Source organism: Solenopsis invicta, chromosome 11 (genome assembly GCF_016802725.1).
Source record: "Solenopsis invicta isolate M01_SB chromosome 11, UNIL_Sinv_3.0, whole genome shotgun sequence".
Taxonomy (NCBI): domain Eukaryota; kingdom Metazoa; phylum Arthropoda; class Insecta; order Hymenoptera; family Formicidae; genus Solenopsis; species Solenopsis invicta.
In genome coordinates, this window is record NC_052674.1 from 13,148,531 (window position 1) to 13,209,478 (window position 60,948).

A 60,948-nucleotide genomic window follows, 5' to 3' on the forward strand; every position below is an offset into this window, starting at 1 on the left:
GGGCCTGTTCTTTTAACCTCCTCGATGAGTGCGTACGGCGGTTTTTGCACACTGATGCCTCGAGTCTTCAGGCGTTTGGTCGTCGGAAGTCTTCTGCCCGAGAGGATGCTCCTGTTGCCCGACTCGGTAACAGGTAGTGGTGCAGTTCCGGTTAGCTGGTGGTCGGCCGTCATCGGAAATAGGTCGGAGCGTAGGGGTGCCATGGTCATGACCTGAAACCATAGCGCCTCTTCGTCGTTGACTGGCTCGGTGAGCAGTGCGTTCAGTTGCTCCATTTTCAGAGATAACGTTTTGCAATTTCGTGGTTTGCCAGCCCGCCTTATATACCTCTTTGGACCTGAGAGAGGGTGCTCCTTCCCTAGGGACGGCATGATTTCTGGGCGTAATTTTCACGTGCTCAATTCCTGGCAGGGTCATCAGCATCGGTTTTCGCTTCCTCATGGTTGCTGTGGTTATTGTCTGCTCGGTCGTCGTCTGCTCAGTCGTCGTCTGCTTCCTTGGTGCGATCGTTTTGTCCGTCCTCATTGTCTTCGGAATCCGTGTGTTCGGTAGCTGTCTCTCGTGAACCGAGCTTGAGGTCCTGTACTCGACGGTGCCATTTCCCTTGTTGACCTCGGATGTCCACGATTACGGGTGAATGTATCTTGCGGACTTCAAACGGTCCGGCATACTTAGGGGCTAGCTTGACGTTAAACTCCTGGCCCTTATTGGACAAAAGATGTTCTCGTTTCCACACGTCATCTAATGCCGACTTTCACGCGCGTCTTCGTAAATTGTAATGTCGTTCTTGCCGGTTGAAGGCGCGGGCAAGGTTGGTACGCACGACTTTGTAAGTGTGCGAACGCGATAGTAAGTCGCCGCACTTGATTTTGGAGTAGAAGGGTAAAGGAGGAAAGATACGAAAAGGCTAGGCGCCGGTACTCGTCTCGCACGAGACGATAAGGATCGTGACGATTACAGGGAGATTGAGATCGGTGAAATAACTATTTTGATAATTCACGGGAGTCAACAGTTAAATATATTTATCGATTATTGTCACTGATACACTACTAGATCACCAACGTGATCGAAACTTCGAATGAAAATATAGTTACGTGCCACGCGGTAATGGCGTGACCATTGGAATCTCGCCAAACGGAGATCGCAAGAGTGCGCGCCGAGAGATCTCGCCGTCGGAAATCTCATGTACAAGTCCCTACCGCGCGGGCGAGTGCGAAGAGCGCATTTCACAAGTTACGATTGTTCGATTCTCGCCAAACGGAGAATCTTCGGAGCAACCGCGGTTCGAGCGCGCTCGCTGCCGCGCTGCTGTGCGATCACGATATCACCGCGTGACTCTCGGCACCGACGGCGAACACGAGCCGGTTCAGAGCTCGCGAGTTTGCTCCGGCTTCCTCCTCACTTACGACAACGCGCGGTCGTTAGACGCGATTACTTTTATGTCACTCGCGTGAGTCCAAAAGTACGATCGCAAACTTAGAGTGGTATCGAATCTCGGTACACTGACACATGGACTGAATGCGTGTTTCTGCTCCGACGACTCGAGGAAGAAGAAGGAAGAAGAAGCCGGAAACGAACGACTCGTATCGCCGTACCCGCGCAATAAAACGGGAATCGCGAGCGCTCCCCTCCCGGATATCTTCAGCGCTACGGCTATTTTGAATAACTTAAGGATTTCGCGATAAGAATCTCGGGGAGGTGGCGCCATCCCGCGATCTAAGTAGAGCGCGCAAGGACCACGACTGTACGTCGTGGTTTCATTGTCCATCTCGAAACAGTAAGCCTCCTCTTTTTTTTGTTCACAGACAGGAAATGCGTTACCGCATACCCCAGGCCTCGGGGGAGGCCTGGTGGTTATGTGGGGCTCTTCCCCGCCGGCGACGTGCCGGCGAGGGCCTACCCACTAAAACCTCTCCGGGTGTCCTGCCCTGGTCCATGACTGGGGGGCTCCGGGAACACGTGCAGCATACTTCCGGAACCCCCCGGACCCAGTCGGCCTTTGACGGCCGACTCGTCTCGCCAGGGGCGCCTTAGTGATAGGCGCCCCTGGCAGGGCTTAAGGGCCTAGTCTGCCCTAGGTCGGGGGAGAGGGACACCATCTCTCCCCCGCCTCTTCCCCTGTTAAAGTTGGTGGTACAGGCCCGGGGATCCGGCCCCCGCCGGATGGTTCCCGGGCCTCTTTGCGCCGCGCTGACAGCGGCGCGGCCCTACTTTCTGCCCTGGGGGGGGGAAGAAGACCCTTCCCTCTCACCCCGCCCCGGCGAGGCAGTGGGGGGGAGCGGCTCTACGTTATGCCGCAGGGTCGCTCCCCCCGGACTGTTAGGTCAGATCGGCCTCGCCGGGCTCACCGGTGTGAGGAGCCCTCCTTCCGCGGCTGCGTGTCCCAAAGGCGGGGCCGGTAGCCGCAGGGGAGAAGGGTTGTCTCCTCCTTTCCATATTGGCGCTGTCGCTCCCCTCCTCCTCAATTGTGGGAGGGAGGGGGCGACAGCTGCTGATCTGCTGGCCCCCCGCCGTCTTTTTGCAGACAGGCCGCGTAGGCCCGGGGGGCGGGGGGCAGGCCTTCTTCTTCGGGGCGGCCGGGGAGGGAGCCAAGGTGGGTCATGGTACCCGTCCCCGCCAGCCCTACCATCGTTACCTTCGCCGGGGGGCATGCGTTCCCTCGGCCTCCTCTCTCTTCTCGTTTCGGCCTCCTCTCTCTTCTCGTTTCGGCCTCCTCCTTCTGCCGCATTACTTGCTCGCAGAAGGAGGAGACCGCGACCCATGCCATCTCCCTACTGACCATCTGGCTAATGATGGCAGGAAGAGGTCGTTGCCGATTTCTTCTCGCAGGACTCCGCGCAGCTCCTCCCACGCTGGACAGTGTTCCAGCGTGTGCTGCGCGGAGTCCCGGTCCGCCTCGCAGTGGTGGCACTGCGTCGTCGGCTCCTTGAGTATCTTGTACAGGTACTCACCGAAGCAGCCATGCCCGGTGAGCACCTGTGTCGTCTGGTAAGACAGACCGCACTAAGGGCGGCCCACCCATTCGTCCAAGTGGGGTAGGACAGCCTCCAAGATCCGAGATCCAGCCGCCGGCGGGTCGTTGGCGTGGCTGTTTCGGCAAGCTCTCATTGCCCGCCGGCGTGCCCTCTCACGTAGTAGCGCGGCGACCCTGGGGGTAACCACTCCCCCTGCAGGCGGACGGCCTTCGCTCTGGCGTATGACCATGCCAAAGCGTCGGTCGTGAATTTCGCCGAGGGGAGCCCCGCCAGTACCATAGTCGCCGCGCCAGGGGCGGTGCGGTACGCGCGCACAATCCTTCGCGCCAGCCGCCGTTGCACTCCGTGCACGTCTTGTATGCGGCGGCTGGCCAGTGCCTCTCGGAACCAGACTGGGGCTCCATACAGAGCCCCAGCCATGGCCGCGTAGACGTATGCGCGCCTTGCACCGACTCTCGGACCTCGGAGGTTGGGCATCAACCCCCGAGGCGTCCGTCCTCCTGCTCAATCGCTGGGTCAGTTTGCCGAAATGATCGACAAAGGCCCAGCGACCGTATAATAGCAACCCCAAATATTTTAGGGTTGTCCCCACTCACACCCGGGTGTTGTCCACCCGGATGAAGGCCCGGGGCGGTACCCGGGAAGAGCCACCATGGAAAAAGATGGCTTCCGTCTTCTCCGGGGCTACCTTCAGGCCCAGGCTCTTGATGGAGCCGACGACACAGGTCACCGCCCAATTGCCCATGGCAATCGCTATCACCCAAGAGGCTCCCCCGGCAACCACGAACGTGTCGTCAGCGTATCCGATGACGTGGCGACCGGGGGGGAGGGCCCCGCGGAACACCTTGTCGTATGTGGCGTTCCATAGCAGGGAGCTCAATACTGACCCCTGCGGAACGCCACACGACATATCCCTCTGCTGCTGGAGCCCGGTTTCATCCCGGAACTCCAGTACCCTGTCCCGGAAGTAGTCCCGAACGATGGCGACGAGATAGGGCGGCAAGTGAAAATGCTCGCTGAGCGCCGCCACTACCTCGCCCCAAGTGATACTATTAAAGGCGTTGGCGATATCCAGGGATATCGCCAACGCCACCTTCCCGTCCCCCGTGATGGACTCCGAGAGGGATCGGACCTATCGTATTGCGTCGACGGTCGATCTCGCCTCTCGGAATCCATATTGTCCAGGGGATAAATCGGGACCATTTCGGGATATATGCCGGATGATGCGGTTAGCGATGATACGCTCGAAGATCTTGCTCGCATCATCCAGCATACAAAGGGGCCTACGCGGAGGGACTCTCCGCTGGCTTGCCCTCCTTTTTAAGGAGAACAAGCCGGGCCCTCTTCCACCTCCTGGGGAAAGTTCTTTCCCAGAGGCACTTTGTATATGTGGCACGAAGTGCCTCCCCTATTATCGAAGACGCCCGGGCCCAGACCTTGGCGTGTATTCCGTCCGGCCCGGGCGCCTTCGCCTTTCTTCCCGTTATGCGGGCGAGGGCCGCGACCATTTCGTGCCTGGACACCTCCAGTTCCTTGGTCCATCCTGGGGGAGGGCCGGTCTTTCCCGGGATGTCCCTCTCCTTGGTGGGGAACAATTTGTCCACCACCTCAACGAGGAACTGGTGGTCCAGCGTCTCCGAGACTGGAGGCGCCCACGGGCGGAGCCTCTTCATCACTATTTTATAAGGTCTTCCCCATGGGTCGCGGTCCAGCTTGGAGAGCAGCTCATCCCAGGTCGCTGCCTTCGCCCACGTTATGGCGGTCCTCAGGGTCTTGCTGGCTTCCCTGAGGACCGCCGCAGCGTTGTTCAACGCATCCTCCATGCCCCTCCGCTTAGCGCGCGTGTGTGCCCGCCTGGCGGTCACGGTAGCCCGCCTCAGTTTGGCAAGCTCCGCGAACCACCAATAGGCGGCACGACGCGCCATTGGTCTGCTGCGGGGCATGGAGGCGTCGCAGGCGCGCGACATCAGCTCACATAGACGCTCCGCGTTCTCCTCAGCTCCGAGGTCAACTCCTCCATCCGGTCAGGTGGAGGCGAGGAGACTGATCTCAAGGGCTTCGGAGTCGAGTTTTCTTAGGACCCATCGATTTCTGTCCCGGGTGCGGCGGCGTTGCTCACGTACCTCCGCGGGGGGGGAGACCAGCTCCATGGAGATAAGTCTATGATCATACAGTTCTCATAAGGAGCCGGTCTCCACTTGCCATCCCTTTACCCTGTTAAGGGCGTTGGGGGAAGCCCACGTCACGTCGACGATGGACTCCCCCCTGGCCCCCACGTAGGTGCTGACCCGGCCCCGGTTTAGAAGGACCAGGCCGAGCCCCGCCGCAAAGTCCAGGGGGTCGATTGTGAATTCCAAAACCTAGTGAAAATGGTAAAAGTGAGCTCTCACTCGATTGGCTACTTTTCATCATAGTGGAAATGCGACATTTCTCATGTGACTTTGCTCGGCAAGTATTTTGATGTCGAGTTCAATCAAACTCTGTTTGGTCGAGTTTGCGAAGTCTTGTATCGTTTTAGAATGGAGTATCTTTTACTTTTTATGGAGCAAGAGGAAAATGCGAATAGAATTAGAAAAAGAAATTTAAATTTATTAAGGAGGAGACTGAGAGATACTCAGGATCCATTTGATATTCCAGATAATACATTTCGAAAATTGTATAGGTGAAGTATATAAATAAATTAATAATTATATAAGTATATTAATAAGTCATAAATAATAAATAATAATAAATAAATAAGTTAAAATAATATAAGTATATAAATAAATTATGTAATATTTATATGTTTTAGATTATCTAAAGCAGCAACTGTGCAATTAATAAATGAATTAATACCTTTTATGCCAGTTGTACAAAGACAAACTGCAATTCCTCCACATTTACAAGTAAATAATTATCTTTTTTTAATTTTCTTTTCCCTTTTTGTTTGTGCATTCTTAATCTATATGATTTTATTACAGATATTTGCAACGCTCCATTTTGTAGCATCTGGATCATATCAAAGAAAAGTGGGACAAGACTTTTTATCGTGCATGAGTCAGACTTCTATCTCTGTGTCTATTCATGCTACGATAAATGCATTAAATAGAATTATGGGACAATGGATCCAGTTTCCAACAACAGAAAGAAGAAAACAACAAATTAAACGAGAGTATGTAATATACATAGAAAATATACATAAAGTTTGAAAATAAATATTTGCAGTCTTATTTGATTTTTTTAATATTAGATTTTTTGAAAAAACTGGATTCCCAGGAATAATTGGAGCAATTGATGGAACGCATATTACCATTTTTGCACCAAATACTGTACGAGAACATCTCTTCATCAATAAGAAACTATATCATTCATTAAATGTGACGATTGTAAGTGAAAAATTAATATAATGTATAACATAAAAAAATAAATTACTGAAATGTAAAAAGAAACTTTGTACTATAATAATGTTAAATGCTTTGTATTGTAATTACAAATACTATAATTCGTATCATTATTATAATATTTTCTATTCCTTTTTTAGGTCTCTTCTTATAATAATGAAATATTATCGGTAAATGCAAGTCACGGAGGGAGGACGCATGATTCAAGAGTTTTTCGTTCATCACGTTTATTCAATTATTTAGAAAGGCAGCAAGAAGCAGGCGAAAGAGGATCATGGCTTATAGGTATGACTATAAATAATATAATATTATTAATTATGTTTACATGTTTCTCTATTAATTATAAGCATTTGTAATTTTAACAAGCAGTATTCAAAATATTGTGTAAATGTTTTAACATTTAAATAACTGGTGTTATAATTCTACTTGATAATACAAACACTTCAAAACATTCTTTGATTGATGAATTTATAAAATCCTTCGTTCTGCTTGGTTAATCAAACTCTTTGAAGTTTTTGTAGCGTCAAGTGGACCGCAACCGTAGTCAAGCAATATTTTAAGTTACTTAATAAATAATAGAAATAGATGGTAATTAGAATTATAAACATTACTAAAACTATAATTAATGAAAACATATAAATATAAATTATATATTTTATTTTTTTATTTTTCGTTCTTTAAAACATTCAAAACATTATAATATTAAACTATAAAAAAATAAGCAATCTATTTCTTTAATTGCTATCTATCTATCATCTATCTATATATATACTTATATATTATATTATATATGTGTTTTAAAATGTTTTTTAGGAGATTCTGCCTACCCGCTTAAGCCTTATCTTTTAAAACTATTTCTAAATGCACCTATTAATTCTCCAGAGTATAGATATACCAAACATTTTACAAGGGCACGATCTTCTGTCGAAAGATGTATAGGTGTATTAAAAGGACGATGGCGATGCTTACGAAAAGAAAGAGCATTGCATTATCAACCATAATTTGCAGGTATTAAGCATAATTTCTGTATGAAAACAAATATTTTTTAATATTATTATATTTGATTATCTTGTATTTTATATAATACCTTTTCCTTTGTAGCTCTTATTATAAATGCGTGTTGTGTTCTACACAACATTGCAATAAAATGGAGAATCCCTCCAAACGAAATATATTTAGAGGACATAGATATACAAGCACCAATACCGTACAATGGTCTAAACGAAAATAACGCTGAACAAATACGAAGAGATGTTGTGCGATGGTATTTTCAATAGTTCATTTTAAACATACATGTATATAAACTGTTCAATATGTATATAAACTGTTTAACATATACATTTTTGTATATGTTGATGTATATAAACTATTCAACATATACATTTTTATTTCTAATAATATGTTTAGAATATCAAATTTTCTTGAGCATAAAAATATCCCAGCAAATACCAAGTTGTAATGATAGTTGTAATTTCTCGTTCAACAATGTAACTATTATATAATGAGTACGTTGTATAACAATTACATTGAGTGAAAAATTACAACTAACATTTGTATTAAATGTATGTACCTTGGCGTTTGCTGAAATTATCCATTGAGCAGAATCATAAATATAAACATTTATTTTCTCAATCAAATGTAAACACAAAATATAATCACAGTAAGAGACATCACATTTTATTCGTCTTTATCGATAAACCAATATGCAACGTATGCTTTTAATAATTTATCTAAAATATCAAACTTCCTTAAGTATAAAGAAATATACTAACTACAAAATTATAAATGTAAACAACATCTTAATCTATGAACTCAGTCTCAATTGAGTTTAAACTAAAAAATAAATACTCTTTAATTTTTGCATTCTGTATATAAAACAACAAATCAATAGAAATAAAAATTGAAATAAAAAAATAAAAATAATATCTGCATATGTTGTAAGCAAATAGTTATTTAAAAAAAAAAAGTATCTGACTAGGCAAATGCTATTTGCCTGGTCAAATGGCTTAGAATTAAAAATACAAAAATTATATAATTTTTTTGTTTTTGTGTTCTTGCTTATTCTGTAAATAAGTAAATTTACTTTATATATAAAACTGTATTTTATATATAAAACTGTAAATTTATAAATTATATACCTTCGTTTAGATCTCAATATTTTTAGCTAAGTTTCAAAGAATTACTTAAAAATAGGACAGCATTCAATAGCAAAGAATGTAGAATTGTGTACATTAATCGCGTTATCGCGTATAAACATTATAACTTTATAAATTCGAGTTCATGGAGAAAAAGACGTCTGCGATACACTGACGTTGAGACTCAAAAAAGGATATCCGCGAATTGTTTGTGTACGCGCTCAGACTTTCGCAGTTGCAGATTTACCGGGAAACTTTAGAAAGAAAGGCAAAGAAAGATAGGGTTGAATCACTACGCCACTGGATACTGTGCTCCTTGCAAAGTGTTCGCCGAAATCAAACAAACCGTTTCCAACTTATTATCACGACCACGTTTTGCACTTTCTTTCGCGCGGAACTTTATAACTGAAATAAATCTAGCGTTTGGTCTTATGTCAACCGCAGAAATGTGTATAAAACAAGGAAAAATGATACCTGAGTTTAATTTGTGATTTTTTTCCGAAATGAAAATTCAGATCGCTTGATTATGAGATTATGAGTTTGTCAGAATTAAAATATATCACTGACAAAAATTATCATATTTTATTATTATAATAAATAATAAAATATTTTTACACATTATTTTTTACGTTGTTTTTAATTAGACAAAAATTTTCACATTTAATAGAATTTAACTATTTACATAATTGAACTAAATTTACTTTAATATCACTCATTCAATTTCCATTCCAGTAATTATTATTATTAAATATTTATATTTTAATATATAATTCTTTAAATATACGCAATCCATTTACATCTTTAAGGCAAATTTGCTCCGTGCTTACTCATGAACTTTTTTAATTCTAAGCTATTTGACCAAACAGATAGCATTTGCCTAATTAGATACTATTTTTCTAAAATAACTATTTGCCTACGATATGTATCACAGAATGCATGAATCTTTGGTAACATTTGCATAACGTTGCTGTGATATAATACTTAACTTTTATGAAAGATCTGTTGTCAAGTATTGTCCGAGTAATTCTTCTCGCAAAGATGATATGAAATCATTCAGATTCTGTAGCTGCTGTGCAATTTCTTTTGAAACTATTAATTCTTCCTGTTTTAATTCTAATTTTTCTTGTTTCAATTGGAACATTTTTTGTTTAATATTGTCAGACGAAGTTGATTTTTTTTCTAAGAAATCAATGGCTGTTGCCACGACGTGGTCTCTTTACATCTATATATAAAAAGTTAATTAAACAATATACAATATTTTATTAAAATAAAGTAAAATATATCAATATATTCTTTTAAAAGTTTTGTATACCTTTTGAGTATTTTGTAGTACATTCGTCTGTATCTGAAAAAACTGTATACGCTGTTTTATCTTCTTCCTATAAATAGTTAAATAAAATATAATGAAGTTAAACTTATATTAATCCATGTTTATAAGAAAAATAATATTATAATATGTTTAAAAAAATTTTTATGCATATCCAATTTTCCTTATTTCCAGTTTGATTCTTCATATTATGTAATGATGAAACAATCGTTTCACATTTTTTAATTTTTGTATTTTGTTCAATACAGCGCTTTTTCTGTTTTAAAAAATTATTCATTTAATTGTTTTGTTGTATATTATTAAATTTTATTGATTGAAAGAAATACATTTAATTTATTTATTCATATTTTTAAGTTAACATTTAACAACAGTAATAATTTAAAAAAAAGTTTCTAATACATACCGAGTTAATATTACTTCCAACATCATACATGTTCTGCATGTTACTATGTAATGATAATTTAGAATGCATATACTGTTTATTTTGTTGAACAGCAGGTTGTATTTCATGTAGCATGACATCGTTTGAAGTATCATGGAAAAATACATCTTCATTTTTTTCTACAGTGTCAGATAAAACGAATGAATTCACAGATTTCCATATTCATGACTTGGCACGTCGTTTAAAAATCCAGCTTCCGGAATATTTGTTAGACCACTAGCATCTGGAGTTAAAAAATTTAATAAGGCATTTTCTACTCCGGATAATTCCAAATCTTTTGGTGATCCACCACCTGTTCCCATCATGTAATATTTGTGTTTCGCAACCTTTTTCAGAGTATTACACTTCCAGTCTCTCCACGTCTACAAAAAAGGGATAAACAATAAATAATAATTTTAAATACATAATTGCAAAAGCTGCAATAGGCTGTTCTTATTTTATATAAAAAAAAATATATATACGTACACAGACACCCACACAATATATACAGGGTGATTCAGAACGACCCATGTGTCCCTGTAAAGACGTGTTCTTGAATAAATTCTGAGACGATTTTTCCTGTACGAAAATTTTGTCCAACGTTTACTTTTTGAATAATAAGAGGATAAAGTTAGCGAATCACGGGCCGTGTACACATGGTAGACAAAGGCGGCGCAACTCACCGACCGACGCGGGCGCTTACCTATACGGATCGGCGACGATGGCCAGCCCGCCACCCACCTCCGCCAGGCACTGCACAAGCATGTCTTGTGCAGCCCTGGCGTGGTTCAGGTTGGCTTGGAAGAGCCTACGAAGCATTGTTTGGTTGCTCTCGAGGCTCCTCCACCTCCCTCATCTCGACGCAGTTCCCTGCTTCTTCGACTCTTGCTCTCCTCTCCCTTTGCGGGAGAGGGGTCTCTACCACGGGGGCCGCAGCCTGAGGTGGGGTCGGCGTTGTGATCGGGCCTACCTCTCTGCGGCCCCTGTTGCTTTAGGGTGCCTTTGGCACTTTATTGGCCAGGTACCTATTCGATGCTCCGCGGGCTTGCCCGCATCCCTACAGATTGGGCAGCCCGCCTTTTCTTTACAGGCATTGGCCAGATGGCCAATGCCGCCGCATTTTTAGCAGCAGCCAGATCTGTCAACCCGGCTGCTGCATTGGACCTGGACATGTCAAGAGGCCAGACACCTGTGGCACTGCAGTCTCCGTGAGGGGAGCAGTGCCGCGCGGCAGCTTGACCACCCCACCCTGAGTCGGGGGGTGGTCAAGACTGCCTTGCCGGCCCTCACGGGGCAACGTACCCAGCAGGTGCCCAGCCCGTTGGGAGCCATGCGGATCTCCCCCACCTTGATATCGTGAGGGGAGCATTCTCCGGTGGCTCCCAGGATCTCGGCCACCTCACTCGAGGTGACCGAGTCGTCCAGGCCCGAAATCCTCAGCTCGACCGTTTTCGACGGTCTACCTTCACGTCGTCTCTGTCGCCCACAGCCGCCCTAATGCCCTCGGCAAGAGCGTCGGCCTTGGTGCCGTTGTCGGCGCCCCTAACTTCAAAAATTAGGGCGCCCGTAATGGCCCTGCGAGGGCGCAGGTCTTCAATTCCGAGAGTGGAGAGATTAATTTTCTCCCTCGCGGTCTTGAGAACCTGCGTTTACGACCCCGGGTCGGCACAAGTTATCGTTACGGCCGCCGTAGTTGGCGGCCGGATTTTTGGCGCCTTGGCCGACCCGCGAGCGTTGGCTCCTGCCGAGGGTGAGCCCCCAGATCCTCCTTGTCCTCCCTTTTGCTCCCCCTTTTTCTTCTTCTTAGAACAAGACGTCGGAGGGGGCGGGTTCTTAGGGGGAGGGGCTCTCGCCGCATTATTATTGGCGGCCTGGGCGACCTTCCTTCTGGCCTTCATCCGATTACCTCGGTCCATAGTTCCAGGATGGAGGGCGCGGTTGGTCTATCCGCGGGGGAACCACCGTTGGTCCCCCCGCCGGTAGCCGCACCCGATCCACCCTGGGCCATGGAACCAGTGCGGGGGGCATTTCCCCCCGCCGAGGTCTTCTTCTTCTTCTTCTTCCTCTTCTTTTGGGCGCTTTCCTGGCCTGCAACAGTGTTTGCAAGGAGGACGCCCAATTCACGGAGGACGGCCGGGAGGACCCTGTTTAGGACCTCCCTTATGCCGTCCTCCGTTAAAGGTCTGCTACTCCTCCTTTCCCCCACTCCAACCTGTTCTGCCCTTTCAATGGGTCGTTGGCAAACAAGGGGGAGAAGAGCGGAAGGGGGGGGGGCGAGGGCCACCCTTACGTCCGCCGCTTTCGAAAGGGGGTTCAGCTGCTTGCGAACCCCACGAAGCGGCGGCCGGAAGAACGGCTCCTTTAGTTTTTCGACGGTGATCACCATCAGCTTTTTCTTCCGCGTAGTACTCACCGCGGTGGTCGGGACCTCCTTGGTAGAGGGTCCCGCCTCCGAGCTGGCCTGCGGAGACCGCTGGTAGGGGGTTTCCGTCAAGCAGCCCATCACTTCCGTGTCAAGGTCCAGATCGGTCTGGACCTCGACATCGGTGTTCCTATCCCCCGCTCGGGTAGGAACGTTCTCCTCTAATAGTCCGACCCGGACGCGCAGCTGTCCGAGCTCGGCCTCCAATTTTTGTTTTTCGGAGGCCCATTTGGCTCTAGCTTTAACCAGGATCGCACTATCCTCTCGGCGCTGTCGTGCCTCGTTGCCCTCCTCCTGTCTGGCCAAGATGGTGGTCAGGCCGGCCGTCAATTCTGTATAGGCCAGCCAGAGGTCCTTCCGAATCGGGCCCTGAATATTCATGGACCTCTCCACTGACTTGGCCAGTATGCCGAGTCCCTGGGTCATCACGGCAACCACCGCTGCCGTCGGCTGCCGCTCCAGTTTCTCGGCGCGTTCGAGGGCCTCGTTGTTGGCCCTCGTGACGCGCTCGAAGGAGGGCTTTGTCTCGGGATCCAGGATTGCCCTGTGATCCCGTTTAAGCTTCCTAGCCTTCTCGGCCTCGGCTTTTTGGGCCAGTGCCTCCGCTATAATCTTCCCCTTGTGAGAGGGGTCTTTAGCGGGCTTCCCGCGTCCCTTTTTTGAGGGACCCTCCTCCGAGTCCGAGGAAGACACGATAGGGTTTTTCGTGACTTTCCGCCTCAAACGCTTTCTGCTGTGCTCTCATGTCCCCGCTCCCTCGGCCTCGACGTCCATAAAGACGTCCTCGTCCGAGAGCAGCGGAGTTACGGAGCCAACCGATAGGGAGGAGTCGTCCCTCCTAAGGCCGGACGGTCCGGCTTCGGCTCCTGGCCCGGTATTTGCCGCCCCGGCACTGCAGCTATCGGGCTTCCTGCCCTTGCTGCAGGCCGGGTCCGGTTTAGTGCCGGAAGTACTCCCCTTCCTGTCCTTTTTTGAGGGCAGGAAGTCTCCCAGCGTAAGCAGGAGTTTTTCAATACTATGACCCATGTCCTGGGGGACGGTCGAACTGAAGAGTTCGATCCCCCCGGCCCCAGTGCTGGGTCCCCTCCTATATATGGTGGCGTCCCTCCCCTCCGCGGGAGAGATGTCACCTTTAAGGTCCGAGAGGGATAAAGAATTCCTCATTCCTCCCGGGCCACTCCGCGAGCAAGAGCTCGCCTCTACATCACACCTCGAGAGGGTGATCTTCGGCACTTTTTGAGTATTATTTTTTGCTAAATTAGACATGATTTGTAAGCCTCCTCTAGTCGTCGTTGATTGGCCGTTGGCGCGGTTGCCGGTACCGGTCGTTGATCGTGGGGTCCGGTTGACTCCTCTAGTTTCCATCCTTGGTTCAAGTAGGCGGGCGAGTACCCGGTGGCATTGTGTGGGACGGTATTATAGGCGAATTGCAAAGCGCCCAATTCTTGATCCCACAGGCGGTGGTTATCCCCCATAAATTGCACCACCATTGTTTTCACCGTCTTGTTGGTGCGCTCGACAGGATTGCAATGGGGCAAGTAGGCTGGAGCGGTGCGGTGTTCTATTTCCATGCCCCGCAGCAAGGATTTCATGGGTCTCCCCACGAACGGCTTCCCATTGTCTGACACAATCTTCCGGGAGCATCCATGTTGGTAGACGACGCGGTCAAGGACGCGCTGCGTGACAGCCGCCGAGGTGGCGCGACGGAGTGGACTTAGCTCGACCCATTTCGTGAAACGGTCTTGCATCACTAAGAGCCAGGAGTGGCCATTAGAGGACCGCGAAAAGGGCCCCATTAAGTCCATAGTGATTTGCTCCCACGGTGCGTTGACACGGGACGCGTGTAGCAGTCCGGCCGGCCGGGTGTTTGTGTGTCAGGCAGTTTTGGCAATTCCGGACGTACCGGCAGACATCCCCGGCCAATAGTAGCGCCGCGAAGCTCGGGCGATGATTTTCGCAATCCCTAGGTGACCGGCGGTGGGGGCGTCGTGCACCTGTGTTAGTATGGTCGGCCGCTCGGGTCGCGGGATGCCTCTCTTCCATTGGGCTTCGGCCGGTTTGTCTTTAAAATCAGTCGAGTAAAAGATGTGGCAATAGAGTTGCCCCCTGCCCCCGAATCTCGTAGTCGGGGAAATTTTCAGGATGTTCGTGGACGCGACGGAGCTATCGGCGGTACCAGGTACACGCGGGTGGCGCTTGGTTGCAACATAAGGAAGGTAGGCGGGAGAACGCGTCGGCCACGCGGTTGAACTTCCCGGCTCGATAGCGGACATCGAATGGGTATTGTTGGAGCTCAAGGGCCGACCGCCCGAGTCGTCCCGTGGGGGAATCCATGCGCCGTAGCCACTGGAGGGCCTGGTGGTCTGTAATGACCGTAAACTCGTAGCCCTCTAGGTAGCCCTGGATATGCCGAATCCCCTACACGACGGCCAGGCACTCGAGCTCCGTGGCGCTATAGTTCTTTTCTGTCCCGTTTAGTGAGCGGCTCGCGTAGGCTATGACGCGCTCGCCGTCCTCGAAGTGCTGGGATAGAACGGCGCCCAGGCCGTGGTTGCTTGCATCCGTCTGTAGCAGAAATCGTCGCGAAAAGTCCGTACACGCGAGGGTGGGTGCGGTAGTCAATGAGTTTTTCAAGGTTTGGAAGGCTTGCTCCTCTGGACCCTAACGCTACCGGGCGTTTTTCCTGGTAAGATGGGTAAGGGGTGCCGCGATGGTTGCAAAGTTCGGACTGAACCGCCGGTACCAGGAGGCTAGCCCTATGAACTGGCGGATCTGGCGGATGTTGGTGGGGGTTCGCCATTCGGTAACGGCACGGACCTTGTCCGGATCAGTGCGGATACCTCGTCGATCCACAATATGCCCGAGGTCCTTGAGTTCGGTGCGGAAGAAGTAGCATGTTTCCGGGTTGAGTTTCAGGCGTGCTTCGCGCAGGCGACGGAACACCTCCCTCAAGTGCTTTAGGTGCAAAAATTAGGGCTGGCAATAATGACGTCGTCCAAGTAGACAAATGCGTGGGGTTCGAGTTTTGGCCCCAGGATCTTGTCAAGTAGTCGCTGGAAAGTAGCCGGGGCAGAATGCAATCCAAACGGCATGACAGTGAATTGCATCAAGTCCCGGCCGGGTACGATAAATGCCGTGACGGGGCAACTCTCCGGAGTGAGGGGGATTTGCCAGTACCCTTTCTCTAGGTCCAAAGTCGAAAGGAACCGTGCGCCGCGCAACTTGTCCAATGTGGGCGTGATATGTGGTAGCGAGTAGGAATTCCGCTCTGTTACTTCGTTGACTTTTCGGAAGTCAATGCAAAAGCGGTGCCGTCCTTCTTTTTTACGATGACCACTGGGGAGCTCCAGGCGCTGGTGGAGGGCTCGATCACCCCGGCGGCTTTCATAGCTTGGATCTCTTTGTCAATGATACGCTGCATTGCGGGTTTCCGCAAGCGGTATCGCTGTTTGATCAGGTGCTCAGTTTTTACTCGTATATGGTGCACGGCCTGGTCGGTAGGTCTCCAGACTTGGTCGAACTTGGCGAGCTCGGTCGCCAAGAACATTTGTAGTTTCTGCTCTTCTCGCGGCGTTTGTTCGGTCATCCCGGCGGTAACCAAGTGCGTGGAGCGGCGTTTTCGGTGCCTTTGAACTTGCGCGGGCGGTAGTGGCGGGATGTTGATGCCCAGTTCAGACCACAAGTCGGTGCCGATCAACAGTTTGCTTTCTAGGGATGGGAGAAACTAAAAGGTGTGTGTCAGTTCTTTTCCGGCTATGCGCAGCGGGAGACAGACTTGTCCCAAAGTTGTAGTGGTGATACCGTCCGCTAGTGGATGGTTTCCTTCTGGACTTCTGGCCAAATGCGCATGGTTTTGGCGACTCGGTGGTTGATCATCGAAATCTCGGCCCCGGTGTCCAACAGGGCCGAGAATCGGCGCGTTCCGACGCGCATCGTAATGTGTGGTCGCGGCTGGTAGCTTATGTAGACCCGGGCCGAGAGGCGGACGCGTCCTCGGCCGGTAAGGCGTTTTCCGCTTGGGGGTGACACTCTTTGGTCAGAACCCCATCCTTGTTGCACTGCGAGTAGAATTTTCTGGCCGGTCGCTTGCAGTTAAAGCGGCTATAGCCGCGTTGTTTACACCGCCGGTAGGCAATGTCTCAGTCGTATGGCACTGTCTCGGAAGCTGTGGCGGCGGCGGTGATGACTTTGCGCTTCTCTGCCCGGTTCTCGCTTTCCTAAGCCCTGGTGATCTCCTCAAACTCGGCGGCCTGCTCTGCCAGGTTGGTGAGGTCGGTGGCGTCAGTGAAGCGCACGTAGAGTTTGTACTCAGTCCGTAAGTTTTCATACAGGTCGACTTTTTTGGCCTGCGTGAACCCGCCTGCGCGTCGCATCATAGTCTGTAACGCGGTCGCCTACTTGGCGTACGGCTCCTTAGGTTGTTGCCGGCGTTCCTGAATCTCTCGGGCGACCTTTGCCTGGTACCGCCGAGGCAGGTACTGTCGCTTCAGGGCGTTCGTAAAGTCGGGCCAGGTGTCCCAGTTATCCCGTTCGTTTCGGTACCAGGCCAGCGCGTCGCCCTTTAGCAATTCGGGCAGGCCGACCTTCATCTGCTCGTCGGTATAACGGTATTCCTCCTGCAGCTCAGCTACCCGCTCTAGGAAGGACAGAGGGTCTCGGCCGTCAAAGTGGCAACCCCATTTTCTCATTTGATTCATCACTTTGCTATGAGAACCGTGATCGGCGCGCGTATCACCGCGTGGTCGCATGGAGAAGTTTGGCTATGCGCGCACGTGGTCTCTCGCTACACTCGGTGTTCGTTGTTTGGTGGACGGAACGGAGGCGCACGGACGGTGGAGGGGCGTATCGTTACATAGTTATACATAAATATGTAGACTAATAAAGTAATAAACATAAACAATAAAAATATTTGATCTATAAAATTACTCATGTCCGTTCTAAGCGCGCGCGTGCGTTATCGTTACCGACTCAGCGTCGGTAAGTCAAGCTACCTACTGTGACCCTTCAAATCGTTGCACCGCACTGTACTCCCAAGGACTTTAATTCTGTCCATGGGGAAATTTTCCAAACTGAGAAGTCGCTATTTTTCCACATACTTACAGTTCATAATTAACGTAACAACCAATAAGCTTTAGTCGTTTCATTAATCATGAACTGCGAGTATGTAGAAAGTGGTGACTTCTCAGTTTGGAAAATTTTCCCATGGACAGTATCAAAGTCCTTGGGTGTACATTCACGGTCATTGATTTTGTCCCTCGAAAAATTTTCCAAACTGAGAAGTCACTATTTTTCTACATACTCACAGTTCATGATTACCGTAACGTCAGAGCTTACGGCCGCGCCGGCCGCTTGCAATCGTATTTGACATAAAGGCGAAGTAACTTTTATGTCAAATGCAATAAATTTTTGGAAGTTAATCCGCAAACTCAAGTTTTAAAGATAAATATAATTAATAATTTATCGTGATGGATGAAACGAAAGGTGAACGGATATGCCATAGGAGGTTTGAGGTAAACAGTAGATTACTTGCCGATATACATAGCTGATAATTAATAATTTTTTTACAACATATAAATATTAAAATTTTATACAATAATAATGATTCTTAATTATAATAATTTCAATGGCGGTGAGAGCAAGAATGATTTTTAAAGAATGGTCCACATATCGACGAATATCCTTCTAAAGAATAAGCCACGGTGTCTCATGGATGTTAGATTCGCAGTGGATTTGATTGTAGTGCGTTAGGTATTGATATGTATAATTGCATATTCCCAACGAGAATTGCTGTAAATATTTTATAAAATACACAATTGAATGTGAGGAATATAGAAATTTTTAATTTGATACTTTGAGAGGTTTGGTTGCGCGGTGGTAAAAACGGGATAGCTCAGCTTGAGGCAGGTACAATAAGAAAAAGACTTGAGACCTATAAGACGAATAGTGTTAGCACGTACAAGACTTAGACTTACACGCGCGCTTATCTGCATCAAATCACCACTGTGGTGACAGTGTCGTGTCATCTGTTGAGTGTTCACAATGTTAGATTTCAAATGAAACTTATGCAGGACATTAGAGGTAGTATAAAAACTGAAACAACCGATATTCTGTTACTGTGCGGATTTAGCTCGCGGTTCGGTTAACGCAATAGGTTCGTGGCGAGAGAAAGAAAATAAATTTGTTCTGACAGTACGTGTTTGAGTTTATTACTGAATAGTGCGTTTAATATAATTTTATGTCGCAATAGTGTGCTTGAGAAAAATGAAATAAACGCGAACGGACAGATTACGTTTTTGATACAAATACATTTCGCGTTAGTATAACGAAGGTAGCGTGGAAAAAGAATATTATAAATCGATACAAATATAGCTCGTGATAATACCAGGAACGAAGCGCGGAAAAGAATACAATGGTTTCATATGGTAAACTATTTACAAGATATTTACAGACAGCTTTGTCCGTGAAGCCGAGCGGGAATCTCGCGATTCTTAGACGCGGGGTCGGCTTTCTCGAGTATTTCGATCGGTCAAGTTTCGAGGCACGGTTGGCGGGGCGTGAGGCGTGCCGACGGCGCAAACACGTGTACTTTAAACGTTCGAAGATCGCGCTCTTAGTGCGTTCTCGTCTTAATAGCCGGTGTGAAGTCGCGAATTTTTTTTTGGTCTGAACCGCTCGGAGCTACCAAGGACCTTGGTGCCGGCGCAGAATCTTTACCGCCTTCGATCTCCGGGGTGGTTGTGCGGAAGGAAACTACGCTCTCTCGAGCGTCGACTTTGTCGAGTACCTCGACAGCGGCAAAGTACCTTTACCGCTTGTTCTGCCGGAGGAGTTTCGGATCGGGATCAGAATCGCGGAATGGATGCTGAGCGTGCAAGCAAAGGCCTTTTATACCTCGCGCGCTCGGTTGTTTCCGTGCGCTTTCGTTCTTCCTCGAGATTTCATCTCGGGGTTCCCGTTTCTCCGCGGCTGCTGGTACAAACGCGCTTTTTGCGGGAATTTCTTGCGGCTGGTCGGTAATGCGCGTGCGTGCGGTCTTATATTGTTCACGAGTTTGCCTCGTGCTAACGGCCGTCTTCGGCCGTTAGCGGCGTTGTCTTTGTGGCAGCGTTTAGGCAAGCGCGAGCGCGTCTGCTATTATTTAAAGCCAAACAGCGGCTTCCGGCTGGTGTTCGCCGGGAATAATGCATGCAACCTGCATGCGTTGTTAAAAAGCACAAAGATGGACAAAGCGTTTTAAAGACTGTCAATGTTACTCTATAGTAAAATTAAGATTTGTTTTTATGTAGAATTTTTATCTATAAAAAGATTCTTGTAATTTATTTCCGTGTAACTTATTTCTATTATTTATTTTACTTGCAAACATCTTATCTAAGTATTTCTGTAAGAATTTAATATATGCTTGATTCATATTAAATACAGCACAGATATAAATAGAATAATAACATATAATATAAAATATTAATACAAAATATTTTACACTATATATTATCTATATATACTATATATTAATATTTATATATAGTAAAAAATATATTTATATATTAATAAAATAATTACTACATATGGTGTGTGTGTGTGTGTGTGTGTGTGTGTGTGCGCGCGTGCGTGCGTGCGTGTGTGTGTGTGTATATATATATATATATATATATATATATATATATATAGATATATATATTGTGACGTGACATCCCGTTTGGCTGTCCGTCACAGGGATCGTAAGATCCGAGCGAGGAGCGCACGCTGCGGCTTTACGTCCTCTCGGCTCGGAGACGGACGTGTCGGCGAGTGCGCTTATAATTCCGCGTTTTTGTTTTGTGTGCGTGTGTCCGTCCGTTAATTTTAGCGACGTTTGGCGGATCGGCGGCTAGCGCATATTCCTTTTTTTTGTATCGACAAGATCTCACCCGACGAGCAGACTAGAAGAAGGAGGAGGCTGCCGCCACTGGAGACCTTCCGGACCGTGCGCAGGATCGCAGTAGCGCGCACGACAGGTGATCTCTCTTCATTTAATTATGTTACTTCTTACCGTCGCGCCTGTACGCAACAGTGAAGCCGCTGAAATTGCAGGACGCAAAGAGGAAAGGTCCGGCGTAGGAGATGTCGACACTCCGCGCAGATCATCGCGTAGGAGACTCCGAACGAGGAGCTGCGAGGGAAAGTTCCGGACGTGGTCCCGAGCGCGGGGGCACCGGACGTCGAAGAGTCCGTAGGGATAGCCGTCCGGCCTCGGGGAAACCACGGGAAGAGTCGCAAGCTGCCCGAAGACACCGACCTACCTCGAATTGCGCGCCGCGGCGCGACAGCCTGATTAGAGGGTCGCGAGGACCGCGTTATCAGGCGGAACCAATAGCGCGGCGCGACGAACCCCCGTGCGTGGGGGCGAGAGATCCTGCGTGCCGCCTGCCGAATTTCCTCGCGCTATCGATCACTTCGTTGTGGATCGTCACCGGTGCGACATTAGGAGCCGAGACGACGGGAGCCGCTTTCGAAGCCAAGTCACATTCCCGCACGAGGACGAGTTCGGGCCCGGCCAGCGTCGTGGTGAGACGAACGAACTAGTGTAAAGCCACCGATTTCGCCGGCCGGATGAGTCGCGCGTGCGAGAGTCGCCTTTAGAATTCACGTTCGCCGTACAATCCTCCGCCGGAACGGGAACACGCTAGTGCTCGCGTTCGGTCCGCGTGCTCAACCGCCGTGCGCCTCATCCGACCAAGTCGCGTCTTGATCCTTTCGGTTCCGTTTATTGAGAGCGTCGCCGACACCACAGCCAAGTCGCATTAATTGTGATGCATTCTTGTATGTCGTATGTAGTATGTATGCGTTTCTGTTGGGCGATGTCCGTTTTGTTCGGCGTACTTCCGAACGCTTGCTTCGTACCGAATCGCCATCATTTTGCGTGAATTGAGAGTGCGTGTGTAGAGTGACGAGAGTGCACGGTGTTTGTCTGCCGCCGCTCAGAAGGGAATTGTGCCTCTCTCCGTTCGGTGAGCTCGTACCGACGACCGCGTGATATTTTCCGCTCGCGTCCGGGTCGCGAAACATCGTCGCCGAACCTTGTAAGTAGCGTGATCTATCGGAAATATATTGTTCATTTCTATCGGACTGAAGCGTTGTCTCTAAGTTCCCTCGCTCTCCTCTGTCTCCTCGTCCGTCGCGAACCACCCCCTCTGCCAATTCCGTGGCTGAGCTACCGGTTAAAAGAGCCCGTTATTGCCCGTGACGAAGTAGAGTATTTTCGCGTTTCCTTTTCCGGTATGAATCGAGAGATCGGTCACGTTCCGATCTAAGAGTGGCACGCTCGCTCGTGCCTGGCGCCCAATCGTATCGACTAACTTCGCGCTTTTGATATGAGCGACTTCGCGATTACCGTGGCTGCCTAACTAGCGTCACGAGCAATTAACGCAGTTGCACCACGCTCGTGAGTGCGGTCGCAATATATATATATATATATATATATATATATATATATATATACAGGGCCAAGACCAATGTATAAAGATTACTACGATAAGGTAGAAGGGATCAAGATAAATCAAAAAGTCTAATAACAGTTTACGATATTTGCAATAATTTTCGTGTAATAATATATTAAAGTCAGCCGAATAAGAGCGCGCGAAGAGGCAAATGGTTGGTTGCCTGAGCCGTAAGACCGCCCGGCTCGACACGGTGCGGTGCCAAACTATCCTTTCCCTCGCCGCGCGCCATTTACTGTCGCCTACAATCGGGCCGCAGTGGGCGGTCCTACGACTCAGACGAGCGACCGCTTGTCTCTCCGCGCGCTCTTATTCGGCTGAACTTAATATTTTATTACTCAAAAATTATTGCAAATATCGCAAAATGGTATTAGACTTTTTCATTTATCTCGATCCCTTTTACCTCATCGTGATAATTTTTATACATTGGTCTGGGACACCCTGTATATTGTCACATATTTTTATCTCACGCCGGAGCGCAGCAGCGAAATACGCGATCAAACACCGGAATTACGCGCGAGACACGCGTGAGCGACGATAGAACCAATAGATACCACCAATCGCGAATTTGGGCGCCAGACGCGATTATACCGGTCGCGTCGCCGGGTACACTACTTAACGCTAGACGCGGATGCACACCACGCGATAGCTTCTCAGAACGAAACACGAAATCGTCGCTCGCATGCGGCCAGCTAGCTCCTCTAACCGGTAGAGGGGCGGGGTAGCGGAGACAGGGACGAAGCGGCGCTCTTACTGGAGGAGACGGGTAGGCGAGAAATCAAGCAAGATCAGGCCGATATAACAGGCAGAAATAACATGTATTGTAGCATATGACAGAGACAGAGTAGAGCCAAACACGAAGAAATTATCAGTCGAAGCAAGCAAAGAACGGAAAAGATGAAGAGAGTTGACGAAAACGAATAAGCGGAACGCGAAAATTTTCTTAAATACTACAATGCTTACGCTAGCGGCGCGAACAACGGCGGTTGGTCCCGCGCGGAACGAGACAGCCAATCACGCGCGCTCGGAACAGCGCGGCGAGAACACACTCGTCGAACTTTCGCTAACGGACAGTAATTAACTCAAAAGCAATACAACCAAAGATACCCGGTGACGGCAATGCCGTCGTCGCGGTCACGATGCACAATTCTCTCGAAGACGCGCGACACGACAACGCACCGATAACGCGGGCGGTCGTGTGATCACGGCCGCAACACGACTCGCGCACGTGCGCGAGGGCTTTGCGGCTTCCCGGGAAGCCGGTCGTCCGCGAGCTTCTACGGCGGGACAGCCAACGTACACGCGGCAGCCGACAGCTGGGTGCCTCGACAAGGTCTCACGCTTGAGGTGGAGAGCCAACCAAACACTAAAAAGGTGCGTTCTATCGCCACGCGGCGGACGCACCTGCACACTAACCCAATGGCTCCACCTCAGAGCGCGAGTCAGCCGGCACCGGCAGCTCGTGGCTTTACACCGTCTCTAGAGGGTCACCTCGACGACGATCCTGTCCTCCGTTGGTCCCGTGGACGTCTCCGCAGGGATCGCCAGGCCGGGCACAGTTCCGATAGCCAAAATCCGGTAGCTCGCTCGCCGATAACACTCGCTCGGATCCGTCCCGCACGCGCTCAGTTCGCCGGGTCGCACGCAAAAGCCAAGAGGATCGCGCTCGATACGCGATCGATGGGCGCTACCCCTCCCACAGGGTGCGCGATATCCTTGCGCGGCCTATCAGCGGCCGCCCTTATCTAGCCGCGATGTCACGGCAGCGCAGTGTCGGGTCTCCGCAGGTGTCGTGCGGTCCCCGTCGGCATCCGATATCCTCGCCGCTCTCGTCGTCCTCGCGGATGACAGCAGCAGAGATTTCCCGCGACGATTCTTTGCCGCTACCCTTCTTGACGGACAACCGGCATTCGACGGCCCTTGTCCTGGCCGTTCGTCCGCCCTGGCCTGTCCCTCGGCTGCGCCAATTGCGAGCCTCTTTTGCGTGGCACATATCTGTCACCACGTCGAGTCTCGTCCTTCTCTCCGCCGTCGGTTTTCCGTGCGCTGGCCCTGGACGATCGCCTTCTCTTTGTCCTGCTGCTGCCTATCCTCCTCGATGCTGCTGGTCCTTAGGCGACGTTTGTTGAGGTGCCCGCGGACACATGAAATAAGCCGCGAATAAATAAATGAAATCAATACGCGCCGCAGTCCCGCCGGAGATTTCGCTCTCTCGCTGAGTGCCCGACCCGGTCTTACGCGCCTCCTTGCGCTATGCTCAGGCGGAGGACGAAGTGGCGAGGCAGATAAAACTGCCACGTCACAATATATATATATATTTTTTTTATAATTTAAACTTGAATAAAGAAATGTAATGTAATTAACATAATTAAAATAATTATTAGGAGTACAAATTGAAAACCGCCGTTTTCCAGTAGATGGCGCCAGCGGTAAATACTGGCGCCAAACGTTAGATCAAAAATTTTAAATGTAAGGTTGGGCATCTGACAACAATTCCTTATCATTGCAGTTGTGAATTTTTATCGGCGTTATATATTTTTTTGTGATCGAAGATGTCGAAATTTGTGCCCAATAAGCGTCATTTGCGGGAAGTTTTGATTTTTGCCTTCAATTCGAAAAAATCTGCGGCTGAGGCGCATGATTGTAAAAATTTATGGTGAGGCTTCCATTAGTGAAAGAACGTGTCGAGAATGGTTCCAACGCTTCAAAAGTGATGATTTCGGCGTAGAAGACAAGGAGCGTCCCGGACAGGTGAAAAAGTTTGAAGACGCACAATTGGAAACATTACTGAATGAAGATTCATCTCAAATGCAACAGGAGCTTGCAGATTCATTGGGCGTGACTCAACAAGTTATTTCACATCGTTTGAAAACCATGGGAATGATCCAAAAGCATGGACACTGGGTGCCATACGAATTAAAGCCGAGAGACGTCGAACGGCGTTTTTTCGCGTGCGAACAGCTGCTCCAACGGCAAAAACGGAAGGGTTTTCTGCATCGTATTGTAACCGGCGATGAAAAGTGGATCCATTATGATAATCCAAAGCGAAAAAAATCGTGGGGCTACCGCGGCCATGCATCAACATCGACGGCCAAGCCAAACATCCATGGCTCGAAGCTCATGCTGTGTATTTGGTGGGACCAGCTCGGCGTGATTTATTATGAGCTGTTGCAACCGGGTGAAACCATCACAGGAGCTCGCTACCGAACACAACTAATGCGTTTGAGCCGAGCATTGCAGGAAAAATGGCCACAATACGAGCAAAGACCCGAAAAAGTGATGTTGCTGCATGACAACGCTCGGCCACATGTTGCTCAGGTCGTTAAAACCTATCTGGAAACATTGAAATGGGACGTCTTACCTCATCCGCCATATTCTCCTGACATCGCCCCTTCAGATTACCACTTGTTCCGATCAATGGCGCATGGCCTGGCTGAGCAGCACTTCCATTATTACGAAGAGGCCAAAAACTGGGTCGATTCGTGGATCGCCGCAAAAGACGAGCAGTTTTTTCGACGCGGAATTCGTATGCTGCCCGAAAGGTGGGAAAAAGTAGTGGCCAACGATGGACAATACCTTCAAGAATAAGTATGTAACCATTTTTCAACAATCAATCCTCAAATTTTGACAAAAAACGGCGGTTTTCAATTTGTACTCCTAATACATTTAGTATAACAAAATAAATAAGTGTTAACATATTAATTAAAATAGAACCAATAACAAAAAGGTAATTAACATATAACCAGTAAAAAATATTATAAATATATTAAAAATATTAAACGTAAAAATTAAAAATATATAATTTGTTATAATAATAAATAATAAGTTAAGGTGAAATTTATATTCGAAATGTAGTAACTTTACGATTTGTAAATTTGGAAATTTTTTTGTTATGCTTTATTTTTTGGTTTTCTGTAAAAATTTGTTTATTAATTTTTCTTATTCGTATGTAAGTACGCGTACGTACTAAGCATAACAATACCTCTCGCGGAATCTTTATATTTTTTATTTTCTCTTAAGTCCTATCAGCTACTGTTTTAAAGTTCCATGGATCTTTACAAATAAAAGTTCCATGAAAAATCTGAAACTCTATATTCATGGCTTTCGCAACTTCATATAAATGAGGAGAAGGACTAATTAATCGTCCCCTAGAAATGTTGTTAATCCAGTCATTTTCTGGATTAATTAACATTTCAGTAGACGTCCCCAAATCTTTATATTTATGTATAAATCTGTATGCTGCATAACCGGCTATGTATTTCAGTCCTTCTTCTTCTATAACATCAACGACATCCAATGTTTCGACTTCATGCAATAATGCTTGTTCTTCTAAGGAAAAGATATAATTCAAGGTACAGGTGTCTGTAGAATAAAGATGAAGTATATATTTACCCACACAGCAAAATTGATCCCGGGATCATCCTGATATTGTCCCATTTCCGTCTCGGTAATAAGATAAGACGTCTTATGGCTGTCCATAAGAGCTATCAGTAAGATCTTGATCTACTCAAAATTAATATAGGATAGTTTGAGGATATCCTGCTATAACAGTGCATAGGCGAGCAAAGCGCATTCTTTAAAAGACATCCCATAGATGTACCCATCGACAGATTTAAATGCAAAATTATATCTCATAGACGTCTCGTTACCCCTTCCTTTTCACATACTTTGTTAGACGTCTTATGGCTGTCTATAGGAGATATCAATAAGATCTTGATCTATTCAAGGTTAATATAGGATGATTTGAGGATCTCCCTTGACAGTGATCCACCTTGACGTGGTGAGGGAGCTCCCGTTTCCCTAGCAGGAAACGGGTCTAAGAGATCACCAGCGAAGGCGTTTGTTTTCAGCGTGAAAACGAACGCATGGCCCAAGGCGCATCGCGCGGAGGGCCTCTTGCGAAGAAGGAGGCCGATGACCTTTGTGTCTGGAGACGGTGTCGCTCTTGCGGCTCGCGTCCTGGTATGGGGGGAGTCGGTTCCCCGGAGAGGTGGACGGGCCGGCAGGATCTCGGAGTCTCCGAACCTGTCGGGCTGGGCTGTCTCCGGGCCGCCCGGAAGTGATCCGGGTTTTGGGTCGGAGCGGCGGTGGATGCCCCGCGGTTCCCGTGGGAAACTCTCCCCGGGGTTTCGGGCCGGCGCAGCCCCGAAGCCACTCAGACGTTTTCCGAGGTTGGGGTCCGGGACGAGTGCTGCGGGATTAGACGCTCCTGTGAGGGGATCTTTCCCGGAGCAGGGCGTCTTGGTCTCATCGTACATGGCGGACGGGCCGCTGGGATTCCGGAACTCCCGGACCCAGCGGGCTGGGCCATCTCTGGGCCGCCTGGAAGTATTCCGGGGCAGGGTCAGAGCGGCGGTGGACGTTTCGACGCGCACCTCGCCGGAAACTCTCCCTGAGGTTGCGGGCCGGACCGACCCCGAGGCCACTCGGAAATATTCCGAGGCAGGGCTCAGGGTGAGACGCAAGTGCCCGGTGCCTTCGCGACGGCGCCCCTTCCGAAGCGGAGTGCTGGGCGGTGCTTTAGTCCCTCCAGGAGATCGTTTTAACCTGGACGGACGTGCTGGTCGCCACGGCGGTTAGGGTGCGGAAGGGGCGTCGCCTCCGTTGCCCGATCTGTCCGTGAGGCCCCCCGGGTGGCGCCACCCGTGACGGTGCCCCCGCTGTCGGAGGCGGGGGACCCCCGAAAGTCCGTACGGAGCGAGTCCTTGATGGCTCCTCCGTGCGGGTGTGTAAGGGGCGGGAGGCCAGTGCTCCGGATGTAACATTCCCGGTGCCCGTGCCATAAGCCGACCCCCCGGGAGTACCCGGGGCACTCCCTCCCATTTAATAGGGGAGTTGGAGATACGCCGGTCTGTCCAGCCGTCACGGGGTGCGGGATCAAACTAAAAATGAACGATAAAAACACAACAACTCAGGGAGTAAACAACGCAAGTTCCAATGCTTGCGTGGAGGGAGGCAAGGGTGTGACTGGTCCTCCAGCGCCTGTGGTCTATGTCAATGTGGCCCCAGCGGAGGGTAGAGCGGACACCCCACACACGAGCGGACACCCCCTACACTGCGGCGGGCGGGCTGGAGTATTTCAGCCCAATCCAGAGCGGTGAGGAGGACCCCTTCAAGAAACCAGGACCAAAGTCCAGGAAAGAAAAAGTAAAGATTCTGAGCTCGGTTAGGGTAGCGACTCCGTACACCCTACGGAAATTTCCTCAACTCCCAAAAAAGGATGGTGATCTTTCCTTGGAGAAAAAGGCCGCTGTTGGAGGTGCGGAGTGTGTGGTGGTGGTGGAGCCTGTCAACCTCATGCACTACTCCGCTGACGACGATTGCGGTGACTCGGACACGAGCACCGCAACGACGGCCACGGCGGCCAGTGGTGCCACCACAGCAAGCCGGAAGAGGAGGGCCAAGAAGGAGTCCTCCTCGGACGGTAACAAAAGCAACAAAGCACGTAGGGTCATCTCGGCCAAGGACTCCTACGCGAGGTCTGAGGCTGAACTAGTTAAAAACTGGAATGCCAATAAAAACACTCCGGCGGCCAAAGCCCTCATGGGGACAAAACTAAAGGAAGGGGAGGCTGGTGTCAAGCCAAATGAGCTCACCGTCCAAGAATTGCAACAACAGGTTGACAACGGGGTGGCCCGTATAAGGGAAATTTCCCATTATAGAAAAGGGCTTAGGGGAACTACCCAAAAGGCTTTGCGAGAAATCGCAACACTAGCGGAGCACGCTTTCAAAGAAATGAGCGAACGCTCAACTAACGAAGAAGTCCGCAGACTATAGTCTGCAAACTCCAGGCTAAGAAGGGAGATGGACCTCCTGAAGCACGAGTTGGCGGAACTAAAGCGACAATTTGCCGCTTCGAGACAGCAGATGGAGGACGGCACCTCCTCAAAACCGTCTACGAGCGGGGCCACTGTCCCCTCGGAGGGAACGGGCCGGAGAGCGAGGCCTAAAGCCCTGAGTTCGTCCGAAGAAGAAGATGAGACGCTGCCCCTCCGGCCGGTCCCAACGCCTACGCGAGCCGCGCCGGCGCCGGCGGCTATGCCACCTGCTGCGGCAACGGCGGGGCGGGACGGCAGGGAGACATAAAAAAAGACTAAAGAATCGGCCCCACCTCAGGACGACTTGCTCGTCCGTAGAGGTATGGAGCAAGTGGGGTTGATGCTCGACGCACGGCTCGGCGCTCTACAAGGGAGACTGCTCCCCGAGCAGCCCCCGCTGAGTGTCAAGCCCACCAACAAAGCGACCGTGAAGGGGGCGGAGAATAACGGAGGGAAGAGCAACCAAAGTGCGGCAGGAACGGACAACCAAATCACAAAAGGCAGAACAAAAAGAAGGCAACGAAAACGGCGGGCCCTTCCGAGAAGGCGCCTTCCGTCCCTCAGGCAGCCCAGGTGACCGAACAGTAGACGACTGTACTTGGCCGTAAGGCCAAAAAAACGCAGCCAAAGCAAAACCGGAGGCCGTTAAAGGAACGGTCGCGGTAAGACAACCGGCCAGGACTCTCCCGGCAAATGCCCCCTCAAAGGGCAAAGGAAAGGAAAAAGCAAAAAAAGTTAAAATTAAGGTCCCAAGACAAGCGGCAGTGGTTCTCACTGCCGTCGACAAGGACCGGGTAAGTGTGGCGGATGCCCTTGCCAAGATAAAGTCAAAGATTGACCTGAGAAGCATGGGCATCGCCTCGCTGCGCCCCAGGAGGGCCCACACAGGGGCGTTAATCTATGAGGTCCCGGGGGAACAAAGCCAGGAGAGGGCCGATGCACTAGCTGCGAAGCTCCAAGAGAAACCAAGTAGCGAAGAAGTAAAGGTTGCCAGACCTATCAAAACTGCTGAGCTTCGGCTGTCGGGTCTGGATGACTTCACCGACAATCAAGGGGTGGCCGAAGATATGGCCAGAGTCGCGAGCTGTGAGGCCCGGGAGGTGCAGGTCGGCACAATCAAGCGAGCACGACACGGCCTAGGATCCGTCTGGATCAGGTGCCCCGCAGCGGCGACCAGAAAGCTGTCGGAGGCAGGTAGGGTACAGGTGGGCTGGGTGATGGCAAAAGTGGAAGCCCTCAAGCCCAGGCCTGCCCAGTGCTTTCGCTGCCTCAGAACGGGTCACACGATTGGCGACTGCAACTCGCCGACTGACCGCAGTAGCCGTTGCTACAGGTGCGGTGGCGAGGGGCATATCGCCAGTCGATGCGAGGAGGAAGCTCGATGCCCGCTGTGTGCCGACCTGGGCAAACCGGCCAGACACCACTTTGGGGGACCGGCGTGCTCCCCCCCTCCTGAGAAGAAGGGGGAGAACAAAAAGAAACGCGTCGATGACGCAACCCAACTGGGCAGCAAGGAAAAAGGCGTCTCTCAAAACAAGGAGATATAAACTATGGAGGTAGAGAAGGGCCCAGGCCCGAGTCTACAACGAGAAGAAAGTAGCCAGGAGGAGGCGATGGACACGGCTCGCTAATGGGTCATCGTCTCCTCCAGGCCAATATAAACCACTCCGCCAGGGTACAAGATCTCCTGGTCCAGACCATGGCGGAGTGGAACATTAATGTGGCGGTCGTGGCCGAGCCCTACGCCGTCCCCCCCACTGACAACAGGTGGCGGAGCGACACAACTGGTCTAGTTGCGATCGTCGTTAGAAATGTGAACGCAGACCTCCCGCTCATCCGTGTGGACAGGGGCGAGGGTCTCGTCGCGTGTCGGTGGGGCGCCAGGTTCGTCGTGGGGGTCTATATCTCCCCCAACATCTCGCTCGAAGAGTATGAAACGAGATTGGAGGAAATCGGGGGAGTCGTCCGCCGGTTGTGTCCAGATTGGGTGCTGGTGGCGGGCGACTTCAACGCCAAATCCGTTGAATGGGGGTCCACAACAACGGACCCCAGGGGCGAGATGTTGGAGGATTGGCTAGCAGACCTGGACCTCCACGTCGTAAATAGAGGATCGGTGCCCACCTACACGTCGGCCCGCGGGAGCTCCGTAATTGACGTCACTTTTGGGTCGGCGCCAGCTTACGACGAGGTGATGAACTGGACGGTCTCAGACCGGGAGTCTCTCCGATCATAAATACATTGTGATGGAGATCTCCTCGCCGCGGCCTCCATGTGCAGAAGAAGTCCGACAGGGGGGAGCAACGTACTCCCTCCCTAAATGAGCCCTGGGGCGCCTCGACGACGACACGGCCTACACGGCTGCTGTCGCGAAGTCATCCCCGGAGACGGAGGAAATCGACGTTGAGGCGGAGGCGGAGTGATTCAGCGAAGCACTCACGCAGATCTGCGACGCCTCCATGCCTCAACGTCGCAGGGGAAAAGGTCCCCGGAAGAAGTCGGTGCACTAGTGGACGTCGGAGATCGCGGCTCTAAGAGAGAGCTGCAACTCCGCGCGTCGCCAGTGCGCCAGGTACCGCCGGCGAAGAAGGGTGGACGACGAAGAGGCAGCCCGACAGTACGCGTTGTATCGTGGGGCGAAGAAAACCCTCCAGGCGGCCATCGCCAAGGCGAAAGCTAAGGCCTGGGGGGAACTCCTCGGGACCCTGGACGAGTATCCGTGGGGGCGTCCCTACCGTCTCGTCCGGAATAAGTTCCGACATGCGGGCCCCTCACGGACGGAAACCTTCGATCCAGGGTTTCTGAGGGACGTTGTGTCCGCCCTCTTTCCGGCGGACGAGGAGGAGGAAAACCGGCCTCGGGATGATCCGGCTGAGATCAGGCGAAGAACGGGCTGGTCCGGGGAGTACAGGGTCACTGAGGGCGAGCTCAAACGGGCGGTGGACAGAATGATGAAGAAGAAGACCGCCCCGGGTCCCGACGGGATACCGGGGAAGGTATGGTCCATCGCCCTGAGCGTCTTCGGTGACAGACTGAGGCGCCTGTTCGACAAGTGCCTTCAGACGCCAGTTTCCGGCCTCGTGGAAGGACTAGTAACTGATCCTAAAGGCCGGGCGACCCGAGAACGATTCCTTGTCCGAGCATCCGATATGCCTGATTAGGGAGGTGGCCAAGTTGTTCGAGAGAATAATAGCGTCTCGCCTCATGACGCACATGACAGAGGTAGGCCCCGATCTGGAACACTGCCAGTTCGGCTTTAGACCGGGGAGATCAACCGTCAGCGCGATACGACGGTTGAGATCACTGGTCAACAGAGCGGTCTCCCGGGGCGGGGTGGCGTTGGCAATCAGCCTTGATATCGCCAATGCATTCAATACCCTGCCTTGGGAAAAGATCAGGGAGAGCCTCCGCAGAAAAGGGGTCCCTCCCTATCTTCAGGAGGTGATAGGGGCCTATCTCTGTAGGCGCACAATCATTTGTGCCAACCGAGACGGCGGGTGCATGATCGGGGCGGTCAGCAGGGGAGTGCTGCAGGACTCAGTGCTCGGCCCCATCCTGTGGAACGTGGGGTATGAGCACGTTCTAAGGCTGCACCCGCCCGCCGGGGTGTCGTTAGTATGTTACGCTGACGACACCCTGGTGGTTGTCTCGGGATGCGATTGGTGTGAGATGAGACGCAGAGCGGCGACAGAGCTGCCTCTCGTTCTCCGCAGGATTGGACAGTTCGGACTAAAGATCGCCTTCCATAAAACAGAGGCCCTCTGGCTTGGGGGGCCTCGTGAGAAAGGGCCACTTTGGAGGGGGATTCCGGTGGATGGCGTGCGGGTCGAGGTGAAGTCCCAGCTGAAATACCTGGTACTGATCCTCGACTCGCACTGGTCCTTCGGGCCACATTGGACGTGGATGGCTGCCAGGTTGGGTCTTGCGGTACAGAGCTTGGCTCGAATAATGCCCAACCTCGGCGGCCCCGGTGTGGGGGTGCGCCGCCTCTATATGGGGGTGGTGCGCTCCATAGCCCTGTATGGAGCGCCGGTGTGGTGCGGCCCCCTGGTGGCCTCCACAAGAAGCATGGAGCGCAACGCAAAATCAGGGTGGCAAGAGCGTACCGCACTGTGCCGCGGGAGGCGGCTAGTGTGCTCGCGGGCTCAGTCCCGTGGGCGTACGTGGTGTGCTCCTTAGAGGAGATTTATAACTGGAAAGAGGAGCATGCCCGCGGGCTCGGGCCGGCGGCACATGAATCGCTACTGGAGAGAAGAGCCCGCGCTAAACAGGAGGAGTTCCGGCACTGGCAGGAGAGGCTCCCTCATGCCAGGGTCGGACTCAGGGTGGTTGAGGCCATTAGGCCCTTACTCGAGCAATGGGTGGGGAGGGATTGTGGGGGCCTCTCGTTCCACATGACGCAGGTGCTCACCGGGCATGGTTGCTTCGGGGAGCACCTGCACGAGAGGACTGGACGGGAGGCCACCACAAGGTGCCACCACTGTCCGGAGCCGAGGGACACGGCGCAGCACACTCTCGAGGAGTGCCCCGCATGGGCTGACGAACGCCGTGCCCTGGTGGCAGTGGTAGGAGACGATCTTTCCCTATTCACGGTGATGAGAAAAATATTGGAGGGTCCCAAAAAGTGGGATGCATTCGCCTCCTTCTGTGCTAATGTGATGCAGCGGAAGGAGGCGGCAGAGCGAGCGCGGGAGGACGCGCCTGACGCACCGCTTGAGAGAAGGCGAAGGGGGGGGGGAGGAGACGGAGGAGGGTATACCTGCAACAACATCAGTAGGTCCTCCTCCCTCTCCACCCTTTTGTTTTTTTTTTATAACGGAGAGGAAATGCGTTACCGCATACCCCAGGCCCCGGGGGAGGCCTGGTGGTTATGTGGGGCTCTTCCCTGCCGACGACGTGTCGACGGGGACATACCCACTAAAACCTCTCCGGGTGTCCTGCCCTGGTCCGTGACTGGGGGGCTCCGGGAACGCGTGCAGCATACTTCCGGAGCCCCCCGGACCCTGTCGGCCCCCCCACCTCTTCCCCTGGTGGTTTGGTGGTAGAGCCCGGGGTATCCGGCCCCCGCTGTAGCCCCGGGCCTCTTCGCGCCGCGCTGACGGCGGCGCGGTCTTCCTAGCTACCCTGGGGGCGGAGAGGGAGAAACTTCCCTCTCCCCCTACCCCGGCAAGGCAGAGGGGGGGTACGGCTCCGCGTTACATCGCAGAGTCGTCCCCCCGGATCGTCAGAAGATTCCCTCTCCACCTTCTCAGTGGGAAGAACGAGGTAGGAGGAGGGTGACTCTGTCGCACTCTTCCTGCCCCATTGGAATATTCGCCGGCGTCCCCGGTGGCGGCGGCAATATGACGCCGCTACCGGGAAACCCTGCTGGCGCGGCTGTAGTTTCCTTCTTCCCCCGTTATGAGGGGGAAGGGGGGATAGCCGGGAAGGAACAGTGGGGAGGGGGGACTCTCACAGCGCCGGCTCGACCGGACAGAGAGCCCTACCTTCTCCACTGTTGAGGAACGCCTCGGGCGAAATCAGCGGCGGGGCAGTTGCCCGGCTGACCCGTCTCGGGGCTTGGGATGCGGGAGTGCATACCTAGGGCCCTCTTCCAGGGGGGTCCGACGCACTCCCGGCATCCCGGTTCGGGCGGCTGGGGCTCGACTTCGGTCGAGCTCTGGCCGCTAACTCCGGAGGGGGGTTCCCGCTCTCGGGCGGGGACCCGTTTGTGCTAGAACGGATGGCGGTGCATGCTTAGTTCGATCCCGTGATCCGTCCCGAGCCCAGACGCCGGAAAAAGTTGGGTTTTAGTGAGTATGTCGGCTAGTGAGGTCGACGAGTCTCACATACCCCGCGTTCCTGTCCCCACAGGACCGGGGACCCATAAAAGCGTTTCCCAACTATAAAAAAAAACGGGGGGGGGGATGATTTAAGGATAACCTGTCATAACAGTTCATAAACGAGCAAAGCGCATCTTCTATAAGACATCCCATAGATGTACCCATCGACAAATTCAGAAGCAAAATCATATCTCATAGACGTCTTGTTATTTTGTTTGTTGAAAATGCAGATTACGAGACTGAGCTGCAATATCGATGATGTTGACATATAATATATTGTCTTATAGTTTTAGAAGTGTAGCCACACACACACACACACACACACACACGCACACACGCGCGCGCGCACACTAAAATTTTCAGAAAAGTTAGTTATTGCCATGCTGATCAAAAGTCATGATGGACACAGAGTCCAGTTTTTGAGATTGTATGGTTAAAAGTCGGATTAAAGAAAAAAAAAAACATTTTTCCGACTTTTAACCATACGTATCTCAAAAACTGGCCATTTCTGGACTACGTGTCCATTATGACTTTTGATCAACATAAGAACTAACTTTTCTGAAAGTTTCAGACAATTTAACCAAAATTTAATTTATTTCCATAAGGATGTGTGCGGGCTCCTTTGTCGATGGATACATCTATGGGATATCTTATAGAGGATATACATTGCTCGCCTATGCACTGTTTATGACAAAAACCATCCTATATTAATCTTGAGTAGATTAAGGCCTTACTGATAGCACTTATGGACTACCATAAGACGTCTTAAGGTTGGTTTATGCAGGCCGTAACCGCTAACTTATGCCGGAATCTATAAAAAATTGACCAATCATAATCGATTTATAGAAGAATAATCGACTATGATTGGTCAATTTTTTGTAGATTCCGGCATAAGTTAGCGGTTACGGCCTGCATAAACCAACCTTTATCTTGCCGAGATAGATATTGGACAACAACAAGATAATCCCAGGATTAATTTTGCTGTGTGGATATACAAAATATATAGAAATACACTTTTCATATCATTTATTGTTATTTTGCCATAGTTGATGTGTGTGCAAAATCTGAATAATAACCTTTTATTAATTAAACGTACTCTTCTTATTTAAAAACTAATTATATAATTTTACCGACATTTTTATGTTAAACTTTTCTTCTTAAATTATTCTAAAAAATGTGCCGTTGAGAGTAGGTGTATCTAATAGTTTAAAACATTTTATACATTATTTATATTATATATACATATATACAACATCCAAAATTAATTATAATTAAGACGTCTTTATTAAGAGGTGTCTCAAATGTCTTTGAGACATTTGTCCTAAAGATATCTTAAATCGGGACATAGGACATCTTAAAGACGTCATAGTAATTAGGATGTCTTTTAAACGTCTATAAGACGACATAATGTTCTCTGGGAACTAGTCTAATACAAATACTCTAGTCTATCTATAATATATATATATATATATATATATATATATATATATATATATATATATATATATATATATAATAATAGAACATATAAAAAATTTTAAATATAATATTTTATAAAAAAAAACATTTTTAGTGATGTCATCTTTTTGACTCGATTTAGTTGTTGAATTGAAATCCTTGTTCTCTCATCTTTAACCTATTTTTATTTATTATTATTTGTATTATTTTGAAGTGAATGGGATGAAATTAGTACGACTAATATTACACAAATTTATATATCTAAGAAAAAAATAGTAAATAATTGTTTTATATTTTATAAAAGAAACATTTAATATTTCTTTTAGTCAAAAAATACTTTTAAATACGATAATTTTTATTCAAATATGATAATTTGGCTACACATGCGACAAACGCCCTTTTTGAATCTGGGAACGCTGGCGCCAAGATAACACGGATTTGAGAACTTGCCGTAGGTTGCGTTTGGTGAATGCTATTGTAACAAAACGCCCCTCCACCTCGCGCGCACTGCTACTCCGCTCCGTCCACCCAAGCAATACACCGGCAAAACGCCACGTGCGCGCACCAGGCTAACCTGTCGTGACGATCACGCGGCAACACGCGCGCCGCCCGTGGCGTTCGGCAACGTTCCCGCTCCGGACCAGCAGACCGAGCGCGCGGATTGGTCCGCCCAACCGTGCGTTTGGATATATAAGCCGGCAGTGGGAACGCCGAGTCAGATCTTCCCGGTCCGCCGAAACCGACAGGTCGAGAATCCTCGACCGCACTCCGACTCCCAAGAGGACGAGAATACTCGCCTTATCCAGACTCCCCTCGACGAGAATCCTCGTCGTTCCGGCTAGCTGAGGATCCTCGGCTAATCCTGCCATACCGAATACCACTCCGCAGCCAATCACGGCGAGCATCCTCGCCGTGCTCCGTAGTCGAGCATCCTCGGCGAATCACCGTCCACGACGAGCATCCTCGTCGAGTCCTCAGGCTGGGTATCCCTGGCCAATCACACCCGTCCTCTCCCTCAGGGAAGATTCTCTTATAACCTAAAGCCTCGTCAGGGCATCCGCGCCCTGACGAGACCTTTGCCTCATTTTGCACGAGGCGGCTCGGGCGAGACGCGGAATCGCCGCCAATGCTCCGATCCCGCGTTCCGCGGCTCCCCGATCACCCCGGACACCGTGTCCGTTTAAACCCACGCGATTAGTAAGTAAGATCATTGTAGTCAGTATTATCACGGTTCTAGTAATCGAGTTCTTATTATGTTTCTTTTGTAAGTTAGAATTATTTTCTTAGTCACTTTACCGTTTCATCCGTGTTCTCGCGGTCATTATAATTCTTGTCTTGTAATTCAATCTCGGCTCTCGCCTAGCGTTCTCGTTATTCCACGCGTCACCTGCGCTTACCGTTACCAACGCTCGCGATTCCGACCGCTCAGCGGCGATTGGTCGTCGCGACCACCGCGAGCCAATCGCGTCCCCGCTTAGGCTGGGTCCACTTGTCACGAGGCGTTAAACGCCATAAGCTATGAGGCTACTTGTAAACATCACATCCAAATAAAGATTTAGTATTTTTGTCAACTAAATACCGAGTGCGATTATTATACCGAACCCGACCAATCCGGCGAACTTATCCGCAACCGTATCCTGACACCTACCAGAACCGCACGAAAACCACCAGCGTTACACTATTAACGCTGATAGCATCATTCCATCTTCGTCAATCACTAAAAGTTGAACAAAGATAGAGCGACGCTGTTTAGCACTAATAGCGTCTCCCCAAATGCATCCATAGGCCGGTATTCATAATCAGTTCTTATATTTAAGAGCATCGTAAGTACAATCTTGAGATGTCATTAACCATTGACAGAGCCGTATTAGCATCTTAAGATATTACTTAAGACGGACTTGAAATAAGATCTGATTATGAATACCGGCCATAGTGTGCGCTGGCGCGAGCGCGCGGCGCCGGCACCGTGCGCCAACGGCTAACGGACAGCCAGCAGGCCAGCCACTTCTCTCTCTTTTCATTCCCCACCTTTCTTCTAGCAGTGTGTTGTTCATCTTCCGTTCTGGTGTTTACTTTTTTTTACGAGTAGATGGTGGACGGTTCGTACAGATTTTGTGAGTCGAACGACGTTAGTGTAAGATACGCAATAGTTTGTGTTTCCCGCCTTTCTTATTTGACCTGAAATTTCCGTCGTACCGGCGTGCGCGGCGATTGCCTGTCGGCTATTGGCTATATGTCTAGTACTGACTATTCGCGCAACTTGATTAGTTGGGATCGGCGCGAGCGTCAGCCTCAAGCGCGGTCGTCGGACAGCGGTTGTTGTTTGAGAGATTCCGTCGAAAAGTTTCCGAAACCAGATTATATAACCAATCGTCCGTCTTCCCGCGTTTTTCTGTGCACTATCCCGTAGTCGTTGCATTCCGCTCAGTTCCGCTGTACTACATTACAAATAAACCGAGTGATAGAGTATTTCGTTGGCGGTCATTGTGCCCGTCCCATCTCTTCTTTTCCCTTCCTTTGCCTCCTGTCTCATACGAGAGATCTGCTCGTCAATACTCTCGTCCTCGCCGTTTCCGTTTCCGTTACCTACGACCTTTCCAGTGCGATTCGCGGCTGATATGCTCAAACAAGAGCCTTACATTAGCATTTGTTCTTGGAGAGTAGAAAATAAAAACCTTGGCTATATTATTATAATAGCTTATTACACGTTGAATTGAGGTAAGTCATTGTAAAAAGATATATATTTTCGCTACGTATTTTCTTACCAAGTTTATGTTCCACAACATAACGAGGAAAATTTTACGCAGTAATATACGTTACTTGCATTATATAAAGTTTTCTTGGAGAATACGTTTTGGTATGTAACCCTAAACAATACATATAATTGCCAGTTATATCATACATGTAAAGATATTTTTGTGTATTAGATGCGTAACTCTACAAATAATTATTTAATAATTGAAAACCGTGAAAATATTCAGTGCCACATGTTTGTCCTTTATCACATAGCAGACATATTGAATTGAGATTTGGTATTATGGAAAAAATGCGTCTTTACGGGCCAGTCACAATCACTAAATTAATTAATTTTCGTACGGCCAACGAAAATCTAGTTGCTCAATTTGCTTAATTATTTTATTCTTTTATAAGAAATATTCTCGTGTCACGTGTGAGCATAACCTAAGAGCGTAAAATATTGGAATTTTTTTAGTTTAATATCGTAATATCGACGATTAGTGAGAAAGACGAGAAATATAAAAAGTGTCTCTACTCATCGATATGTTAGCGACGTTGTTAGTCATACAAAGAATTGAGGTATATACTATAATTAAGAAAAAATTAAAATCTATTTTTCATTTTTACACTATTTACAGAAAAAAATTACTCTATTGCCAAGAAAAGTGATTACTCAGTTTAATATCATACTTTTAAATAATTCTTTTAAATAATAGTTTTTCTTAACATTTGTTAGCAATATTTTTTTATTACTATAAATTTATTTTATTATTATAAATTTTCTTCAAGGCTGTTAGCTAGACTTGACATAAAAGTAAGTAAAAACTGTAAATAACAAATTAATAAATATTACAATAAATCAAAAATGGAAGTATTAGTAATGTGGATTAAAATAATTACTTATTTGTAGATTGTGCCTAATGGAGGGTTAACAAAAATTATAATCTTGACAATAGCCTTAAAATTTACTTGTTACAAATAGAAATTCTTATTATCACTTACTCAAAAGAAGAAATTATTTTCTTTTCAAAAGTATTAAAAAATTATATCAAAGAAAATTCAAATTTATCTAACATAGTAAGAAATCCAACTATTTTTTTATATTAAACATTTTTGATCAAAATAATACGCTTGCTAGGATTTAGAATATAATTTGAATTATAATGCGTGTTATAAATTTGTGATATACTTGTAAATATAAGAACTTCTAATATATTTGGAACAAGTAATATTTATTAGAATATTTTTCTGTGTATTATGATTTTTGTACAATTGTTTTTTAATATGCGTATATATATATTATTTTGCTTTTAAATGTGTGTGTGTGTGCGTGCGTGCGTGCGTGCGTGCGTGCGTGCGTGCGTGTGTGTGTGTATATATATATATATATATATATATTAGGATTATAAATAAGTTTCCGCCGTTTCACAAAAAATGGCGCCACTAGTATGTCATGGTTGAAATTGTCTGTTGTAAAACGTTATATCGTAAGGTTGGACATCTGGCAACAACATAACCTTAAAATATTAGCGATTTTGTATCAGCATCATATATCTTTTTTCGTGCGAAAATGCCGAGTTTTGAGCCGAATAAGCGTCATTTGCGGGAGCTTTTGATTTACTTCTTTAATTTGAAGAAATCTGCAGCCGAGGCGCATCGATTGCTTATAGAAGCATATGGTGAGGCTGCCTTAAGTAAGAGAAGTTGCCGTGAGTGGTTTCACAAGTTCAAGAACGGTGAATTTGACATCGAAGACAAAGAACGTAGCGGAAGGCCGAAAGTGTACGAAGACGCGGAATTGGAAACATTATTAGATGAAGATTCGTGCCAAACGCAAGAAGCACTTGCACTTACATTAGGAGTGACTTAACCAGCAATTTCACATTGCTTAAAATCATTGGGAACGATTCAAAAACAAGGAAACTGGGTTTCATATAAACTGAAACCGAGAAACGTTAAACGCCGAATTTTCACATGTGAAATGCTGCTTGCCAGACATAAACGAAAGGGTTTTTTGCATCGTATAGTCACTGGTGATGAAAAATGAATCCACTACGATAACCCAAAGAAGAAGAAATTATGGGGACCACCTGGCCATGCTTCAACATCGACAGCCAAGCCGAACATTCATGGAAAAAAGCTCATGTTGTGTATTTGGTGGGATCAGCTTGGTGTCGTGTATTATGAGTTGCTCAAACCGAATGAAACCATTACTGGGGCTCTCTACCGAACACAATTGATGAGATTGAGCCGAGTACTCAAGGAAAAACGTGCCCACTACTGCTCCAGACACGACAAAGTTATTCTTCTGCATGATAATGCTCATCCACACGTTGCGGCGCCGGTCAAAACCTACCTGGAAACCTACCTGGAAACACTCAATTGGGAAGTTTTACCTCACCCGCCGTATTCACCAGACATTGCTCCTTCTGATTACTATCTGTTTCGATCGATGGCGCATGGCCTGTCTGAGCAACACTTCATATCATATGAAGATACAAAAAATTGGGTCGATTTGTGGATAGCTTCAAAAGATGAAGCATTCTTCCGAAGCAGTATCCGTATGCTACCAGAAAAATGGGAAAAGGTAGTGGCTAGCGATGGACAATACTTCGAATAAAACATTAGGCAGCGTTCTTTCACAATAAATGTCCAATTTTTGATAAAAAACGGCGGAAACTTATTTATACTCCTAATATATTGTCACGTACTTTTCCTGACGCCGGAGAGCAACGGCGAAATACTCGATCAAACAACGGAATAGCTCGCGAAACACGCGCGGGAGTGACGAGCGAACCGAGAAACACCAAACGCTCGCACCAAATCGCGAGATTGGGCGCCAGACGCGATGATATCGGTCGCGTCTCCGGGTTCTCTTTTCCACTCTAAACACGGATTCACAACACGCGAGAATGCGTCATGCCGAAACGCGAAATCGTCGCTTGCACGCGGCCAGCTAGCTCCTCTAACCGGTAGAGGGGCGGGGAAACGGAGAAAGAGACGAAGTGGCTCTCTTACGGGAGACGACGGGTAGACGAGAAATTAAATAAAGTCAGGCCGATATAACAGATAGAGAACACATATATTGCAGTGCATAATAGAGACGGCATACAATAAAATAAGAACAAAAAAGAATAGCGGTTAACGTAAGAAAGAAAGACAAAGAGATAAGGCATTGACAAAAAGAAATTAATAAGCCGGACGCGGGAATTATTTCAACTCAGACCATAATTACGCTACACGCGCCGATCACGACGACTGGTCCCGCGCGAAGCGCGGCAGCCAATCACGCGCGCTCTGACGGCGCGGCAAAAACGCGAACGTAGAGCCTCCGCTAAGGCGAGCCACGTAATTCTGAGACACAAGTGCGTACAGTAAAAGATTCGCGTCGACAACGCTGTCGCCGGAACCGCACTACAAAATTAATAGAACACGCGCGATACATCAAGTCACCGATATCTCGGGCGGCCGTATGATCACGGCCGTAATACGACTCACACACGTGCGCGAGGGCTTTGCGGCTTCCCGGGAAGCCGGTCGTCCGCGAGCTTCTACGGCGGGACGGCACAAACACACGCGGCAGCCGACCGCTGGGTGCCTCGACGAGGTCTCGGGCTTGAGGTGGAGAGCCAGCCAAACACTAAGAAGCAAGGTGCGTTCAATCGCCACGCGGCGGACGCACTCGCACACTAAACTAATAGCTCCACCTCAGAGCGCGAGTCGGTCGACACCGACAGTCCGTGACTTTACACGATTGTTAGAGGGTCACCTCGACGCCGACTCCGGTCCTCCTCCTGGTCCCTCTGGGATCCTCTAGTGGACGCGCTCGCCAGGCCGGACACTCTCGCCGATATAGGTCCTTCCGATAGCCACCGACGATAACCCAGACCGATAGCTCGCACTCGCTCGCTCTTTAACGCGACTTGTACGCCGAACGCCGGGTCGCACGCAAAAGCCGAGAGGATCGCGATCGATGAGCGTTACTCCTCCCACAGGGTGCGCGATATCCTTGCGCCTAGCGGCGCGGCCTATCAGCGGCCGCCCTTATTTAGCCGTGACGGCAGCGCAGTGTCGGGTCTCCGCAGGTGTCGTGCGGTTCCCGTCGGCATCCGACATCCTCGTCGTTCTTGTCGTCCTCGCGGACGACAGCAGCAGAATTTTTCCAGCGACGATTCTTCGCCGCTACCCTCCTCGATGGACAGCCGGCATTCGACGGCCCTCGTCCTGGCCGTTCGTCCGCCCCAGCCTGTCCATCAGCTGTGCCACTCGCGAGCCTCCTTTGCATGGCGCTTATCTGTCGCCACGTCTTGTCTCGTTCTCCTCTCCGTCGGCGTTTTCCTGTGTGCCGGCCCTGAACGATCGCCCTCTCCCTTTCCTGTCGCGGTCCGTCTCCCTCGCCGCTGCTGGTCCTTAGGCGACGTTTGTCGAGGTGCCCGCGGTTACATGAAATAAGCCGCGAATGAGTACATAAAATAACACGCAACGCAGTCCCGCCGGAGATTTCGTTCTCTCGCAGAGTGCCCGACCCGGTCATACGCGCCTCCTGGCGCGACGCCTAGGCGGAAGACGGAGTGGCGAAGCAGCTAAAACTGCCACGTCACAATATATATATAATTTATTTTTATGAGAATTTACACAGCATGCATATTGAAAAGATGCTCAAAAAAATATTCCGAAGATATACATATGTGCAACATGAAATCTTTGAAAGATCCTCTAAATGTTCTTTAAATACGCACACCATATGTACAAAAGATTAATAAGAATTGCAAAAATTTTAAACTACTTAAAAAAACGATTCTTGTTAATATATATGTTATTATACGGAGAAAATTATATAATAAAAATTATTATAGTGTACAGTAATTGAGAACTATGAGAACTATTTTTAAAATAAAGTGCTTTATAAAACTGTAAAAATTACGTTAATTTATACAATTTTTCAGCTTTACATATTACTTTAAAAATGATCTTGTTCTTTGCAACTACATATATTATAGTAATTTTTACTATAAAATTTTCTCCATGTATATATGAAATATTCTATGCCAAATATGAAATAATGAAATATTCTATGTTAAATATTAATATTAACAAAATATTAATTTTTTTATAAAGTTATGTATATATATGTCAAGAAGAAAAATTATTAAAAATATATTTAAGATTTATTTTACGCGAATATGACTACGTTTATAGATTATTTCAAAAATCGATATTTTTTAAATTATGTTTGTATATATTTTTGTATTTTATTTAACATAGAATGTCAACTGATGTATCATATATTATTAATATACAATGTAATTTGTGAAGAACCTATTAATGATAGATTCCTGACATCATTTGGAAACAATTTTTTCTCTGCAAAGAAAAATGTCAAGATATTAATTTTAGATTTATAAGCGAATAAAAAAGGTGTTTTTCGCAAAATTAACTTTTTGGAGTCAAAATATTCTCAAAACTACATTCTTCAATTAATTTCAGATAGAATTTACTGTATAATTTAAAGCTTAATTACAAACATTTGATGACAAAGATTGGAAATTCATAAAAAATGATGACGTCGTTCAACATTTTTGTTGAAGAAAAATCGTCTTCAAATGATTTCGAGAATCTGTGATTAATAGGTTTTTCACCAATTACAAGACACCCTTCATATTAACAATTCTTTTTGTATAAGTAAGTTAAAATCTTTTAATTTTAATAGAAATAATCTTTTTATCATACAGCATGTATATCCGAAAGATATCTTGAAGATAAACTTCTGAATTCTAAACTTGCCATCTCATCTTTTTAAGTTATAACAATTTTAATTTTTGAAACGTGTCGCACATTAAGCATTATGCACATCGAAAAGATGGTTAGAAAATATTTTGAGTTTTTGAGATGATAGGACTTAAAACGTTTTCCGAACGTCGCCAAACGTATGCATGCTGTTCGATATTAACATTGTTAACATAAGATTTACATTAAATTTGTTACGCATATCTTTTAAAAATTATTTTGAAGTCGTCGTGTATACAGAGTTTCCATAAAGTCTCGCTTTACTTCTATATTTTGGAAACATTTGGAAAAATTGCAAAACATGTGTTTAATCATTTCAAGGAGCTACTTTTTTAAGGAGGTTGGAAAAGTCGTCCTCTTCCCCCAAAGTAGAACAAAGAGTATTAGTTCCCCAACTTTAAAATTTTATATAGAACCCTCCTATTTTTTGTATTGCATATTTTTATAGCTTGTCTCGAAAACTTTTCAAAATACTATAATAAATTAATTTTTTATTAAGAATATTTTGAATTATAAAACTTAAAAGTTCCCTTATTTTGACATAAAATACAAAATATTTTGTAAAACATTCATTTTTCAATAATCTTACTTTAATACTTTTATGCACAGAATAATGAAACAAATCAACCGGTGTAAAAAAAACATAGTTGTGTAAGAAAAGAATTTTAAAGAAAAACTTTGTGATTATTTGTTGCAAATTCTTTTTTTTTTTACAAATGTTTGTTTTCTTTACACCAGTGACTATTCAAGGTCAAATCAATGACACCATTTTATAGCTTTCTTTAAACCAAACAACTTTTATTTCAAACATTTTTCTCTAAAATGCTTCATTTTCGAGATATTTGACCATTTTCGGACTTTTTTAACACTCTGTATGTAAGTATTGGCTTCGATAAATTAATGTAACAAAAATAGCATTTTTTATTAATTTAACGTTATTTCTTTTCTAAGTTGCATTTTTTTCATAAATTATGCATATTATCTTTGTGTTTAATCTTTAAAAGCGTAAAGGTTTAATCCTTAATTTGAGCGGTCAAACACCTTTTTATTACGTCAAGTTACCGAGATACAGCTACTTGAAGATTGTAAAAATAGTAGTTTTTTTAATACTTTTAACCTAAAATTTTTCAAAATCTTGATGAGCTGAGCTATTTTTACACTAGATTTGGATTCAGCACGTTCAACAAATTTATTTAAAAATATGTTACAATCTCCAAAAAAGGAAAATTTTTTTTGTCGGACAGTGTAATTTGGCTTAAATTGTTACATTTGCAAAAAAAATTTTTGTATAGATGGAATCACGTAAACGGAAAAGTAATTTGGAAATTTGTGACCGACAAAGACGTCGGCGTGTTGTTCAAATTGTTCGACAGTGGGAACATAAAACTGAACCGATTAATAAATCCACTGAACTTAGTAATGCATCCATTGAACCTACTAATTCATCTATTGAATCAACTAATTCATCGATTGAACTTGCAAATACACCAAGTGATTTGTTTCTTACACAAAATTTAACTTTCAACTCATTACCAGAAAGCATAGAAATAAATGCAAATAATTCGCCTGATACTAAAACTTTGTCGGATGAAGACTATACTTCTACGCAAGCTAGAAATAATTCTTTTTTAATAGACACTTATCCAAGCAGCGACGACAATATTGATATTGATAGAAACGTAACTTCCATTGTTGAAGTCCCTATGATAGATGAAGCATTGGTGGACAGTTCTCAAAATATGGATTATATTAAGGCAAAACTGGGAGAATGGGCTGTTACTGAAAAAATTTCGCATAACAGCTTGAAAAAATTGCTTACTATATTAAAATCAGTCCCAAACTTATCCACAGTATTACTATGTGACCCTCGTACTTTATTGCAGACTGCAAAACAAACCAATATTCGAGAAGTTTTTCCTGGAGAGTACCACCATTTCGGGCTTGCTTCAAGTATTCGGGACTCTTGTAATAGAATTGAAAATTTCACTATTGACGAAATAGCTATTGCTATAAATATTGATGGAGTCCCCTTATTTAATTCTTCTATGACAACGCTTTGGCCTATTTTGGGAAATATTATACCCTATAAAGAAGTTTTCATGATTGGAGTATATTACGGACACCAAAAACCTCAAGATGCTAACATTTATTTAGACCAATTTGTTCAAGAAGCTATTGAGTTATGCAAAAATGGCATTATTATTGGAGAAAAATTGTACAAATTTTCGATTCAATTTATCGTTTGCGATGCTCCTGCAAAATCATTTATTTTATGCGTAAAAGGGTTTTCCGGATTTAATAGTTGCACAAAATGTATAACAAAAGGGAAAACAAAAAAAAATTGCAGATGTTTTCCCAAATTAAATGCCGAAAGACGAACAGATCAAGATTTTTTAGATTATCGTGATAAAAAGTACCACGAAAAGAGAACGATTCTCGATTCTATACCAGGACTGAGATTGGTATTTAATGTAACTTTAGATTACATGCACCTAATACTGTTAGGTATTGTTAAAAAAATGTTACCATTATGGATTCACGGCGAGAACACGTATAGACTCGGCCGTCTACAAATTCTTAAAATCTCGAAACGGCTTGAAAATAATATGAAACCATTTATTTTAAAAGAATTTGCTCGAAGACCTCAAACTTTAGAGTTTTTGAAGCTGTGAAAAGCTACTGAATTTCGACAATTTCTTCTTTATACGGGGCCAATTGTTTTAAGAAAGATTGTAACGATAGCATCGTTACGAAGGTAAGTTATATCTCTTTCTCGCTCGCACGCCGGATTATAATATATCGTTCCGTCCTTTTTACTCGCACACCCGATCACGTGACGTCAGTAATCTCCGTCTCGCTCACTCGCACGCGCGGCCACGTGACGTCGGTTCCGTCTTCCATTTCGCTTGCTCTTGCGTCCGGTCGCGTGACGTCACACGTAACATCGCGCGGGCACGTGCGCGTAGGTACACGTCGAAAAGTGGGGTAAACACGTGGTTTCGACTGCGTGGGCAGCTGGAGGGTATAAATACGGAGCCACACCAGGAAGGAGCAACCAGTCCAGGGTGGGCCGAGTCTTATGGACGAATTTGATATAGTATTTTGGCGCCATCTGGGTCGGGATACCCTAAAAATTGGAACTACGTAACCAAAATTCCAATATGGTCGCCAATGTTTCTCGCCCGTGGTTGTCCGTCGTTACCATTACATATGGTTTGATGTCATTTGATGTGGTTACGTAGCCTAATGGACTTGATTTCGTTGTTGTGTGTAGTTACAATTTTTTACTGGTTTTGTTAATGCCCTGCAGTTTAAATCATAAATTGGAAATCACGTAAGCGTCTTATTTGTGAGTGAGTAATCCCTCGAATCGATAAATATATAATCAAAGAACTGAAGATGTGCATAAAATCACATGTTAATAATCATAGAAAATTGAAGAGGTTATACAAAATAAAAAATGTAATTGAAATAAAAAGAATTGTAATATAAAAAGAATATGGCGTTATTGGACCTCCAAGTTTAATAAAATAATATTCTTACATAGTTAAAATTTATTATTATATAATGTTTTTCTAATTTGATTTATCAGCACCAATTTTATTTCAATTGCATTTTTTTTATTTTGTAACATTATTTTTGAATTTTTCATAATTACATATTGTTATTTATTAACCCGTAAATACATTCTTTATTCGTTCTTCTTTTTCTTTTTTTTCCCCAGCACTATATAATATTCAAACTTTTAAACAGCATATACTAGTAATATACTTTGTTGCTGTGCTGTTTGATTGATATAGTTGACCAAAAAATTCGTAGCAGTGCGTAGTTACAAACCATTTTTTTACTGGTTTTGTTAATGCCCTGTAGTTGAAATCATAAATTGGAAATCACGTAAGCGTCTTATTTGTGAGTGAGTAATCCCTCAGACTTTCGTCCGAGCCTTCTGTCTTATTCAGTTATAGTAGAAGATTATAATACAGGATTCTATTTACAGATTTAAAAATGGGTGGTAGGGCGTGTTGTGTCCCAAATTGTAATTCAGGTAAAAAAGCACCACGTCACAAATTTTCAAAAGATCCAATAAGATGCCACCAATGGGTACAAAGTTTAAAATTGGACTTTTTGGAAAATGCGTGTGCACAACATTTACAAAAGTACAGAGTTTGCTATAAACATTTTCGAGAGGAAGACTATAAATGTTTTACACAATCTCGAGTATTAAAAGAATTTGCAATTCCTGGTCTTTACATTAATTCTGACAATAATACTGAAAATAATACTGAAAATAATACTGAAAATAATCCTGTTACTCCTGAAACAATTCTTATTGATCAACAACCATTGCAACAAATTTTGGAAGAAACTGAAATCTCGCAAACCAATAAAAATATGTCCCATATAAAGGAACAAGTACAGCAGCATACGGCAATATTAAATGAAATGACAAAAACAACAGGAGAAGTGCAACATCAATATCAACACTTGCAAAATGAAGTAAATGCATTGAAAAATGAACACGAAAAACGATTCAGAAAGATAGAGGGGCACCTAAGAAGGAATAATAAAAAAAATAGTATCTCCCGAAGACCAAACTTGCAAGAAGTTACTCGAAGAAAAGATCTAAGTCCCATTGCGAGAAGATTATACGACACCACTGTACTGTTAAAACGAAAAAATTTACGACTAAAGCGTCTTGTGAAATCCAGTAATAAACATAAAAATAAAGAAAAATCAATTGACGACACAATGAAAAAGCAATTTTCAAGTGAGGTACAACACCAGTTCACTGGTATGCTTTTGCGAAATAGTGATGTACCTCCGAAGGTACATATTTTAAAGACTTAACACTGATCTTATTGCAACTTTTAATATACAGCCATGTGTGTGCAAAAGTATTAAGCATCTTATAATTTTCAAGTTATTCTAAATTGTGATAGAAGCAGGCAAAAATAAAACTATATAATTTTAAGTAGTTATAAATATTGATTACTTAAAAATATATACAGATTTATTTTTGCCTGCCTCTATCACAATTTAGAATAACTTTAAATTTATAAGGTGCCTAATACTTTTGCACATGGCTTTGAAAATGACAATGTCAAAAATTTTTTTTAAAGTATTAAATCACTTTGTTTAATAATTAATAATTATTCTTTACAGTTTTTTTCTGAGGGGAAAGGGGTCGAATATTAAAGATGCAAGTTAGCATCGTTAATCATTAAATTGATTCAATTTAATAAATGTGATATTACCTGTTCAGATTCAACTTAGAACTGTGTTTATGACTGAAAAAGTAATTCGGCGCGCAGTCTCGTTGAATTTGAATAGATTTATTAACTCACAAATAAATATAAAAGTACTAAAACCTAGCTACGACCGTAAATGGGCTTCTCTTGTTCAATTTGTAATAATTATTAAACGAGTTATGTAACATTTCAAATATTAACAATTCAGTTTAATAATAATCTACTGCTTATATAAGTCTTATTTTAATAATATTGTAGAGTTAGGTATTGTAGAGTTAGCTTATTTTAATAATATTGTAGAGTTAGAGTTTTAATAATATTGTAGGAATGGGCTTCTCTTGTTCAATTTGTAATAATTATTAAACGAGTTATGTAACATTTCAAATATTAACAATTCAGTTTAATAATAATCTACTGCTTATATAAGTCTTATTTTAATAATATTGTAGAGTTAGGTAGCACATTATTTACATAGGAAAAACGACAATTTTTTGTTAAAAAAACGATTTTTCCAAAAAAACGGGAATTTTTCTGGTTTTTTCAGCGACTTGAATAGCGGTTTTTTAAAACTATTAATCTCTGCGAGTAACACTTAGCACGACTCATGAGCCCGATTATTATTAATAGATTCCAAAGTAGAAAGATATTCGACAGATATTGTAACACACAAATCTAAACAAGAAGGCCTTCGATACGGTCGTAGCGAGATCTTAGTGCTTCATATTTACTTGTGTGATTTTATATACTTTCTCAATAGATTCCATTCAATTTGACCTCACAAATACTTAATTCATACAACTATAATGTTTTGTGTGTTTCATAAGTACATTATACAAAATTGTTTTGTTTTGTCGTTGTTTTTGTAGGCAAGAAGATACACAAAAATAGAAAAAATGTTTTGCCTCAGTATTTACAAAAGATCTCCGTCCTGTTACAACTTCCTTCACAATCACTTGCCCTGTCCTGCAATAAGTACATTAAAATCAGAATTAAACAATATACCATTGAAAGCTGGATGTACCCGAATGATAATAAAGTTTCTGAAATATATTTGTAAAAATATTAAAGATGAAAGTGCAAAATACGTAGTGCTTCTATGGGACGAGATGTCACTACAACCTTCCTTGATTTACAATAAGATGGAAGATCAAATTATTGGATTCGAGGATTGGGGGATGCGCAGAACGCGAAAAATTGCCGATCATGCGATTACATTTTATTTTAGATGTTTAAAAACAGGGCAAAAGATGCCGTTAGGCTACGGTTTTTGCGAGAGTGCAACAAAAGCATCACAATTGGTATGCTGTATCAAACAATGGTTGGCAAACATAATCATTTCAGGATTTATTCCCGTAGCAACAGTTTGTGATCAAGGTGCTACAAATATTGCTGCAATAAATACCTTAATTGCAGATAGTAATCTGATACGTGCAAAAAAGAATTTGCCTCCAAGTAAGTGCAAATCATCCGAATAGGCACATTGTTCAAATATTAATTGTATTATAACAGTATAATAAATTCAGGAAAATTTTGCAATAATAAGTTGTCGAAATACTGTACAATTTATAAATATTTTTCCAAAAATAAATGAAATTAGACATTTAATGTTTATATCATTTAAAATTGAAAGATGTAATTAAAAAATTTCGAATATTATGCGACAATTACTAATAATATAAAAAAAATTTCAGAAAATACTTTTATTATAAAAGGAAAAGAGATTGTACCAATCTATGATTATGTGCACTTATTGAAGGCAACAAGGAATAATCTCTTGACCAAAGATTTAGACATTAACAAGAATACATGTCAAGAAATAAAGTACGCTTCTTGGGAAGACATCAAGATTGCATTTGACATGGACAAAAACACGTCTCTAAAATATCGCCAGTTGCGAAAAATAACTGATAAACATATACACCCAAATGTAATTCCGAAAATGAGAGTTAAATATGCGTCTCAAGTTTTCTCTGCCACATTGGCAAATTTTTTAGATATCATATTACTTTTAAGTATTGATAAGACTGTATAAGCTGTTCAAATAAAGACTCCACCATCCCGCGGTGTAAAAAAATAGAAAGTATTAAAAATAAAGCTGTACGTAGCAAATATTTTATTGTTAAAATGAAATATATGACATGCAGGCTCGGTTATTCATTATCTGATAAATTTATGATTATGAATATCACCCATAATGATGCTACAGGTAAAGCTAATAGGATAAAATATCAGATGAAGTCTAACCATAAGTTAACCAAGCAATGAAAAACCGGGCCGCAATAAATTATTAATTAAGAATAACTTTATTCTTTAATTTCTTGTTTAAAATTAAATGTTTTTGAGTCTGTAAAATACGCAACAAATTAAGGTTTTTCAGATGTGTCATATACAAGTAAAAAATAAATGCCATGCCTTTAAATAATATGATATTACACCGTGGGAAATCTGAGATATAACATTCCAAAATATTTTTTAAATCTTATCATTTTCATTTGTTATTATAGGAGTTGTCGAAACACAAAAAGGCACTATGAAATTGACATCAAACGCTGCAGCAACGAGTGAAATTTTACATTTCTTCAACGATTTGTTTGATTCATTCAACGGAATTAAAGGACAAGGATTGAGTAGCAAAATCCATAAAAATAGTGGACATGTCCATTTTTGGCAAGAAGCTTGCCAAAAATTAATCAAAATGCAATTCGTTACAAAGGAGTCTAGAAAGATTATAAGAAAGAATGCTCCAAAATGTTTGATTAATTGGATATGGACCATCAGAGGTACCATAAAAATATGAGATATATTACAGCAAAATAGTTTTCCATCATTGAATTTAAAGTATTTAAATCAAGATGCTCTGGAAAATTTCTTTAGCCAGATTCGAAGCAATGGTTGTGCTAATAGAAATCCCAGTCCTTCTCAATTTGAAGGCTCCTTCAGGTCTTTAGTTGTTTCAAATTTAACATCGAAACATTCCGTTGGAGCAAACTGTACAAACGACGAAGGAACCTCATTTGCTCTGTCTCAATTTTTGAATCTTAATAAAGATTCAAGAGAAATAAATTCAGAGGAAGAGGTAATTGAACACGCGGAAGCTGCCATACCACCAACAAGAAAAACTGAAATTGCATTAAGTGGACAAAAAGTTATCAAATATGTACGCAACAGTAAGACAATTGCGGAGTGCAAAGAATGCGTTCAAATTATAGACAATTCTCGAACGTTACAATTTATAGAAGATGCCTCCGAATATTTAGAAAAGATCTTTATGAATGTCTGCCACGAACCGAATGTTGCAAAAAAATTAACATGTGTTTTGGAAGAAAAGTGTCCGCCTATTCTTCTTCAATGCACACATGCCAAACCAATACTTTGTCAGATAATTGCCGAGGATTTTATAAAATCATCCTGTATGTTCATAAATAGAATTTTATGCCGAAAAATGGAAATCGAATCGGACAATTATATATATAATATGGCAAAAAGAATGTCGCTAAAATACTGCAGAAAAGAAAGCGAAAGAAAATTTGTTGAAAACAGTATTAGATTACAAATTTGTTCTTATTCTGTACTCCAAATATAAATAAAATATAAGAAAAAATATTAAAAAATTGTGTACTTTTATTTAAAAAATTATTTCTTAAAAATATTAAAAATTAGTAAAGATCGGAACCATTTAGCAAAGATAAGAACATAAAAGGTTTCGCATTCTTACCGACAGAATGCTATTTAGTTCGGATTTGGGGGGTATCCCGAGATAGATGGCGTTCAAAACACTGTAAAATTTTTTAACATGGGACTCGGCCCACCCTGACCAGTCGGTTCCAAATCACCGGTACCGACACTCCGGGAGTACTCGGAGCTCCTTGGCTGGGTGTTCTCGGCTTCCTTGTACCGGGTGTACTCGGTTTCCTGAAAACCCCTGACACCAGGGGTTCTCGGTTATCCACACTCCTGTGCCGGGCGTTCTCGGCTTCTTGAAACAGGCCGTTTACGGCCTCCTAATACCGGGCGTACTCGGTTACCCGTTTCTTTACCTGTTACCTGTCCTATAATTTCGATTCTTAATTTTCGTTTTATTTTCAGAGCAGATTTAGAATAATTTCACTCGGTCGGCGACGACGCGTTTACCCGAAGTTACAACTTCCTCGCCGGATTTTTCCTTGGATATCCTCCGTCCCGAGCGTTCCGTCCGAACAAGCGCCCTCCTAACAAAGCGAGCGTATCTTGATCCCTTCCTCAGGCGAACGATAGCTATTAAGTTGCGTTAGCATTAAGTCTGCGTTACTTGTAATATTTTCCGAGCGTTAGTTTGTAAGATCCGCGTCTCAATTGACGCCGCGAGCGCTTAATTTAGTTTAAGTTTTCTATGTGTTCTCTATGCGAGTACGTTATAATTAGTTTTAGGTTCTTTCCGTGTGTGATCAAACGTTCCGGGGAACACGAGTTCCGAAGGTGTTAACTTCCTCTCTTCCTAATAAATTTTATTTTTTTTGTATCACAGAGTGTGAGGAGAAATTGATTTAAATAAATATTTTGTTAATTTTTTTTCAAATCGGAGTTCCTTCTTTTCTCGACCCTGGCACCGGCGAGCTAATCCGTGACCGCGAGAAAAGTCGAACCGTTACAAGATCTTGCCAAAAGCAATGTACGATACACTTCATGACGCTTCATGTTTTAATTAGAATATTATGCGACGTGGAACGGCATTCGAATAAACTGAACTACGCAGAAAGTCTTGCTAAACATTTTATCAAGTCATTCGCTAAAATATACGGCGTGCATCATGTAACGCACAACGTTCATGGTATTATCCACCTCGTAGAAGATGCAAAATTACATGGATCTATAGAGAAGTTTAGTGCATTTAAATTTGAGAATTTCATGCAAATACTGAAAAATATGATACGTAAACCAGAGAAACCACTGCAGCAAATAGCTCGACGCTATGGAGAAATAAAAACTGCATGTTTAAATTACAATAAAAGCACAAACGATGATTTAAAACTTGTTGCAACTTCTCTTCATGTCAAAGGTCCTCTGCCTGAGAACTGCATTAATCCACAGTATAAAGTTATAAAATCATCAAATTTTACCATTAAAACTACTGGAAATTGCTGATAATTGCTGTATTCTGAAAAATGGTGACATATTTGAGATTCAAAATATAGCTTCTTGTCGTGAAACTCAAGAATTGATAATAATAGGCCGACAGCTCACTTCCAAGGAAGATTTTTTTCAAGATTCCATGCCCATCATCATTGCTGGATATATATAAAGTTCAATATACACGCAGCGAGAGATTATCCTTACGACCACTCAGTGATATTGTCAACAAATGTGTAAAACTCCCACACAAATCAGGATTTGTTGTTTTTCCATTTCTACATTCTGATAATTAAGATTTAACGAGACTTATTAGCCAGTGCTGAGATTTACTTGCACATTTTGGCCAGATCTAGTGATTCACACCTACTGCTTCCTATTTATTGCTTGCATGTTATTGAATTGGCGGATGTAACTAAAAAGCATGGCTCTTCATTTCACGAGCATCCATATGTAGGAAAACATCTTCTTACATACGGACGTTCATGAGACGAAGTGTCACGCTTCTTAGTTACGCGTGTCCGTCTACTCGTTAATACGCAAGTGATGAGTAGGAGGCAGTAGGCGTGAATCACGTGATCTTGTCGAAATGCAAGTACTGCATACTGCTTATAAAAAAGCACGAGGATGGGATGTACAATCTATGAGTTAGCTGTAGAAGATTGAAATGCATAGCAAATTGGAGTTTTAACTGCCCTATTACGTGATTTACCGTATACACAGTTATTTACCACATTATTTACCTAAATATTTATTTTTGAAAATTAATTCTGAATGTATCAAATTTTAAACTCTTATCAGGATGCCATCTGATAGATATGCGGTTATTGAATTTGAGGATGGCGTCAGTCTTGCTCCTGAAAAATGGTTGACACCTCGCAAAACTCATTGTTATTGGCCTCCGTATAAAAATCAAGAACATTAAGGGCTGTTGAGAATCAAGAAAATACGGCCGAAAATTGGAGTTTGTGCAACGTCAAAAAAATATTGGTTTTGACGAGTACGATAATTTCTTATATTTTTCAAAATTCTATGTGCATGCATTTGTAAAAAAAACTCATGAATATTAACCTTAATTATAGTAATTATTTTCTTTTTGTAGAAACTTTTAAACGTGGAAAGGAAAAGTGTTCACAGGCTTTAATAATGTCAGATATTAATACTAATTCTGATATTAACGCAAATAAAACAACTAAAAAGTCATCTCCAATTATTGACCCTTTTCCATCGATTAACTGCGACGACGTAGGCCCCAGCGGTAATGATAGTGAGATCAAAAAATCTGATCGAAATACATTAAAATCTCATACAAAAAGAAGAAAAAATCAAATTTCATCTATAACTGAGCAATCTAACGATTTGTCACTAACTCAACAGTCAAGTTTGACGCATAATCGTAAAAAACAAATCTACTAAAAAAAATATTCGTAATTATATCATCTTTTTTAAACTATAATTTTATTGTTTTTATAGATGAAAATTGCAACAGAACAGTTTTACGAGTAATGGCTAACATTGATTTGAAAATAGAAACATTAATGGCTGAAATGTGTAATATAACAAAATTGATGACAACATCAGAAATAACGGACAAAGATATTGAAAAAGCTACAAGTCAAATTTTGAAGGCTTATCCTTTATTATCGGAAACTGATTTAATAAAAGAAGAACGACGTTTATCAACTTACATACTTTATAAAAACAATTTAGTAAGTATATCTTTGGTACATAAAGCTTCAAATTAAAAATTCAAATCAAATCTGAAAGAACCATTTTACAAAAGATTGATTATAAAGTCAATTTGGTTTTTTAGTACAATCTGAATCTTATGACAAGTTAAAAATAAAATAATTTTTACACAGATAAACTAGACTACTGCAAAAAAATATTTCAGTTATAAAATTGTTTTCTTATTGCGATCTTCTTTGATTAGTTTTTTTAATAAGGTTTCAAGTACTCATAGCAATAGCATCACAGTTTTATTTTAATAATTTTTAGATGACTTGACCTCTTCTATATGACTATGATGATTTTCAAAATTAAATTATATTAACTGTACACCTCATAACTTTTTTTTAATATTCTTAGTAGATTAAGGACTTGGGTATTTTTTTACAAAAAGACGTAAAAAGTACTGTAGTAAAACTAATGCAGGAAATAATGAGCAATGCATTAGCTTCGAATTATAGCTTTCACGGAGCCCACAAGAAAAAAGCATTTAAAAAATTAAAGCTTTACGATGTCATATCAAGTAAGTCAAATTGTATCAAAATAAGTATAACAAATTTATGCTAATGTTTAACTATGTAACTTTATTTCTATTTTATTTTTGATCTATCATGATATATTTATAATAGCAATTATATAAATTATGAATTAAATTAATTTTAATTTATATATAGGTGTCGTCCGCTGTCGTTTTACGAAAATTCTTGTAATCAACAAGGATATAAACAATCCAATCAAATCATGGCTGCGTCATGTCCCTGCGCGCTTTGCACGAAAACAAAAGTAAATTTCATTTAGCACATGTTTACATATAGTTTACTATATTTTTTAACCTACTTAAAATGATAACAATTCATATTATTCAGCTTTTACATATATTAAAATATAACGTTTATTTAGCTTTCTTGCAGCATATGCTTAATAAAATTAAGCGTAGTAAATTACAAAATCGTTTTATGTTTTGTATAAAATTTTATGTATTATTGCTGTAGAGCAATCCATTTAATCCTGCGAAACAATTTTGTAATTTACTACACTTGATTTTATGAAGTATTTGTTGCCAAAAAGCTAAATAATAAAACGTAATACTTTATGATATATAAAAGTCGAATAATATGAAATATTACCATCTTAAGTGAGCTAGAAAAAAATAAAGTTTTAGAAAAAATATTAATTTACATGTACGAAACGTTTTTCAGCAAGATAACACATGATGCGAATGATTTGGAAATCGTGGCTGAGGATAAAATCAATGAAGCCGAGAATGAAAAACAGGATTACTGTAGCCAATAATAACACACCTGAAAAAGATAATGATAAAATGGTTGATGAAAATCTGATATAAGGTACTTATACCTTATATACTATACTAGTTTTCTGATACAAAGTACTTATAGACTTTACACAAATATACTATCATTTTTATAGACCATCAGATCCATAAAAAGGATAGAATATATATTATTTGTAAGATCTATTTCATACCCATGTTTATAAATTACTATGTCATACCCATGTTTATAAATTACACGTACGGTACCCGTCATATTATTAAATCTTTTTTTTAATTTACAGATAAGTCAAACTTGAAGTAATTTAGTCATTACAGATGTATAATTATTTTTATTTTTATTTCCATAATTATATACTCAGTATATGATGTACTTTATATATCTTTTAACAAAATAATTATAATAGATAATTATAAGAAGAAAAAAGTAAAAGGTTTTTGTTATGAGAAATCATAGAAGGGATTTCATATCCAGTATATACACACACACACGCACGCACGCACGCACGCACGCACGCACGCAAATAATTGGACATGTGTTGATCTCATTGTTAGTAAAATGTATTTAGATGTTGTTGAAATGTCAGATTTTTTGATTCTTGCTAATTGAGTGATGTAATTAACTATATTAAGAACGTGTTGTGTACTATATTACTATTTTATTTACATAATATATACTTGTATATACGCCAAAATAAATTGACAGTGAATGACAATTTAATTATATCTATATAAATGGATAAAAGTACATATAGAATTACTTGTAATTCTTAAAATTGTTATTATTTTTTTAAATATGTAAATAATATGTATGTGCAATGTACGTATTGATACGTATTGTGCAATAATATAATGTATTTTTCAATAATATATTCGTATTTTGACTAATTACTGAATACAATATCATTTTTTTTTAGGAAACCCTTATACCTGTCTATTTTTTAATTTTATTATCTCAATTGTATATCTTATCTACAGGGTGTTCGTTAATGGTTGTCCAGCCTTTTACCGTACGTAGATGCCGTACCGACTGAGCTTGCTAATTTGCTAAACGTTTCCTAGATGACAGCTGCTTCGGTTGAGCGCGCGAACGCGATCTCGCAGGACCGAGTGACACGTACAGGCCCCTGGTGAAAATTTTTCTCATATTTTTTTCGTATAATTTTTCCGAACATCTGTATAATTTTTTATGAAACGTTATAAAATGTAAAAAAGTTAAAAGTATTTTTTTTAAACTGTGAGATGAGAAATCTCAGAATACTTCAGAATGTACGTGTATGAAAAGTTCTAACAATAAGAGATGTAGACTTTCTAAGTATTATTTCTACGTATTTCTGAAAAATGTTCCTATTCGTATAAAAATTATGAGAAAAACTGTAACCAGGAATGTTAAATTCTATAAACGAGAAATTTTATAAAAAATTATTAGAATAGTTTTTACCGGGGAAAGCTGTGCATACTTTGTTATATTACATTTGTTACTAAGATTACTATTTCTATTTATTAATCAAATTAATAAATAAAGTAGTAAATAGAAACGTAGAATACTGAATACATTTAATAATATATCCACACAATTTTTATCACAAATTTTTAATACTTGTAATCTTTTGAATTTAAATATTATCTTTGAAGTACTTTTAATTTAAAGAACTTCAGAAATAATATTGTAATGTGATATCAAGTAATGAAAGCTTAATGGTAACGTGGACTTCCACACCACCTTTGAGGTTCCACGATTGGCGCGTTAGGTTTTTTGAAGTGGACCTTCGCCTAGAGCCATATTATACCACATTAAAGACCTATTTTTTTGGTACATAAAGCTTAAATAGATATTTTGAAGTCATATTGCGTAAGAACACACGTAGATGAAAAGTTACATCTACGTATGATCGTGCGTAATATGACAACAAATTATCATATTTTTAGAGCAAGTGCTCGAAGTGTCTCCCTTCTTCCTGCTCACAACGTAAAGCCCGACTCAAGATTGCTTGCTCAAGATGGAAGCGAGCCGATTTCAAAGCTTTATGTACCGTACTCAAACGAACTCCTAGATTCCGCACTATGGTTCGTATACTGATGGTTGGCACGTGCGTGCAACCATGGCTCACAATTTCACGTATGACGAAATGTGTGATATGATAATGGTGTATGCAGTGTGCAACAGGGATGCGCGAGAAGCTGCGTTGCTCTACATGCGTAGATATCCGGAGCGGCGACAGCCTTATCGAAGAATGTTTGCGAGGCTGGAGTCGAGGCTGCGAAGATATGGTCAATTTAGACCTATTAAGCCTGCAGGTACATATTAATAAAATTTTTTAATAATGCAATTTTAAATATTCTATTCTTTTATCGTTATTTTTATACTCCGTATAGGGCGACCGCAGCGCATAGATACCGCGCAAATACGACAAATGGTTACGGATGAGCCAACCATCAGTATCCGAACCATAGCGCGGAATCAAGGCGTTAGCGTGAGTACGGTACATAAAGCTTTAAAAGCGGCTCGCTTCCATCCCTACAAAGTAACCTTGACTCAAGAGCTGCATATTAACGATGAAGCTCGCAGATTGAGATATTGTCAGTGGTTCTGTAACGAATGTGAGGAAGATTATAATTTTCCCAAACGCATTGAATTTTCGGATGAATGCGTTTTCCATAATAATGGCACCGTCAACCGCCATAACATGCATTACTGGGCCACTGAGAATCCTCACTGGATGCAGCAAGCACATACCCAAGTGAGGTGGTCGGTGAACGTTTGGACAGGTATTCTTGGAGACCACATCATTGGGCCATATTTTTTTGATGGTAAGGTCGATG

General features: G+C 44.0%; 2 protein-coding genes across 5 annotated transcripts; both read left to right on the forward strand.

The window, feature by feature from the left end:
- The first annotated feature begins 47,998 nt into the window (after positions 1–47,998).
- On the forward strand, positions 47,999–50,146 carry LOC105206331 (52 kDa repressor of the inhibitor of the protein kinase-like). Of its 4 annotated transcripts, none has more exons than XM_039455084.1 (4): positions 47,999–48,104; positions 48,476–48,645; positions 48,749–49,578; positions 49,915–50,146. In XM_039455084.1, the coding sequence occupies exons 3-4, from the start codon at positions 48,757–48,759 to the stop codon at positions 49,945–49,947; spliced, it is 855 nt and encodes a 284-aa protein (XP_039311018.1). In that variant the 5' UTR covers positions 47,999–48,104; positions 48,476–48,645; positions 48,749–48,756; the 3' UTR covers positions 49,948–50,146. The 4 variants fall into 4 exon arrangements, with proteins under 4 accessions (XP_039311018.1, XP_039311016.1, XP_039311017.1 ...); XM_039455082.1 differs by having other exon boundaries at positions 48,476–48,664; positions 49,915–50,145; XM_039455083.1 differs by having other exon boundaries at positions 48,000–48,085; positions 48,476–48,664; positions 49,915–50,145.
- Positions 50,147–50,352: 206 nt separating this feature from the next.
- Positions 50,353–52,433, forward strand: LOC105203458. Its single transcript, XM_026129941.2, has 2 exons — positions 50,353–51,452; positions 51,692–52,433. The coding sequence occupies exons 1-2, from the start codon at positions 50,894–50,896 to the stop codon at positions 52,030–52,032; spliced, it is 900 nt and encodes a 299-aa protein (XP_025985726.2). The 5' UTR covers positions 50,353–50,893; the 3' UTR covers positions 52,033–52,433.
- The last annotated feature ends 8,515 nt before the right edge of the window (positions 52,434–60,948 follow it).

What these genes read in the sequence shown, in the direction of transcription:
- LOC105203458 (XM_026129941.2), top strand. Translation starts at nt 50,894, where the DNA reads ATGTTTTGCCTCAGTATTTACAAAAGATCTCCGTCCTGTTACAACTTC. An exon ending in AAAAAAGAATTTGCCTCCAA is followed by an intron (nt 51,453 to 51,691) that starts GTAAGTGCAAAT and finishes AAAAAATTTCAG; the next exon opens with AAAATACTTTTATTATAAAA.
- LOC105206331 (XM_039455084.1), top strand. Translation starts at nt 48,757, where the DNA reads ATGGGTGGTAGGGCGTGTTGTGTCCCAAATTGTAATTCAGGTAAAAAA. An exon ending in ATAGTGATGTACCTCCGAAG is followed by an intron (nt 49,579 to 49,914) that starts GTACATATTTTA and finishes TATTCTTTACAG; the next exon opens with TTTTTTTCTGAGGGGAAAGG.